Raw genomic sequence first — 55,096 nt, 5'->3', positions numbered from 1 at the left:
TTAGGAAAGAGCAGTAAGAGACTGACACATTGTTCCAGCTAGTCCTGGGAGGTGGGAAGTACAGGCCCCAGCTGGACATATCATTTCCAGATCCTGGATTTAAGGCTGCAGATGTCTGCTGATGCAGGAGCTAATTATCATAATTAGAAAAAAAAATTAACAACAAAAATAAAGTGTCACAAGATAACAGCTAACGGCCTGTCATCTGCCAAAATTTAGGCTTCAATTTATACCCCAAGGTCTAGAAGGGAACTTACAGATCAGTTACTACTCAGTGGTTCTCATACCTGGATGCACGTTAGAATCACCAGATGCTTCAGAAAAATTACTGATGCTCAAACCCACAACCAGAGATTCTCATTTATTTGGTCCCTGCTGGGGCCTAATCTCAGGGTCAGTAATGTACTCAAGGTCACCCAGTTTTTAGTAAGTTGCAGACTAGAGATGATCATTGCTGGTATCCAGGTCCGCACATGCTTTCCTCTACCCAGCTTCTGTTGTAACTAGCCCCTGTAACTAGCCCCTGATAGGCCACAGATGTAATGGATAAATGGCCTCGCTCAGCATTTCATCTTTCAAACTCAAAACCATGTGTGGCTCAGTCCAACTGGAGAGACCATGTCAAAAGAGCCTTTTTTCTATCAGGTAGAATATTCCTCTTTTACTCATATCACAAGCCAATCTTGCAGAAGCCAGGAAGTTCTGAGTAAGGTCTGGGCAAAGAAATAAAAATTCTATAATTCCCAATTGGCCTGCTTCATCCTGTAACCAAACAGCTGTTGTCTGTTGAGTGTGCATGCCCACACAAACACAAACACTCACTTGGACTGTAACTCATATTCGGCTATAACCAAACAGTTCTCTCATGCCTCTAAAATCCAGAAAGATTTTAGCATTGATGTATTGGCACTTCCCCCCAAATACTAATACTTAATTCCATCTAACCCTGATAAACACCTTGATATCTATATTATAGATAAATCTAGTTAGCCAATAATTTTAAAATATATTCCAAATGGACAAAAACACATCATGGGAACCATGACCCATCATGTTACCCATTACTGTGATGCAGAACCTGCTCTCCCTCTCCAGATGGTGGTACCACGCCCTTCCCTGCACCCCAGGCCTGAGAACTCCCAGGCTGTCAGCTGGGGTCATCCCAGGGCTCACCTCAGTTCTTTCCCATTCCTCAGGGATCACCGTTCCTTGTTGACAGATGTTTCAGCGTCTTGAAAACTGTTATTTCATATATTTTGTTCCTTTTTTTTAGTTGTTTTCAGGCAAGGGTTAAATATAGTCCGTCTTATCTTGACCCTAAAGCAAAAGCCTTGGAGTCAATTTTAATTTTAAAAGAGCAAATATTAAATGTATCATGTTTAGAATTTGATGAAGAGAAAATAAAATTGCTTTGTAAGTGGCCTCACTAGATTCACAGGGGAAATGATTCAGAGGCTGTTCTTTTTACCTTCCATAGATGTTCTGACTGCCAGATTTTCTCAGTTCTTAAGGTGGGTCACCTGTAAAACACATTATTAATTTAAAAGTAATTTGAGAGGGTTTGGTGAGAAACACCACATTGAATGTATACACCAATTGTAAGGTATATCTTTTTTTCAGAAATATTAACTTGTGGGAAAGTATTCATCTTAAAATTGAGGAAATGTGAGTTCCTTTTTTTTTTTTAAGATTTTATTCATTTATTTGAGAGCAAGCACAAGCAGGGGGAGTGGAAGAGGGAGAAGCAGTCTCCCTGCTGAGCAAGGAGGCCGACGAGGGACTCGACCCGAGGACCGTGGGATCACGACCCCAGCCGAAGGCAGATGCTCAACCAATTGAGCCACCCAGGCATCCCTGATTTCCTTTTAACCTTGAATTTTTGTTACCTATGACAGCCCTTCCCTCATTGAAAATACACCTCTGGAAGGCCGTGGCACCACTGATGTGGCAAATTGACATGACAGGACCCTGGGATCCCAAACGTTCTAAATGGTGACTAGATTGTATGAGTATTTCAGTCACATTGTGGATAAAAGAATCTGCTGTGGACCTTCCTAAGATCCTAACCAGCATATGTAACATTGTTTGAATGGGAAAATGGTTTCTGGACAAAGAGACAATCACGTTCTTCCCCCATCCTCATGAACTCTCTTGGTTGCTTAGAGGGCAGGAAGGGAATTAGTGGTACTAAGAGCATTTCTCCCCCCACCTCCTGGATCAGTGGTTCTCAAACTTCAGTGTGGGTCAGAATTATCTGGAAGGAATGTTATCACACACACTGTTGGACCCCACTCCAGAATCTCAGACATGGTAAGTCTGAGGTGGGGCCCCAATATTTGCATTTCTAACAAGTTCCCAGGTGATGCTGATGCAGCTGGTCCTGGAAGCACACTTTAAGAATTAATGCTCTGGGGGCACCTGGGTGGCTCAGTCGTTAAGCGTCTGCCTTCGGCTCGGGTCGTGATCCCAGGGTCCTGGCATTGAGCCCCACATCGGGCTCTCTGCTCGGCGGGAAGCCTGCTTCTCCCTCTCCCACTCCCCCTGCTTGTGTTCCTGCCCTCGCTATCTCTCTCTCTGTCAAATAAATAAATAAAATCTTTTAATAAATAAATAAATAAATAAAAATTTAAAAAACAAAAAAGAATTAATGCTCTGGAGCATTGCAAGCATATAAGGGGAAGATAATCCACTGTCCTAGGGAACACTATTCCCTCTTCTAGATTTAGTAATAAGCACAGGTTGAGCTTTGTACATATGTGGCATTTATAAGTCAGATGTTGCCACTTTGAGGAATCCCCATCCTTAGAGACCCAAGCTTGTTTATCCTACAATTTTGTCACATTTTACCTATTTTACTTTTTTTTTTTAAGATTTTATTTATTTATTTATTTGAGAGAGAGAGAGAGAGAAAGAGAGGGGCAGGCAGAGGGAGATGCAGGCTCCCTACTGAGCCAGGAGCCCGACGTGGGACTCGATCCCAGGACTCTGGGATCATGACCTGGGCCGAAGGCAGACGCTTAACCGACTGAGCCACCCAGGCGCCCCCTATTTTACTTTTTAAGGAAAGAAAAAGAATGCATGTAAGATTACCATTTCCCATTACAATACTGCAGGGGAAAATATATAGGTTGCTTTTACCCAAGAGAAGAGAAGATGCCAGGCCAATTATTCCTTCTAATCTCTTCCAATTTTGTTATCCTGTCTTTCAGTAATCAACAGCCAACAGTGAACATGGAAATTGTCAACTCTCGGAAGTCAGGAGTATCTTTATTATTACATGTTGCTGATGACAATTTGAATGCAAATCTCATATGGTAACAAACAGTCCCACCAGCTGTCTCTAGCCTCTAAACTGTGGAAGGCTCAAAACCTTCACGTCTCTCCCCACCTCCTCTCTGCGGAGCTGTCAGCAGCTTCGCCTTCCAGAATCAGACAGCTTCTTGCACCTGATGAACCCAGCTGAAGAGACAGATGTTTTTAAAAAATGCAAGATTCACTAAGATCTTATGTTTGCTTTTTAGCATATTAAAAAATATATGCTGACCCAGTAAAGGGCCTGGAATTCAAGCCTTCTCCTGGCTTTGGAGCATTTTGATGACATAAGTAGTCTTCATACTTGGACGTATATCAGAATCAGCAGGAGTGGGAGCTGGGAATTTGTATTTTTTGAATTGGTGTTTTTATTAATAGCCTTTATTTTTTAGAACAGTTTTAGATTTACAGAAAATGAAGGCAGTAATATAGGGAGCTACCAGTGTTCCCTACACACAGTTTCCCCTATTAACATCTTTCATTACTATGGGGCATTTGTTAATATTAAGGAACCAATACTGATACACTATTATTAACTAAGGCTGCAAAGTTTATTTAGATTTCCTTAGTTTTTACCTAATGCTCTTCTTCTGTTCCAGGAGATCATATTATAATATGGTTGTCATGTATCCTTAGGCTCCTCTTAGCTATGATAGTTTCTCAGACATTTTTTTTTTAAGATTTTATTTATTTATCTGTCAGAGAGAGAGACAGAGAGCACAAACAGGGGGAGTGGCAGGGAGAGGGAGAAGCAGGCTCCCTGCTGAACAGGGAGCCCCCATTGTGGGACTCGATTCCAGGACCCTGGGATCATGACCTGAGCCGAAGGCAGACACTTAACCAACTGAGCCACCCAGGCGTCCCTCTCAGACTTGTTTTTGATGCCCTTGGCAGTTTTAAAAAGTACTGGTCAGCTATTTTGTAGGAAGGCCCTCTTTTGGAATTCGTCCGATATTTTGCTCATGATTAGACTGTGGATTATGAGTTTTGGGGAGGAGAATCACAGAGGTAAATTTCCATTTTCATCTCAGCATGTCAAGGGTACATACTATCAACATGATTTATGACTGTTGTTGACCTTGATCATCTGGCTTAAATAGTGTTTGTCAGGCTTCTCTACTGTAAAGTTACTCCTCCTCTTTGGAAGAAAGTCACTATGTGCAGCCCACAAATGAGGAGTGGGAAGGTATGCTCTCCCTCCTGTAGGATGGAGGATCTACATAATTAATATGAAGTTTTTCTGAATGGAATATTTGTCTCTTCTCCCCAGTTTATTAATTTACTTAATAATTTATTTATATCAGTATGTACTCGTGGATATTTATTTTATACTTTGGGTTATAATTTAAAGCTACTGTATTTTGTTGCTCAAAACATTCTGACTTTGGCCATTGGGAGCTTTCAGTTGGCCCCTGTGCACCTTTGCCATACCCCTTCTGTGTGTATGTATATGTATCTATAAATATTTCTATGTTAACCATCTTGATCAATAGTGCCATGAAATTTTACTGAAGCCACCAATTCTAACCCATTACCACATGGGTCATTCTCTCCCTTCTCTAAAAACTCCCAATCCAATAGTCAGAAACTTGGCAACAAGCAGCTGCCATTCATTTACTTTATTGTTCAATCCCAACATACATGTACATCTATAGCGGTATGAGAATCGTTAACGCTTACCTCGGTGAGAAACAACTTTCTGACTGGAGGCCAGTACTTATGTGCACTCCCTTTTGCTGTTGGTCTTCCAGACTCCACTCGCTTCCAAAGCCACTAGGTCATACCCCAGTGAGGGTGTTCTATGCATCTGTAACACACTTACATTGTCTTGTCACAGTCTGCCTTCTTCCCTGGAACCCCCTAACCTCCTAAATGATTTTTTCAAATTTGCATACATTAAGGTTCACTCTTGTGTTGTAAAGCTCTAACAGGCTTTCACAAATGCATAACAGCATGTATAAATCATTACGGTATCATATAGAATACTTTCACCACCCTAAAAATCCCCTGTGTTCTGCCTACTCATCCTTTTCCCCCTGCCCCTCAAGGCCCTGGCAACCACTGACTTAGACTGGCTTCTTTCACTTAGCAATGTACATTAAAGGTTCTTCAATGTCTTTTCATGGCTTCACAGCTCATTTCTTTTTATTGCCAAATAATATTCCATTGTATGGATGTACCACAGTTTATTTATCCATCCACTTAAAAAAAATGGGGTGATTATAATTCAGGCTGCTATAAGCATTTGTGTGCAAGTTTTCATGTGGACATAAGTTTTTGACTCAGTTGAGTAAACACCTCCTCAGCTGAGTTGAAGGGTGTGATTACTGAATCGTATGGTAAGTAATCAAACAAACTGTTAAACTGTCTTCTAAAGTGGCATTTTGCATTCCTGCCAGGATGAATGAGAGTCCCTGTTGCTCCACATCCTCACAGCATTTGTGTTGGTTGAGTTTTTTTAATTCTAACAATTCTAAAAGGTATGTGATGATCTCTCATTGTTGTTTTAATTTGCAATTCTTTAAAAGATAAATGACACTGAGCATCTTTCACCTGCTTCTTTGCCATCTGTATGTCTTCTTTGGTCGTGTCTGGGAATGTGTATTTTTTAACAAGCCTTCTAAGTGATTCTGATGAACACCAAAGTTTGAGGGCCATCATTCCATACCTGTCATTTGCCCCTGTCATCTCTACGTCCCTGCTCGTCCCTCATTACAGTCATCCTAGATAACAGAGACGTTTTCCCTCTACTGATTTCAGAGCGAAACATTTTTTGTCTTTGAAAATTCACCACTTGCCTGTTCATTAACAGTCTATTTAAATAGAAAAGTGATCAGCCCCTGAAGGCCTGAGATGGAAGCACACGTGAGGACGCCTATACCTGAGGACGGGCTCTTTGCTTACACTGTAGCTTAGAGACACACTAGTTTCTATAGTTTGATGAATCTGTACCCAGAGAAGTATGATTCCATGGGCAATGGTCACCTGGCCACCAGTCCAGGATCTCCCTACATGGATACTTCTGGTGCCATAGCTTACAGTTCACAATTGAAGACACGTGCTTTTTCTGCGCAAATATAGCTCTTTAATAAAATAGAGCTTGTATGTCTATTTGTGAACAGCATGACACACAATTTAGAATAAGGCTTAAAACTTAAGTAAAAACAAATAGCTTCTCACACTATAAACATCAATTTTTAAACAATGGCCACTGAATCTAACACTGTTTCTATTTTTTATTTTAAGAAGAACTTTCTACTTTCTCTTATGCTCTGATGTCTAAAGTCAAGGCCTGTGTAACTCAGACTTTCTGGGGACTCATTTCACACACTGTTCTCAGGAGCTTCAGAGGGTATTAATGGTCTTCATAGAGGAGGGGCTTTCACCTCTTTATGTTTTCTTTTTTTTAGGATTTTATTTATTTATTTGAGAGAGAGAGAGAAGAGAGCATGAGCAGCGGGAGGGGGAGGGGCAGAGGGAGAAGCAGAAACAGACTCCCCGCTGAGCAGGGAGCCCGACAAGTTGGGAGGCGGGGCTCAATCCCAGGACCCTGGGATCATGACCTATTCTCAGTTACCAGCCCCCATGTCTTGCAGCTCTGGGCAGCTATGAATGTTTTTGCATCTAATTCCTTAAAATTATCTGGTAATTAGCCCTACCACCTCCTCCTAAAACCACCACTTTTGGGGCGCCTGGGTGGCTCAGTCGTTAAGCGTCTGCCTTCCAGCTCAGGTCATGATCCCGGGGTCCTGGGATCGAGCCCCGCATCGGGCTCCCTGCTCAGCAGGAAGCCTGCTTCTCCCTCTCCCACTCCCCCTGCTTGTGTTCCCTCTCTTACTGTGTCTCTCTCTGTCAAATAAATAAATAAATAAATAAAATCTTCAAAAAAAAAAAAAACCCACCTCTTTTGACCTCTTATTCCTTAGAACCTTTTTTTTAATCTCTCCAAAAAAAAATGTTTTTTTAATCTCTCCAAAAATTTTAACATGTTAGAGTAGAGCCATTCTTAAAGGGTTATGATGTGGTTTCTTCACAAGGACTAGCCGTGGAAAACAAGGTCGTATCTACTGCCTTTCCCTAAGGAACACAGTCCACCTTCTTTCTGTATTAATTGTCATCTGCCTTGGTTTATGTGGAAATCCACTTGAACGGGGACTATATTTATCTATATGCTCTGTTTTATGTATTCAGTCTGGGCTCACTGTTAGACATGTATACCTGTCAAATTATGGCAACTGGTTATTCTTGGCTGCAATGCTGACTTCAGCCATGACCTTCCTCAAGTCACATAGATTTCTCTGTTTTTCAAGTTTCTCCTCCGGTGAAAATACTGACCTACTTAAATAGAAACACTCTGAGGTTTAACCAATAGATTGTTCTGAAAATGTCAGGATCTATAAATGTTATTATTAATGTGTTAAGCTATAAATAGATAGATATATATATATATCAGAGGAAGTTCTTGATTTTTAATTTAAAAAAAAAAACCTGTCAGCTTGAATAGTTTATTGTTGTTACCTACACTTCCCAAGAATAATGCTAGATTTAAAAAAAAAAAAAACTATAACTTTTTTTTTTCCCAAGACAATGGCCAATATATGCCAAGGATTTTTTTAGTTGTCTTTCTTCCTTTCTTTCTTTTTCTTTCTTTCTTTCTTCCTTTCTTTCTTTTTTTCCTTTTTTTTATTGACATATAATGTATTATTTGTTTCAGGGATACAGGTCTGTAATTCCTCAGTCTTACACAATTCACAGTGCTCACCATAGCACATACCCTCCCCAATGTCCATCCCCCAGCCACCCCATCCCTCCCACCCCCCTCCACTCCAGCAACCCTCAGTTTGTTTCCTGAGATTAAGAGTCTCTTAGGGTTTGTCTCCCTCTTGGGTTTCATCTTGTTTCCTTTTTCCCTCCCTTCCCCTGTGATCTTCTGTCTTCTTTCTCAAATTCCTCATATCAGTGAGATCATATGATACTTGTCTTTCTCTGATTAACTTATTTCGCTTAGCATAATACCCTCTAGTTCCATCCACGTCGTTGCAAATGGCAAGATTTCATTTTTTGATGGCTGCAAAATATTCCATTGTATATATATATATCACATCTTCTTTATCCATTCATCTGTTGATGGACATCTAGGCTCTTTCCATAGTTTGGCTATTGTGGACATTGCTGCTATAAACATTGGGGTGCAGGTGCCCCTTTGGATCACTGTATTTGTATCTTTGGGGTAAATACCTAGTAGTGCAATTGCTGGGACATAGGGTAGCTCTATTTTCAACTTTTTGAGGAACCTCCATACTGTTTTCCAGAGTGGCTGCACCAGCTTGCATTTGCACCAGCAGTGTAGGAGTGTTCCCCTTTCTCTGCATCCTTGCCAACATCTGTCATTTCCTGACTTTAATTTCAGCCATTCTGACTGGTGTGAGGTGATATCTCATCGAAGTTTTGATTTGTATTTCCCTGATGCCGAGTGATGTTGAGCACTTTTTCATGTGTCTGTTGGCCATTTGGATGTCTTCTTTACAGAAATGTCTGTTCGTGTCTTCTGCCCATTTCTTGATTAGATTATTTGTTCTTTGGGTATTGAGTTTGATAAGTTCTTTATAGATTTTGGATACTAGCTCTTTATCTGATATGTCATTTGCAAATATCTTCTCCCATTCTGTTGGTTGTCTTTTGGTTTTGCTGACTGTTTCCTTTGCTGTGCAAAAGCTTTTTATCTTGATGAAGTCCCAATAGTTCATTTTTGCCCTTGCTTCCCTTGCCTTTGGCGATATGTTTAGGAAGAAGTTGCTGTGGCTGGGGTCGAAGAGATTGCTGCCTGTGTTCTCTTCAAGGATTTTGATGGATTTCTATCTCACATTTAGGTCTCTCATCAGTTTTGAGTCTATTTTTGTGTGTGGTATAGGAAATGGTCCAGTTTCATTCTTCTGCATGTGGCTGTCCAATTTTCCCAACACCATTTGTTGAAGAGTCTGTCTTTCTGTTTTTCTTATTTCTTTCTTTTTTTAGAGAGTGAAAAGAGGGAGACGCAGAGGGAGAGGAAGAGAGAGAGGGAATCTCAAGCAGGCTCCACCCCCAGCACGAGGAGCCAGACATGGGACTCGATCTCACGACCCTGAGATCATGACCTGAGCTGAAATCAAGAGTCAGATGCTTAACCAACTGAGCCACCGAGGCACCCCTGTCATTCATTTTTTAATGATCTTTAATGTTCATGTCGAATAGTTTCCTAGAATCTAAGACTAGGAAGAGATAATAACGATCATGATATCAAGCCTCCTACCCAAAGTAGGGCTATAATGTTATTAAACCATTTAAAGATCTGGTCATCCAACCTCTTGAAAAACTCTAAACAATTGTCCTATTTCATATGATGACCTCTCAGGTGTGGTGGACGCTAAGTGTTAGAAATGTCTTCCTTCACACCGAGATGAATTCTTCTTCCTTTGAATTCCTACTCTCTGGTCTGCCTTCTGGAGCTAAATGCAGTAAACCTCATCACTCTTCTACAGGACAGACAGCCTTGCAGTGGGACAGTTGTCAGAACCACTCAAAAGCTTTTCTTCTCCCAGTTCCCGGTTCCTTCTTTCATTCCTAATGTGACATGGTGTCCTGAATCCAGCCTCCTTTCTCTTTACTCTCTCAAGACAGGCCCAATTTCTCATGCTACTTTTCAAATGTAGCACCAAGGACTGATGACAGAACTCCACAAGTAGCCTCCCTCCCGGTGGGACATAAAGCTGGGCCCACCCCCTTTCCTGTCCTTCCCCGGCACCAGCGTCCAGCTGCGGGCAGTGACAAGCTGCTCTGCACCTGAGCCCTGCTTCATGTCCACCTGCCGGCCGCGGGCTTCAGCTACAGACCATCAGCGCTCCCCAGATGCGGAGGCCCCACTATACATCCTGCGCGCTGGGTGCCAAATGCAGGTGTCACTCAGCACTCACCCCCACCTCCAGGTTCTAGAGGCCCATGTCAGCTTTAGCAATGAAGCCCTTTTATGCCCAAGGACTCCTTGCGTATCAGTGATCCACCTTTACAAAACAGTGCTGCGGTGCTCTGCAGATGATGCTATCAGACACTCGGACAGAATTGGACTGGCATAGGACTTGGCACGGTGCATTTTCAAAGCCTCCCAGGTGTTCTAATGTGCAGCCAGGGTTAAAAACCACTGAGGAAATCTGGATCCTTCCTAAGCCTACTCCTTCCCATATGAAGATGTTTTACCTCCCTCACCCCACTTATCATTGAGTCAGTAGGTGGCTCCCCCAGTTATGCTCTGCTGATACCCCTGGTCATGATCGTAGGTGCTTAATATTGAGCCTTAAGTGAACAACCCCTTGTTCCTTTGAGACCCATGCAGTCCAAGAGTGACAAGCTCTTCTCTTCTTCTCCCCTGCAGTTTTCCCATCTCTAGTCCACTCCCGCATGTTCATCACAAACTTCAGGTTGTCATCTTTCTCACCATCTTGCCATGGTCTGCTTGAGAATCAATAGACTGTGTTTCCACATACGGGCCTACACTTCCTTGACCTCAACTCCAGTGACTTCATCTTGTACCCCTCAGTCATCCACTCCCAAGTCCTCACACAGACCTTGGCATCACTCAAAAAAACGCCCTCAGAGATTTTAAACCCCACTGTCCTATTCTGACTATTCCCTGTTCAGTTCCCATACTCTTTCTCACTCCTATCCCAACTTTCTCTTTTCTTGCACAGCCAAGCTTTTAAAAAAGCACAGTTTTCACTCACCAACACCCATTTCCCTACCTCTCAACTACTCCCAATCCACCTCACCCTGGCTTCTCAGCCCAAGGTGTCACAGAAAGTGCTCTTCCTAGGAACACTTCTAAGTTTTCATTCACTTCAATACTTCACAACGGATGGTGCTTCTCTTAAAACCATTTCTTCCCTCAGTTTCTAGAACCACACTCTCCTGGTTCACCTGTTATTTCAACTGACCACTGTCTTAAGTCTCCTTTCAGGCTCCCCTTCTCCTGCCAGACTCTTAAACATTGCTGGTCCCTACCATCTCCTAATAACCTTTAAACTCATTTAAGCATGCCCATTGCCTCAACGACTGCTCTTAACACAGGTGACTCCCAAAACTAAATCCCCAGCCTAAACCCCTTACCTGATGTATGAATTGAATTTCAGTTTTCTACATATCCCCAAAAGAACATCCCACAGTCTCCTCAAATTCTGTATATTCAAAGTAGAATTCATTATCTTCTCCCCACTGTCATAGGATTCTAAGGCCAAAAGGAACTGCAAAGGCTGTCTGGTTCAACCTCTAATCCCACAGCTTCGAGAATCTCTACAAATACAAGCATTACTGCACAAGAGCTGCCTTGCGGTTCATTCAACTCAATATCATCCTGGGAAGACCCCTTCTGGAAAGTACACCCCAAATTGGTCCCCTCCCAGATTCCCTATCTTAGAATATGACACCAAATTCACCCAGTTGCAAAAGGCAAAAAAATATGAGGTCCTGCTAGTTGTACCCCTCTCTCTTAATTCCACATTCAGGCAATCACCAACTCCTATTAATTCTGCCTCTCAAAGTTCTCTTAATATTCACCCTCTTCAGTTGTTTCATTTAAAAATATTTCTTGAACATCTATTATGTTCCAGGCACTATTCTAGACTTTGGGGACACGGTGGTAAATAAGAAAGTCACAGTCTTGCCCTGACCATCTTCATACTCAGTATCAGTCAGAGTTCAGTCAGAAAAGAGAACCACTCAGAGTGAGGAGACCTACTCTAGGGATTTGACTGAGTGCAATTTTGGGGGAGCTGGTTAAGGAGTTTATGTACAGCTGTTGCTTCTTCATTTGTTGTTGGCCTTAAGTCAGCAGGGCAGGCAGCTGGTAAGGAAAGATGGACAGGGAGTGGGGGAGAGCAAGGACAATTGGAACCCACAAGGGTAGGTTGGAGCCCAAGAGGACAAGCTGAAACTCTCCTCATCTCCCAGCACCTCTAAACTTTCATCCTTTATCCAGAATCTAAACCACAGCTGGCCCAGAGACAGAGAAGCTGAAAGAGGAGATCAGTGATAGTTGGACTAGATGCAGGCCCAGCTGCTGCCTGGAGCCAAGAATGTGAACCAGCAGATTCCCAACCATGCATGAGCTGCAACAACACCCAACCCTACATCCACTTTTCATTTAAACATTGCTGCTGCTCGCCTCTTCCCCTTCCAAATCCTGTGAAATTTCTCTTGAGGCCAGTCCTAACCAACAGGGAAGGGAAGTTTAATTCCAGTTCAGCTCATTTGACCCAGTACAAAGCCACTGCATCATCATCGAGTGGCTCTACCCACCCCTCACATGTCCCACTCTAATCCATCCTTCACAGTGTCCTCAGGAGATGGTTGTCTTACACAACTCTGGCGATGATGCTGTCCTAAATTGCAGCAATTCCCCATCAAATTTCCCACTACCTCTCCATCAGCAGCAGCACAAAATCTAAACTCCTTTGCATAATGTATTAGTTAGGATTAGGTATGTTTGCAAGAGACAGAAAACTCAAAGTAATAGTTGTTTAAACAAAATAGAAATGTATTTCTCTCTCTCAGGTAGAAATCTGCGTAGGTGGTCTGGAGCTGTAAGGCTACCCATGGCATCAATGACCCAGGCTTTCTATCTTTGTCCGTATGGTTGACATTATTTGCTTTCCAGAATCTAGACAGAGAAAGCGACAAAGACAAAACAAACAAAAAGGATGCTCTCATGCTCACTATCTTTAAGGGCCTAAGGGCAGACTCCCTGGACCTGCCTTGTGATCTTCTATTTATGGAACTTAGCCACCAGGCCACACCTAGCTTCAAGGAAGTTTGGAAAATGTGCCCAGCTAGCATGTCTATGGCTAATTGAAGAAGGGAGGAAACAAATATTGGAGGAAAATTAATAGTCTCTCCCACATGTGACATATGAGACCCCTCACCACCTGCCCCTGACTACTCCTCTAACCTCATTTCCTGCCCATCCACTTTCATATTTTAATAACAAAACTAGAATACTCGATGTTTCACCCAACACTTCATGAACTATTACAATTTCATGACTTTGCACATGCTGTTCCTTTGCCTGGAATCTCCTCATCCCCTCATCTGCTGGGCAAACACCTATTTATCCTCCAAGAAAACTCATTGGCTCTTTGTCTGAGGTGTTCCATCTCCTTTCACACCTCCTGCCCTTTGAACAAATATCGGTTAAATAATTATAGCATCATATGATAACTACTTGCTGCCATATTGGCCTTCCTTATGTCTGAGTTCCTTAAGTGTGGGGACTGTCTTTTCAGCCTTGAATCTCAACATTTGGCCAGGTGTCCAGTGCATAATGCATAGGAAATGTCTGCAGATCAAAGAATTGCAGAGTATAAAGGGATTGGCATTTTATTCTGTCCATATGCTGCATTTCTATTAATGCATTCTAAAGTTGCTGGGGTAGCAGCCAGCCACAGGCTTCTATGGTGGTGGAATTGCTACATTGTCTCTACTATTTACTAAGGAGAGATCAAGGCAGAGGCTTCCTGACAGAAAATGAGCTTGCCTGAGGAGAAAAGTAATTGTTTCTTTATCTCTTAAACACAGTATTGAGGGCAAGCACAGATGATTCCCTAACTCTCCCTGTGCCTTCAGAGAAAAAGACAAAAACATCACAAGTCTAGAGCCAACATGCTACAGGGTGCATAAGAAGGTTAGAAGAAGGTCCCAGGGGACAAACTAATAGCCAGAATGACAAACATCACACATTATTAGGACATAGTATTCTTCTTAATGCTACAATCTGATGGGGGAGGTAGCCAGCTCCATCCCCACCATGAAATACTTCCTGACCTCTCTAGGCATCTCCCCAAGAACAGGAAAGCCTTTGAGATGCAACTTTGTCCCCACCCTCACCCCACCATATTTGCTGTTCTTTTGGAAGGATATAAAGGCTCTTCTTTTGACACACAAATACTCAGAGCATTAGGGAAAACACTTCCTGGCAATTATTAGTCTTACAGCTGTCATTATGTTTTGCTGAAAAGCAAATATTAAAGATATATTCAATAAAAGATATTTTGAGAGAGAGCAGTTAACTGTACTATCTAGTTTGTTATTCAGGGACTTGGAAGTAGCTGTTGTATGTGAACAATTCTAAGCTTTGATTGCATTCTCTTATGGACCATTTAAAAGAAAAGCCCTAAGAGAATGTCTTCTGAATTATTTCCTATGACTACTGACAGCCCTTTGCAAAGCCCCATATGCTTCTGGTGTTGGAGTACACTGGAGTGCCCTTTTACTCAGCAAATTCCACTTTTAGGAAATTATCCCAAGGAAATAATCAGTGGTGTACCCAAAGGTGTTTGTAAAAGGATATTTATCTCATCACTATTCAAGATAGTGAAAAAACTGGAAATATATGTCTCAAATTGTTATAGCAAGATGTTCATGAAGTTAAGTAAAAACATGAAGGTCATAAAAGAGAATATTTGGTGTGATCCAAATTTTGTTTTTAAATCAAATTATTATGTCATATATTACAAGATACTTTGGCTGGACATGTTTTGGCCCAGACTCAGGATGATGGCAGATTTGCATAATGCCCCTCCTAATATATCCATTTGTGTTAAAGCTTAACAATTACTGAGAGTCTAACCACAATCTTTATGTACCCATAAATTAATAGAGAGAGTAAAGACTTCTGGAAGACCCCAAATCCTTCCCTTTGAGATTCAAAGTTTTTGTAAATTGTCTGATGGGTTAGAAATGAGAGGGTCTGAGTTTGAACTTTAAGGAAGAATAGTGAGAATCCTAAAAGGAACTCACCATGTAGGTGGGAGGAATCAAAAGCAGTGGGCTGGTCTTGGCACCAAGGGCTAAGGATTAGGATAGTAGTATCTGTCTCAGAACTGCCCCCAACTCAGCTACCTTGGAGGTGGACTTGTATTAGAAGAGTTTTAACCCTTGGGGCCCAGGCATATTTCTGTGGGACACAAAAGGTAAGGCAGAGAGAAGACAAGTTGTCCCTCATCCAGGGAGATACCACTGCAGTCATCTGTCCTACTGGTGGGTGGATAACAGAGGTGGGCAATGAGGACAGCAGGAGTGGGAGTCCAGTTAGCCAGACCCATACAGGTCTGCCAGGGTCTCCACAAAACTGGCAGTGACCACCCAGCCTGTCCCAGTGGTAGGGTTAAGAGCTATAGAAACAAGATGCCTTGGGGCATAAACAACCTTGCTTAGAGGCTCCCCTCCACCACCACCTGATTCTCATTTAATTGAGCCTATCATAGAAACTTTCCCTATGACAGTGAAATGTGGATCTCTCTATTAGTAGGCAACACCAACATTTCCATCCTGCCAACTTCAGAGCAAGCTATTCTTAGATGGTGGTGGACTCTCTGGAGAACCAGCCCCATGGCCAACAGTAGCCTCAAGGTCGCATCCAAGTTCCTATACTAACTGTAAGTAGTAGAAGGATCAGGACAATTTTTAGGAACAAATTAGCCCCCACAGTAATTCCAGAAATACCAGGGAAGCCAACGGGATCTGGGAGTCATTACCACTTGAGGTATCAATGGAAGGATGACTGTGGGGAAAGGGGATAGGGCACTGTCCAGAATGATAATGGACCTTTGCCCAGTATATACTTACCCCACAGACTAATTATCTAGAACAAGAATTATGTGATGTTGGGAAAAATTGTATGTACTTTTAAGTGTGCAGGAAAGAGTACAGACTCTCAGAGGTGACTGGTAGATGCCAGTGAAAATGAAATTTAAGGAATATTACTGACTTTCAAAGGTTTACTTATAAGAGGTTCAAGGAAAAACAAGGATGAAAGTTAGCCCTATTAGAAAAATAGAGGGGATTTGGTACTCTAGAGGGCTCAATTGCAACAAATGACCATAATTTTGAAATCATCCTGATGACCACCTAAGCCCTTCCTGTTGCAAGCGTTGTATGGATTGGGACTCCATGGCCAAGTCCAAATACCTACTTCAGGTGTGTGAAGTGGAATCTCCTGAAGAAGGGGTGGGGATAAAAGGGATATGGTTACATGCCTGGATTGGGGATGGGATGGTTCACCAACAAAGTACAACCCCAGCCCATCTGAAGTACTTGCTCAGTACTATAGGTGAGAGGCTGGGGAGCTTCTGAATATTCTCATCCTTGTCTTGAATGCAAATTCTGCCAAAAGACAGAAACCACTTCTTTTCCTGAAGCTTTCACAACTGAGACACCTTGTTTAAATCTTGAAAACTTTTGATTTAAAGACTCTTCAATCCCCAGACTGTGGAAGAAAAGACAGGAGGAAGATACAAATAAGGAGTAAGGTTATGTCCTTCCTGAGTGTAATAGAATCTGTGTTCAGAGTAACAGCATAAAATAGAGATATAAGAAACTTGACCCTGAAAATAACACCATAAAAAGAGTGCTCTGCCTTAAGTTAACATCTGGTTAGAGCCAGCAATTAATGACATCATCTCAAGGGTGACCATACTTTATTATCTAAATAAGAATAACTTAAGCATGAAAGGGGACCCTATTAATGTTTACACCCAAATAATAGGCATAAAACCAGGGCTGTCTTAGACCAACCAGAATGTATGGTCATCTAATTGTTTCTAAGTCCTATCGTCCATATGTTTCTATTGGGTTATTACAGAAAATCAAGGCAAAATTTGAGATAAATATGAACTACTGCATTCTGAATGCACCAAAATAGATCTGTGTACCAAAGCCACAAGACCAGAAAACTCTGGACAAAATGCTAGGAAGCCAGGGGCACCTGGGTGGCTCAGATGGTTGGGCATCTGCCTTCAGCTCAGGTCATGATCCCAGGGTCCTGGGATCGAGTCCCGCATCGGGCTCCCTGTTCAGCGGGGAGCCTGCTTCTCCCTCTGCCTCTCTCTCTCTCTCTCTCATGAATAAATAAATAAGATCTTTAAAAAAAGTGCTAGGAAGCCAGTTGTTTTCAAAAATTGTTTGAAGAAGTAAGTATTATCAAATGCATAGGACTAACCAGGATAGATCCTCATGAATGGGATTGGTGCCCCTATAAAAGAGACCCCAGGGGCACCTGGGTGGCTCAGTCCATTAAGCGTCTGACTCCTGATCTCAGCTCAGGTCTTGATCTCAGGGTTGTGAGTTTAAGCTCCACCTTGGGCTACACACTAGGTATGGAGCCTACTTTAAAAAAAGAGAGAGAGAGAGATCCCAGAGAGCTCTCTTGTCCCTACTGCCACTTTAAAACACTGCAAAAAGACAACTATCTATGAACCAGAAAGTGGGTTCTCACCAAACACCAAGTTGGGCAGCACCTTGATCTTGGACTTCCAAGCCTCCAGAACTTTGAGAAACAGAATTTCTGTTTATAAGCCATCCAGTCTGTGGTAAGTTGTTACAGCAGTTCAAACAGACTAAGACAGGGGACATGGCTGCTGAGCTTGCTGGGTTCCCAAACACCTATGAGATGTCCCAAGGACTCCATAAACAGATGTAACCTTCTTTCAAACAATGGAAATTCTGGAAGAGCAAGAGGGGTAAGTTTTAAAATGTTGTGCTGATGTAGCTTGCTAAATATATGTTCCACAAATAAGACACTCTGTCTGTTTTCTTTCATTTTTCTTCAACTTGTGTGATTTTATGAATGATGTTTTTAGTTACAGTTAGATTCAAAAGAATTCTGTTTTGATTATGGTGCTTGTTATTTTACCTCCTATTGCCAAAACAAAGACAGAATACAAAACAATATGTGCACTGTTATTACAACTGTCTAAAAATATGCAAGTATAAGGGCAAAGACCAAAAGGTAAGACACAGAGAAAGAAAAAATTGCTTTTTAAAACAGAGACATGATAATAAAACCAAAATTTTTTGTCAATATATATATTTCTAGTTGTAATAATTCTTAGTTACTGATATTTCAGAACAAGTTTTATTCAAAAATCTCTTATCAAAACAGTTTAGAAATAAATAAGATCACTTTTGCCATAAAAATGTCAGATTTGGCAATTAATTATATACTATTTCAGTGAGTCCTCCCCATTTTCTAAGTGTTGGATGCTAGCTTAAAATGTGTTAGGAAATAAGATATGCATCTGAGTGAAGAAGCAGTGGTTCTTAAAGGAAAAGATGAGGCGCCTGGCTGGCTCAGAGGGTAGAGTGTGCGACTCTTGATTTCGAGGGTGTGAATTCAAGCCCCACATTGGGTATAGAGATTACTTAAAAATGAAATCTTTTAGGGGTGCCTGAGTGGTGCAGTTGGTTAAGCATCCGACTCTTGGTTTCGGCTTAGGTCACAATCCCAGGGTGGTAGGATCAAGCCCTGCATTGGCCTCCTCACTCAGCAGGGAGTCTGCTTGAGATTCTCTCTCTCTTCCTCTGCCCCTCCTGTGCTCGCTCTCTCTCTTTCTCTGTCTCTCTAAAATAAATAAATCTTTTAAAAAAATGAAATCTTTAAAAAAATTTTTAATAAAGGAAAAAGAAGCCTCTCTCTTAGAATGTTATGAGCTTAATATTGATAGTTAGAAAAGTTGTCTTTAGAAATTGGTTTTAAAAATGTGACTCCAAGTCCATTGATTATTAAGTGAAAGGGCAAAGCTATAACTCTGGCCTCCTATCTCCTTGCCCAGCATCATTCCAAACCCCTTCACTGCTTTGAAACATAGCTAAACTCCCTGTTCTTGTGCTATCAGAGCAGGAACACCCTTATTTCAAAAGATGTATACATTCCTCATTGGACCATGCCAAACTTGATAGCCAAATAGTACACAGGAAGTTCTTGTGCCTTCAACAATGAGAGGCTTCTAGAAACAAAACATATCCACTCAACTCTAGTAGACTAACTCCGATGAGAAGGGATGGACAATTTTGGATATTAGCATATTTAGATGTATAGGAATTCTCCAGAGATGGTGAAATGGCAAAAAGACTTTTCTAGGAAATACATCTGCTTATAACATTAGGAATCCAGGGCACTGACCTCATGAGAAGTACCTTATACCACTTCTCACTTTAGCAAATAGCAAGGCCCAAAGGTTGGGTCAACAAGTGGGACTCCAAGGAGTTATTTTACATCGATGCAAGGTCAAGGCCTGAAGACAGCAAGCAGCAGCTGGATGTTGCACTTGGAAGTGTAGTATGTAAGCCAGCATGAGTCCCAATTCCCTTGCCAAATAATACTACATGCTCCTTCCCTGATAGTCTGGGTTCCTCTGTATCTGTTTGAATATCCGATTCAGGAAATTCCCTAAAAAATCAAAAATTTAAGACAAAATAATAGATAAATGAACTGTATTTCATTGTGTTTAATGAACAAACACAAAACCTTAAAGAAATAAGAAAGCATTCCTATAGGAAGGGAATGCAAAATTGGAATCAAAATTATTTTCAGGGATAGTGAGTGTCAAGGCCCACCCTCCCTTCATTAGATAAGTGAGCAATGACCCAGAAAGGCAGCTGGAAGGATGGGGGAGTGAAAATATTTTTATGTTTATGTATAAATTAATCCTAAACCCCCTCTCTATCTGAATTCCCTCTCTTTTTCTTTCACCATCCACCAATATAAAAAGGGACAGTGGAAGGAAGTTAAGAAGTAATCTTTATTATACACCTATTAAGTGCTGGAAATTCTAATAACTGCTCCATTCATTCACTCAAAAATATTATAAAGTATGTTCTGAATGTGAAGCATGATACTAAGGACACAACCATGAATGAGACACAACCAATGGCCTCAAGAAGATTACATTGGAAATCGGTTAGGAAGTAAATAGGCAATTACCATACAATTAATGATTGCTCTTTTGGAGGTATATACAAACCATGGTGGAAGCTTAGGGAAGGAGTACCTGAACTCTAATAATAATTAAAAGCAAAATTGATTATAAAACACCTAGAAATAAATTTTAAAAGATAGGAGCATAATGTTTATTAGAAAATAAAAACATAAAATTTTGCTAAAAAATATAAAGGAAGACCCAAATAAATGGAGATTCAAGCCATGCTCTTGGTAAGAGAGCTGTGATATCATAACAATATCAATTATCCCCAAATTCATCTATAAATTTAATGTAAGTCCATCAAAATCCCAGTGGGATAAAAGGGAATGTGTAGAGACACTAGTTTTCTACCCCAATACATGTTTTTTAAGGTCTCTTTCTTAGTAATAAATCTTCCGAATTTAGGCTGAGCACCTGGCCATACAGAACAAAGAATAAATTTCCAAGCTTTGCGACCATTAGGTACAGCTTTGGGGCCAAGTTTTGCCAATAAGATATAAATATAAACGCCATATTGCAGCTACTAGGAAACCCCTACAAAGGCAGTTAGCATGCCCCTTTGCCTCTTCATCCTCACTTGCCTCTTGCCCCACATGTTGTGGTAGGAACTTGAGCACTCATTTTAGAACATGAGGTCAAAGCCAAATATTGAGGATAGTGAAACAACAGGATGGAAAATACTGATACCCTATTAATCATGTAACCACCATAGTGTCCCTGGACCAAGTTTTGTTTGATAGAGAAATACACTTTCATCTAGTTTAAACCACTGTTGGTTTTAAGTTTTCAGCTAAATCTGGTCCTAATCAGTAGCATTCCCAAGAGTGAATGAACAAGAACAGCCAAAAAAACTTTGACAAAGATGAATGAAAGATTTGTCATCTCAGATGTAAAATATATTCCAAAGCTCTAGTAATTAGACAGGGTGGCATTGGCACAGGAATAGACAAAAGCTCAATGGGACAGATTTTAGAGCCCAGAAATGGACCTGTGTGTGTGTGTGTGTGTGTGTGTGTGTGTGTGTGTGTGTGTATGACAAAGTAAACGTCTCCAAACAGTGGGGGAGAAAAAATAATCCAATTCAAAAATAATAAATAAATAAATAAATAATCACTAAATCCCCATCTCACATCATACAAAAAAATTTACTCCTGATGGTTGAAAAAAAAATCCCTAAGTATAAAAATAAATGATTATAAGAAAATATAGGACATTTTAAATTGTGAGACAGAAAAGGGCTCTTTCAACAAAACATTAAACTCAGAAGTCAAAAAAATAAAGATATCACAGTATAATTTTTTAAATTCTATATGGCAAAAGATGCTATAAACAAAGTTACTAGACAAATGACAGACTGGACGTAAGGATTTGGCATATGTTTAATAGTTCATATCTACACTATATAAGAGTTTCTGTAAGGTAATAAGGAATGGTTCAATAGAAAAGTATACACAGTATTTAAAAAGGAAATTTATGCTAAATAATGGTGGCCAATAAATACTTGAAAAGATAATCACTCTTACTAATGAGACAACTTTATAACTGAATGTGGTATTTTTTGCCCTTCATGTCGGCAAATATTTTTTAAAGATTGACAGTAATCTGGAGAAATTAGTGCTTACACACTATTGGTAGTAGTGTAAATTGATAACCTTTTTTTGGTTTTTCCTTTTAAAATGTTCATATTTTACTCCTATGAATTTATGTGTCAGAAATACTCCCACAACTGCCCAAAAATATACACTTAAAACTCTTCTTTACACCACTATTCATAATTACAAAATTTGGAAGCCATGCTAATATTCATCAGCATGGAAATGATTAAATACACTTGAGCTCACCCTGAGCCATGTGTTCTAATGTAGAAAGATGCCTGGGAAATATTACTTAATTTAAAGAAGCAAGCTACAGAAAAATATATACATAGCATAATTATTATAATATGTATAGAAAATATGTATAGAAATTATAGGTATAGAAAATAATTGGAGGAATGTAGGCTAAAATGTTGACCATGGTTATTTCTGGGGTTGGATTTGTTGAGATTTACTTGGCTATTTTGCGAATGTTCAAATATTACCTATGTACTGTATTTGTAATCTGAGAAAAAACAAATGTCACAGCTTAGGAAACTCTTCATGATCTGGAAACGTTCTATCTCTCCGATTATCTTCTTCTCCCTACCTGTCAATTTATGCTCTAGGTCACACGGAATTATATACAACTTGTTTCTTACCTCCTTGCCTTAGTTGATGAATTATTCCCACTCCCTGAGCCACAAAAGACTCAGACACAAAAACATACCCAGTTCTTATTCATCACTTCATACTCAGCTGAGCTATCTCCATCTCCAGAAACCCTCCCTTTGACCTCCACTCTCCAGTCTGGCCGGCTTGGGTGCTCCTCGTCAAAGATATCACAGCACATACTTCTTTCTTATAGTCAACATTGTATTGTAATTATCACTTAATATGTCAATCTCCCCCATTAGACTGGGAGATCTTGAAGGTAGGGATTTACTCAGTGCTCAGGGCTCTTAGGTTATAAATTCTATGAAGGCATGGGACATGGCACCATTATTCACTAACCCAGTATCTGATAGATAGTGGGCACATTAACAAATGAATAATGAATCATGAATGAATTAACCGTCCACCTACCTGACTGTACCTTTGTAGTCATCTCTTCAGTTGGCCTGAGTCAATGCCCAGCCCCTATTCAAGAACTTGAGTTTCAGGAATTTATGTCATAGACTTAATTCAGCAGAGGTGAAAAAAATGGATGCACAGTTGTTCACAGCAATATTTTAAATAGAGAGGGAAAGTGCAGGTAACCAGACAACCAAAGTGTCTAACTTTAAACATGGGTCTTAACCAAGGAAACATTAACCAAGTATCTACTCTCTAGTAAAAGAAAAATGAGATTTAGTCCCTGCTATGGGTTGAATTATATTCTCTAAAAAGATATGTTGAAGTTCTAAACCTCAGTACCTCAGAATGTGACCTTATTTTGTATGAGGGTGGTTGCAGATGTAATTAGTTAAGATGAGGTCATATTGGAGTAGGGAGGATCCTTAATCCCGTATGATTGGTGTCCTTAGAAGAAGAGAGAGACACACACACAGAGAAGGCCATGTAATCCCAGAGGCAGAGATTGGAGTGCGACAGCTGCGAACCCAGAACACCAAGGACTGGCAGCCACCAGAAATGAGGAAGAAGCAAGGAAGGATTGCCCTACAGCTCTCAGAGGGAACATGGTTCTGCTGACACCTGGATTTCAGACTGCTTCCTCCAGAACTGCAAGACAATCCATTTCTGTTCTTTTCAAGCCACCCAGTTTGTAGTACCTTTTTATTGCAGCCCTAGGAAACTAATACAGTCTCTATCTTCAGAAACCATAATAAGAGACACACAGACAAAGAAATATTTACACCATAGAGTGATAAGACAAAAAAAAAATTATGTACAACATTCAAATGTAGTAACAAGTAGTGGTTAACTCTGCTGGGGTTCTAGGTGGGGAGGGGGGAACTCATGGAAGGCTTCACAGACACAGTGATGTGGATTTGGGGTGTGGATGATGGCTACAGGAAAGCAAGGTGGGGATGGGGAATGGGAGGGTGTTCTTCCAGACATAGGGACCACCCTGTGCAAAGCCTATGAAGTGTGAAATGGCATTGTGGGTCCAAGAATTGCAAGTAATTCATTACTGCTATAGTGCAAGTAGAATGACAAAAGAAAATACTGACCAAAGAAAAAATTGCAAGAAGCAAGGACCAGATCGTGCATCACCTCGTATGCCTCGTCAAGGAAACTGAAATTTATCCATTCCATGATGGGAAGCACTGAAGTTTTGAAGGGAAAAACAGGGTGAGATTAGACAGGTCACTCCATGGAGCAAAATGAAGAAGGAATTGGGCAGAATATGGAAAGTCACAAGCCCTACAGAAAGACAAATTGGTAGGGGACTTTTTTTCTATCCCTCATGATGCCCTCTCTTTCCCCCCACAGCTTCCACCCTTTACCCACTGACAGTCCTGAGTGACCATCATACAACAGGTTTTAATGTGGAAAGGAGATTACTCATTTTTCTCAGTGGCTCCAGGTCACAATGAAGACTAATTGGTGTACATGTAACAAAATATAAAAATATAAATTTTTACAAAATTACAAAATACAAATTTACAAAAATACAAATTTCTTTCATTATAAAGAGCTTTATAATTAGTGCAGCATTTTCCAAACATGTCTTCAGATCACTTCTATGAAGAGGTAGAAGTTCCATGGCCAAATGTGGGGAAAATTTTGGTTTAAACAAAATAGTTTTCTCCCCTCCTGATCTTTGCAGAGCTCCTGTTACTCTAATTTATATGATGGCTCTCCAACAGGAGGCAATTTTGTAAAATGTTTTCCTAATAATGCATTTGACCTCAGAACCTTTTTCTGCAAATTATCACTTTCCAAAATGGAACACATTTTGAGAAACGTTGAGTTAGAATTCTCTAATGAGGTGGCGGTCCCTGCTTGGCTACATTTTTTTATGAGAGCTCAGCCCTCTTAAGGATGATGTAAAAGGAGATTTCTCCACTGAGTGGAACGTTAGATTAAACTACTTCTGAAGTCACTTTTAACTCAACATGCCATTATTCTGTGGCTATTGATGATTTCCTCATGCCTGAAATCTGATTTGTTCTATCCTCAAGACTTCATTGTATTATTGATTTTTTTAAAAGGGGAGGAAATTTCACCCATTAATTAAATGGTAAACATAACTGGGCAATGAAGATTGGATTTTTTTCCCTGCATAAGGTCACTTACTCCCAGGATCAGACCACAAGAGCTTCCTTAGTGAAGAAACCCAATGCTTTCCGCCCCAGAGAGCCACCCAGCTCCAACACCATGCCCAATTGTGTGGCTTCCTTTCAGACATGCACCTCCAAGATTCCTAGTAACTTAAGCTATTCTTGATTTTTCTCAGGGAAAATAAGATTTAAATACTTGACTGCTTCAAAGGAATGTTGTCATCAATAATGTGAGGAGAGCTGAAAAGAAACAAAGAGAGTCACTGTCTAAGGGCATGCTGGCAGGACTTACCTGCTGCCACCAGAATAAACAGGCTGTGTGGAATGGAACTGAGGATGACAGGCAGGAAGAAGGGAATGAAGAAATCAAGGAGGAAAAATAATTTGCTGACTGAAGAAGCTGCTGCTCTATCACAATCCCGGTCAGCCCAGGGGAGGTTTCAGACACTGACCCTTTTCCCACTTAACTCAGTTCTAAGTTACAAGTGCATCTGATTGGCAAAACCTAAATTACAACCAGAACCTTAAAGAAGCCTTAAAAATGTGATTTCTAGCTTTGTAGCCTCTGATGTACAGGAGGACATGCTAGAAAGACATTAAGATGGACAGGGAGAAGGCCACAGAAACCACAGTATGTGCCACACAATAGATAGATGTAACAATACTCAGAGAAAGCAGGTATTTTTGAAAGAAAACAAAACACAAGATAGAAAGAGTCAGGTGAGATTCGATGATGAGTCATAATCTACTTCAGGAAGCTCCTGGTGATCCACTTACCCTGCCAGTCACTAATAGCCAGTCACATGTAAGTTGAGTCTGAGTAAGGATGGAACATGTATAGCAAACATCCTTCCACTTTCCCTTTCTAATCCTGTGGCAGACATTAATAATCAATCGAATCACTTTTGTGGTAAATCTAGACTCAATTTCAGATTCCTTTTCAGAGCAATGCATTAGGCAGCTGGTAACATCAATCAGAACAGACAACTTGGAAATTGTCATCCTTCATTCAGAGTCTTCACAATATTTTACCTTTAAAAATGGTCTGTCTGCTGATCTGTCAGCTATTGCCACAAAAATTATATGCAAAAATGAAACAAAACAAACAAATATGAAACAACTCTCCAAAATTCAGCAGTTTTATTATTGCTAATGCATCTGCCATGTTGGCTGACCTAGATTAGGCACGGCTCCACCTGTCCCTCATCCTTCCTGGACCAATGGGCTAGTCCAGGCATGTTCTTCTCATGAGATGACCAATGCACAAGAGGGGCTATAGAAATGCACAGCTCAGGTTTGGAACGGGCGCACTGTCATTTCTATGCACAGGTCACTATCAAGAACAAATCACAAAGTTGGGCCCAAAGTTAAGGTCAAGGAGATAGAGTTCAGCCTCTATGAGGCCCCAGCAAAGGTGCAGAAGCAAGGGGCAACAGGGAATTGGGTACAATAAAGCAATCTACCACAGGCCCTTGTCAAAAGTCATTGTCAGCTCACAAAAAATTGAGTGTAATCTCTAAGTTTCATTGCCAACAACCTTGAGACATTCTGCCCTACTTTGTAAGACATTAGATCTTGTCAACTAAGAAAGTTGATCCACATCAGAGGCCCATGGCAACAGCACTGTTATCTAAAGGCATCAACTTGCTTCCATTACTCAGTGCTATTTATGAAGAAGGTTAATACATTTAAATTTGTGATTTTGATAGTCTCAGAAAACAAATACAGCCTGATGGTAATAATAAGTCCTAGAGTATATAGGGTGCTATAAATTTTTGGTTTATTGATGCCGTGACTAAACGAATTGCTAACAAAATATGTTTTAACTGTAATATTATGAAAACATGCCATTTAACTATAAATCTTCACAACATGAAAAGCAACTATGTAATTTGGTGTTACATATTGCATTCATAATCACTTTTTTGGCACCAGGTAGAAGAAAACTATGAATACATTTACTGAATCCACCAATGCTATAAATGCCTTTGGATAATTTTTCTACCAAGAAAGCTACATTTCAGAACACTTCGTGTTCCTAATTCCTTTTAACACAGCTTAGTCTTAGTACTTGCATTAAAGATTTTCTTTCCTCTTTCTCCCTTCATGCTCAAATCTATAATCACCAATGATCATGCAAGGTGGGGGAAAGGGAAGGAAAAGATGTTGGTTTAGAAAACTAAGTAAGAGAATACTTTTAAGAGAAAATTATCTGTCATTTATAACGTCTTGATTGGCCTGTTGTTGTAGAAAGATATCCCTTAAGATTATGCAGGATGGTCCAGGAGTGAAGAAAAGAGAATTAAATTGTTCTATGCAATAAGTAAGAAGTTTTTGTGGAAGTGGGGTGGCGGGAGGTGGTGTCTGAGAACACAGTAGAAACTGGGGGAAGAGATAAAAGAGGTTGAAGAGAGAAAAAGAGGTTCATGGCAGGAGATGAGAGAACAGATGGCTATGCAGAAATCCGAAGTTGTGGGCATAGCTATTGATCTTAAAGAAAAGGGGTAGCTAATATTCTATTTTAAATTGCTTGCTGGGCTCTGCTGCAATATCACACAAACCTGACATCAACCTCCAAGTCACTGGTAAAAGTCTACAGTATATTTCATAGAGATCAGAAAAAAGAACTCTTCCCTTCAGGTTAACCAAAAGCAGAGAGAAGGGAATATCCACAAAAGATGAAACAAAGAAGAAGCAGAATTTGGTGGAAGTAGAAAACGTGAGCAAGAGGTGACCAGATGAGGGGCACCTGGGTGGCTCAGTCGTTAAGCGTCTGCCTTTGGCTCAGGTCATGATCCCGGGGTCCTGGGATCGAGCCCCGCATCGGGCTCCCTGCTCGGCGGGAAGCCTGCTTCTCCCTCTCCCACTCTCCCTGCTTGTGTTCCCTCTCTCACTGTGTCTCTCTCTGTCAAATAAATAAATAAAAAATCTTTAAAAAAAAGAGGTGACCAGACGAAATGAGAGCAGGGTTACCAGATAGAATAAAGGACACCCACTTAAATTTTAATTTATGATAACAAAATTTCTTGCAATAAGTATATCTCAAATATTGCTGGGACATACTAATACTTAAAACAATTGGTATTATTATTTACTAAATCTAGCACCCCTGAATGAAAGCCTCTTCCACTGAAAAATCCTTAGCAAGCTTGTGTTTCTCTTTTTAACTTGTGATGGGGTTTCAGATCAGTTTTATTTAAATTCATTAAACATAATTCCCCACATTCCAGCAGACAGGAGGACCTGAGGAATTCCAGACAAGTGAACAATACTAAACTTATCAATTTAGCTTGTTACTGGCTATTAATCTGTATTAACCTAGTCATCTATTTCCCATGTCTTTTTGGTATGGTCATAGCACTTTGAAATAGGGACTACCCTCCCAGTGAATTTTACCTCTTATGCTACAGAAAGAATAAAAAATAAACACCAGAAGTAGGCTGCTTTTTCTGGCATTATAGACGATTAGATACTCTGAACAACCCTCACAACTGAGTCAACTGAAACACAGGATAAAATGTTTCTTAAAATATTTTAAATGCATCACTGAGCTGTCACAAAGGAATGTTACAGAATCCAAAAATGAAATGAGAGCAGGAACTCTAGGTGGTAAGCAAATATGAAACTCTGCATGGAGAGTTTGTACTAAATCCTAGAGACACATTTAATAAAACCGCAGAGTACATGGCTGGTGGGGGGGAGGTGGGGAGCGTGTAAATCGTAGCTACTACCCAAAGTAGGGCATCAAATGGAAGACCCTGCACAAAGCTGAGATCACACGGGCCAACACCCTCAGAAAAAGTAGTAAAAAACAAACCCTTCCATGCTGAAAGCGATAGTCCACCTCTACCTTGACACTGGGTGGAAAAGGAAAAAATATTCTCCTTGAAATCTCATAACCAGAGTGTTCTCTCAGGTTCACAGTGTAAATTCACACCAACACTGTGGTCCAAACACCCAAGCAGAGAATTTAAAGTGACCCCAGCGGACTTCTGAAAAAGAACAATGACAGCAGCATGAAATTGTTGAATCTCCCCCAAACTCATCCTGAAACCTAACCAAACAAACGAAAAAGCCTGGCAAAGGCTCACCACCAAAAGAAGACCCATCCAAGTAGAAATCTGGGGGGCAGGTGTGAGGGCCACCTGGTGAAGCTGAGAGGAGCCCTCCCAGGCTTCAAGTCTCGGTGCAAGAACTATCCGTGGGGATGGGAGAGGACCAACACTGCTACAGTGGTCTCAGCCATCTCAGATTCCTTTCAGAATCTCAGAAATACTCCGTTCCTCCTCTCCCGCACCCCGGTGCCTTCCACTGGCACACCCGTGAGCAGCCAGCTGACATGGGAAGCCGTGTCAGCTTCCTACACTACAGAGCAAAGCAGGGAGGGATGAAGAACGGGGCCACGGGCCACCAGGCAAGCCACCCCTTTCCCTGCTGCTGTGGGGCAACACTTGTCAAAGAGTGAGTGTGAGGGGCAGAGCCTCCGACGACTACGTTGAACTCATCAGGCTTGAGGTCATTTGGTACTGCAACACAGCCTTGGCAGGCACAGAAACTGGTATGAGAAGGGGGACTCTGCTAATAAGAAAAATACCCTCAGTGGGTACCCTGGCTTTGTGCTCAGCTGGTCAGCAGCAGAGGCTAGAACGGCAAATCCATTTTATACAGAAGGGAGCCTTTGGTGGAACTGTCACTACAGGAACCTGGAAGGCAGCTCGTGCATCTAGTGAATTTAGAACCCTAGCAGAAAAGTTCAGAAGAAAAAAAATGGTAGCTCTATGTTTTGGTTACGATTGGCTGCATTCAGTAAGGTGCCACAGGGAAGAAAGGAGCTCGGAGAAGATTTGGTTGGCTTTCAGAAAAGGATGAAAGAGAACAGCGTCCACAAATTCAGGGATTTGTACAGTACAGGAGGCAACCGCCTCTCAACCCCAAAGAGTAAAACGTAACATTGAGCAAGCTTTGGCATAACAAAGGCCTATTAAAACTCAGCTTTGGGGCAAACATCTGGTCAAGTTATGGACATCTAAATTCTGAGATCAAATCCTTCAAAATGATAATGGTGGCAGGGAGTAGAGGTTGAATTCGCAGGGCGGTAATCAATAAACACTTTCATTGGAACATTGGCTCAGGGAAAAGATATTGTGCCTATCTGGGATTTGGGGTTGTTTTTTTAAACACAGATACTAAGATTAGAAAATGGTGACCAATTTTTTGTAAATTTGAAAACCAGATGAAACATATCAATCCCTGGGGGGGGGGGGAAGTCCTTACCAACAATAACTGAAGAAATAGAAAATCTGAATATTCCTATAACCATTATATAAACTTAATTAATATTTTAAAACCTTCCCCAAAGGAAAAGTAGGCCCTGAGAGCTTCAGAGACAAATTCTACCAAATATTCAAGTAAAAAATAACTCTAATCTTATATAAACTCTTCCAGAGAACATAAAAAGAAGAAATGTTACCCAGTTCATATTCTAAAGCTGCCATAATTCCATACCCAACCCAGACAAAGATAGCACAAGAAAGAAATCAATCACCCAGGTCAGGGTAAACTCATGAACAAAAATGTAAATATCCTAAGGAAAATATTATAACTCTGAATCCCAAAATGTGTAAAATGATCATGTAACATGACCAAGTTGGTTTTCCTTCTCAGGAATGAAAGGTTGTCTTAAAATTAAACATCAAGTAATCTAAATGATCATTCCAATAGATATAAGAAAAGCATTCAATAAAATTCAATATCCACTCATGATTTTAAAAAGAAAACCTAAAGAAACTGGAAATTGAAAGTCTCTAACTTATCAAAGGATATCTAAAAATAACTGACAGCAAAGCATATTGGGACTCTCTCTGCCCCTCCCCACTGTTCGTGCGCTCTCTCTCTCTCTCTAAAATAAATTAAAGAAATAAATCTTTTAAGAAAAGTCTAATTATAAAGGCAGGCATTAGAATAAAATATATTAAAAACTATAATTTTTAAAATAATAGCCTCCACATTGAAAATTTATATAAATATAACATTCATATGTACATTTTGCTTGGTATCTCGGCCTCCCCTTCCCCCCCCCCTCGGGGACTCTGCTAAATGTAGTGCTTTCCAGCATTTTACTGTCATGCACTCTCTGGTACAAGACATGGATGTCTATTTAATACTGCGTCTATTTAACATTGTACTAGAGATTTTAGCCTGTATAGTAAGACAAGAAAAATATACCAAAAACAGATTTGAAAGGAATAAATATGTCAGTATTTGCATCTCCTATGATTGTCTACATAGAAATCCAAAACAGCAGCAAATTATTAGTAACAGAGTTTAACAGTTCCTTTTTACAAAGCCCACATGAAAATGCCAATTGCATTGCTCTACACCCTCATCAATCAGTCAAGAAATCATAATTTTTTAAGATACTTTTTTTTTAAAAAAGATGCATCTAGCTAGGGAAAATAACTAACAAAAGATGTAAAGTGTTTTACTGAAAAAAATATCAAACTTTACTTCAAGGCTGTGAGAGACCTAAACGAATGGAGAGATAGGCAAGATTCTTGGATAGAAAGATTTAATATCATAATGAAGTTAATTCTCACCAAAATGATCTTTAGATTCACTTATATACTTTTCAGAGCCCCAAAATATTGTTCAGAGAAACATGCAAAAGGAAAACAACTAGGAAAAGGAAAGTTAACACAAATGTCAGGGTAGTTTCCTTTGGGTGGGGCTGAGAATTAAATTCAGAAGGGGTTCATAGGAGGCTTCTGAGTTCTTAGTTTCTGTTCCTTAAACCGAGACACAGCTACGCAGGTCTTTGTCTTATTATTTTTCATTAAACTTTACATTTGCATTTTATACACTTTTGACTGTATGTTTCCAAATTGAGATTTTAAAAATAATATTAGTAAGTAATTTGCCCAAATTGTCTACCAGCCTATAGTTCCCCCCAAAATTCCTGGTAATGTTAACCTATTAGACTTGGTAAGTACCAAGAGGGTCAACACTTCTTGTTCTTCATCTTATTTTCCATTGTCTAGTACAGTACCTGGGATGGAAAAATAGCTCCATAAATATTTTTTTAATGAGTGAATAAACAAAGCCTCATTAATCCTCTATACTGGCATGCATCCATGCCAACACCAATTATTCTCATCCTTAGAACTATGCTTCGTATTCATGTATCTCTAAGCCCTGCTGGTGTTCCTATTATTTCCTGCGCACTGTCTACTGGATTTCCTCTCTGCTGAAATGCTTGACTCACTTCCTCATATATGTTTAATGAAGCTGTCAGCAAAGCACTTTTTCATCAGACAGCCAGGCTTAAGTTTTACTTAAGCATGCTTTATTAGCATGCCTAATTCTACTTCCAGAAAACACAGTTAATTAAACTACCAAATCTGTGAGTGTGGCCTGGCATCACTTTTGGCATTTAGTAGCACTTACACACCAAGGGAAATTGAGGAACCCAACCCCTCTGCTGGGACTTGAGTAGCATGGCAAGAGCTGGGGCTTGTCCATGAAGAAGGAGCTGGGGCAGTAGTTGGACCGCTGTAGGAGCTTGTGCCCAGACACCAGCAGCAAAAGTGACTGGAGCCCATTCACTGTAGCCCCTGGCAACAAACACCTGAGGCTCTGAGCTCTGGGCTCAGTCCCCACGAAAAGCTACCATTGCACTGTATTTCTCCCTAGGAAGTTAGTGCATTTTTTAAAAAAGGGAGTCACGGTACCCTCCATACTTCCCAGGGGCTCATGTTCATGAGTGGCGTTGGGATGGGGTGTCTTCTGATAACCTTGACAGAGTACATCAAGCAACTTGGGGATTTCTAGGTCTTTTGGGGAGAAACTGGGAGTCTGGGGCAGATGTGGCAAAGTTGACACATATCCAGACTAGCCCACTCTCAGACAGCCACAGATATCTGAGTCTATGAGGTTTCTCCTCCTACCATTCCTCCCCAGGCTTCCCTCCAGGTTCCAAGGCTACATATGTAAATTGAGATTCTGCAGTAGGGCCCAAAACTCCCCAAGGAAGATATGCAGATCAATCTCTAAATGTAGTTCTGGGCTAATTAGATACAGAAACACAACAAATTCAGAGTAGGAAAGTAAACTTCAAAGAATTCTAGTTCTTGGGTCTCAATTGCTTCCCAAGGTGGTTTACACCAGAATCATGATGTTGAGGCCCCTTCTTGCCTCCAACAAAATGTCTTCCAAACAGCACCAGCAGTTTATGACCCTGGTGATGGAATTCAGGTGGTACCACTTTGCCTGACAATCCAAGCTGCTCTTGCCCCTAAAGATGTATAGCTTTGAGTATGGTCATGCAACCCCTCTTAGCCTCCCTTTTCTCATTTGTAAAATGGGGATCACACAGCCCTCCTTGTAGGGTTGTTGAGAGGGTTAAGGATATGACATATATGAGATGAGTTGCACAGAGTAGGCACCCAATAAACGGAAGGTATCTCTATTAATATTATCATTATTATTCCATTACCCTTTCACATTGCCTTCTGGCCTTGTAGAGATGATCTCTCCCTTCCTTCCCATAGTGCTCAATGAGACTTAAGCATTGACTTGACTCTGAAGTCAGAATATTCTGGGTTCCAATTATGATTCTGCCAATTAATAGGGCTGTGACCTTAAGCAAATCTTCTTGAAATCCATTGGAATAATAACAGTCCCAGCCTCAAAAAATCCTTATCAGCTAATTCATGGAATCAGTTTGCTAGGTTTTCTGAAAACAATAATTACTATTATTACTCCCTTAATTCCTAACTCAAATTCCTAGTATCCCAATGCAGATATTTATACTAAGAAACAAATTATTAACAGATTGAACCCTAAGAATAGGTTATTTGTAAACCAAGAGAAAGTTCTTGTTAGTGGGAACACCGGAAAGATACTTTTGAACAGGAGGCTCTCCCGGCCTCATGGGTCCCTCTCTCCATCCCCACATGCTTGAGAGCACAGCTTCAGAACGGCTTCTGATGTCCAGGAGGAGCCTGATGCCTGCTCTGAACACTTAGAGACCAAAAAGACTGTTCCTGCTCATATTCTTAGACAAGTACAACAGGGGTTATTAAGCAATTATTTCCTTGATATGATCCTCTCTTCAACTTTTTTTTTTTTTTTTTTGGCAGTTGTTCCCTCTTCTCTTAATTTGGCAATTTAACATCTCTAATTAAAGATACTCTGTACCCCAGAACCACTGTGAGTGTATCTTGCACATCTACCCTGGGGACACATAGGGTATTGCCAAGGCTCACTTTGCGCGGTGCCCCTGTGCCTTGTGGGAGAGATGTTGCAGGGGGTTTGGGGGGTGTCTTTGAGGCTGTTTGAGGGCAGGTTGATCTGCCTGAGCAACAACATGGACTCCTTTTTTTTTTTAAAGATTTTATTTATTTATTTATTTATTTATTTATTTATTTGACAGAGAGAGAGAGAGAGAGCACAAGTAGGCAGAGTGGCAGGCAGAGGGAGAGGGAGAAGCAGCCTAAGCAGGGAGCCCAATGCTGGGCTCCATCCCAGAACTCTGGGATCATGACCTGAGCAGGAGGCAGATGCTTAACCGACAGAGCCACCCAGGCACCCCAACAACAGTGACTCTTACAGCACTTTTCTTTCACAGTAAAATTCCTTAACATTTGTAATAAACTAATTTGGGGACCATCTATTTATTGACTATACACACACACACACACTGGATATCGCCTCCATGACGCTGGATTTAGTCACCACAACATCCCCAGCACCTAGCACCATACTGCCCACCAAGTATGTACTTAATAAATATCTATTGAATAAATGAGCAAACCAAGTTTCCAATGGAAGGAGATTCTTTATGTCCCCCTTTCTTTATGTTTCCTCTTTCCTCTTTTAGGATTTTAAGGGCCAATAATTCAGAACTATTGAGAGAGAGGAAAAGAAAAGGAATCAGGCAGCTTTATTACTTACATAACTGGAGTGAAGCATGTGGCCTAGATGTATAACTACAATGACTTACCCGCACCCACCCCTCATCCCCAGCTGAGCCATCAGAGGCCTCCCTGACTGGGTCAGGGAAAACGGTATATAGCAGAAAGCAGATCAAAATAAGTCTGTTCTATAAACAGGTGGCTCCAAAACAGACTGAAAAGTGGAGGGTGGCTGGCCGAGCCACAAGTATTGAGTGCCTCCCAAAGGCAATCAATAATTACCTCCTCCCACCCCACCCCTCCATGCCTGGGGAGAAATGAGTGGAGTGATAGATTAAGAACAACGCCAGATGCATCATTTCAAACTGGAAAGACCTGCCTCCATCAGATCAGCAAGCTGTCAGCATGGGTCCAGTGAGCCCCAGGCTGTGGTCATGATGCTGAGCCTACAAAGGGCCAGCGAACTCATTGTGACAGGTTACCAAGAGAGGATGTCCAAAAGAGGAGGGGACCTGGGCTGTCCCATCAGAGGACAGGGAGGATGAGGCTTTCATGCTGTGAGCCCTCAGTGCCGTCAGAGACAGAAACACACACACACACACACACACACACACACAGCACTATCACTTTTCCTAGAACCCTGCCTAGCCAGCTTGGAAAGTGTCCCCAGGTTTCCATGTAAATAGCACTGGAGCAGTTGAGAGAATGGTCCCATCCTGAAGGTCAAATGACAGCTTAGGCTTATCTGGAAATGGGACTCTTATCAAACATCCCTGAGGGGTGGGGAGGGAGCAGGGCAGGTCCTACATACTGTCCAGAAGCTTTCCTCAGCCCCCGTTCCCTGTACCTCTCTCTCATTTCCCTCCCTCCCTTGGCACGAGGTCCCCCCCACAAAGTTCCCAGTGCTCTCACATTTTCTCTAGCTTCCCAGAGCCCACTCAGATCTGCTCTCCCTGAAATGTCCCCCAAATCACAAAATTAACTCTCCCTTTTTCCCATCATTATTCTCCCTTTTTCCCATCATTATTCTCATCCCCAAAACTCAGTCTCCCTCAGGAAAGCTAAACTGGGTATTGGGATGAAAACCTCTCATTGAATTAATTCACACAAAAGCTCCCCCTTTTTTTTTTGTCCAAAACACAACTGAGTAGAATTTCGCCAAAGGTGTGTCCCATTTTTGGCTCTGCACATAGTCACCTCTGAACATAATTCCTGGAATGCTGTCGCAAGTAGCAATCTCATGGGAAACTAGCCTTGGCGGATGCTGAAACTAGCCTTGGGCTGAAGCTGATAAGAAGACAGCAGAAAAGAAGATGAAAGGAATCTGGGTCCTGGAGGACACAACTGAGCTGATGATTGTAACATGCCTGGAGCCTGCCCTTTTCTTCCTATAGATTTCTCCTTATGTAATATAGGAATTTCTTATTGTTTAAAGGTCAGGATTAGGAGAAAGTGAGTAAACCAAGCAGGTGCAAGATCAAATTCTGTTTTCATTTAAAATTTTGATATTTTGTTCATCATGGATTTTTTTCATTAAAGCTGATATTTTTTTTTCAATATATACATTTTTTTTTTAATTTTTTTATTGTTATGTTAATCCCCATACATTACATCATTAGTTTTAGATATAGTGTTCCATGATTCATTGTTTGTGCATAACACCCAGTGCTCCATGCAGAACGTGCCCTCCTCAATACCCATCACCAGGCTAACCCATCCTCCCAACCCCCTCCCCTCTAGAACCCTCAGTTTGTTTTTCAGAGTCCATCGTCTCTCATGGTTCTTCTCCCCCTCCGATTTCCCCCCCTTCATTCTTCCCCTCCTGCTACATTCTTCTTCTTCTTTTTTTCTTTCTTAACATATATTGCATTATTTGTTTCAGAGGTACAGATCTGAGATTCAACAGTCCTGCACAATTCACAGCGCTTACCAGAACACATACCCTCCCCAGTGTCCATCACCCAGTCACCCCATCCCTCCCACCCCACCCCCCACTCCAGCAACCCTCAGTTTGTTTCCTGAGATTAAGAATTCCTCATATCAGTGAGGTCATATGATACATGTCTTTCTCTGTTTGACTTATTTCGCTCTAAAGCTGATATTTTAAAACACTACATTAAAATGGTATAAATCTTATATTACTGTTTTTTGGTGCCCCCCTCCCAAATGTGCACCCAAGGCAAGTCCCTCAGTTGCCCCCCTCAAGTCCGGACCCTGCTACTTTAAACTGTAATTTTTGTTACTGGCAGCCAAAATCACCTTCAAAGTGGAAAAAAAAAAAAATGAAGAGTTTGATAAAAAGCTGTCAGGGAAATTGGTTATCCATATGGGATAAATGTTTGAGTAAGATGTTACCTTCAGGCAGACTCCAGGAAAAGCCCATATGCCAGCACTGCATTGTGGGAGAGAGGGAGAGCAAATGCATGGAGGGGAGTTACTGAGCTGGCCACAGCTTTGCAACCAACACAGCTCATTGCTGGGTCTCACAGGATGCTCCAAAAAGGCCATATGAAACCACTGGATCTGGAACACCATGGGAGGAGGACAGGCAAGCAAACTAAAGGCTGCCTTTCCTCTTCCCCTCTTCTCTTTCTTGACAGAAGTCCACCTGCTAGGGCTTTGACTCTCTTACACTTCCTGGTTATGCCCCCTCCGGGCAGCCACTAGAGAAATCTGAGCCTCCACAGGTCCCATCTACGCAGGGTGCAGGTACGACAGACTCTCTTTGTCAGTTGGTGCTGCACAAGGGGCTCCTCATGCTATGGCATCAGTGGCCGTGGCTTCATACCCATGAGAGCAAAGTGAGCCATTGCCAAGGTCCCACTGGCCAGGAAGCAGGGCAGGTGGCCAGCACCCTGGCTGAGCCTGGCAGATCTAGGATGCACAGAAACTGGCTCTGTTACAGATCCCCACCTCCCCTTATACACAAAAATAATTTCTAGGGCATTAAAGACCTAATTACTTTTTAAAGAACAATAAACTATAAAAGCACTAGAAGAAAATAAAAGCGTGCTTTTATTATTTGGGGGGATAAGACAGGCTCCCTTAAACAAGACACGAAAAAACAAAATCATAAGAAAAAGCCTTATTGATATAATTGTACTAAGAATTAAGCTTTGTGTAAACAATAGTTCTTGACTGGGGACAATTTTGCTCCCTAAGGAACATCCGGCAATACCTGGAGACATTTTTGCCTACCAAAACTGTGGAGGGGAGCTTGGATATTACTGACATCTAATGTACTTAAGCCAGGGTGGCTGCTAAACATCCTACAGTACACAGGATGACCCCCACACCAAAGAATTATCTAGCCCAGTATTGCAACAGTGCAGAGGTTGAGAAAGCCAATCATAAACAAGGTTAACAGACAAGTTAAAGGCCGAGAAAAGTTGTTTGACATTTATATCCCCAATAAAAGTTTAGAGTTTAATATGGAGAAAAAATTACAAATCAATCCCAAAAAAATTCAACAGAAAACAAGTGAGATCTTTTCTCATCCTTTCAATTGGTAAAAATTTTCTTAAATCCAATAATATCAAGTGATAATGAGAATATAGGAATGGAAGACTCTCATATACTGCTGGCAACCATGTAAATAAGTACAACTGCCCAGTACTTACTGGTATTCAACAGAATTTTTTAAAATTTGGGATGCTCCTATCCCACCAGTTGAACATCAGCAAAAGTGAGGTGTGCCCCTTTTAGGTCTTTTCCTCACAGCACCAGTCACCTCTGAACATAATTCCTGGAATGCTGTCGCAAGTAGCAATCTCATGGGAAACTAGGTGAGAGGTCCTCCACGCATTTCCTCTCTTCCTGACGATGGAATTTAGAGCTACCTTTGACCTAGCTTCAAGCATGCCTAGAAGGCTAAAACAGCAGGAAGGTCCGTGTTGGCTGCATGGACAAAGGCATCTTTCTACATGAACTGTCCACCTTGGGACCTTTATGTGCGAGAACATACATGTCAACTTTCTAAAATCAACTACATTTGGGGGCCCCTTTGCGGAAATAGCTTGCTTTACTCTCACGAATACATTGTAGGTGTGTGCAGTGTGTGCAAAAGCACAGGGAAAGATCTGGAAGACTACACACAAAACTCAGGAGTTTCCTCTTGGCTGGGAGACGGGTTTGGGAATCAGCAGCCAAAGAACTCTTTCTGTGATGTTTTTCTTTTAAATAAGAGATGATAGTCACACACATTTTTATAGCACACATGCATTTTTAAAAAACTGTGTTTTTAAAACAATTGACCGAGATTATGTTGCCAAAGCACATTCAACAAACGGTAACAACTAGTAGTAAGAGGCAGATGCAAGATAATAAAAGCATATGATTGCACTCAGGAGACCCAGGTCTGCAGCTATGTTCCAGACCTTGGTCAAGCTGCTTCGTCTCTGAAGCTAAGCCCTTTCATGTATAACATAAAGACAATAATACCTCCCCCACATGACTGTTGTAAGGAAAAAAGAGAATCATGTATGTAAAATTCTTAGAATGGTGCCTAGTCTTTGGAAAACACTTGATAACTGAAACATTTGTTTTTGTTATTATTATTAGGAAATGTGTGAAAAACAAAAGAAAAGTTCTCTATTCTGCTAGAAACATATATGTGAAAATAAAAATAAAAGGGTATATAGCCGGTAAGGAAGGAAAGAATGAAACAAAATTCAGCCCCATTTAATATGCATACATTGAGCACCTATTATGTGCTAAACATTGGGATGGGGGATGTACAGGCAAGCAGGGGCCATGTGCAAATAGATGAAACAGGGAACCACATCCCATTCATAGAATCTAGACATGAAAGTAGGAGGGCTGAGAGGCCAAAAAAGGAGGGGCCTTGAATGCCCTGTTGGAGAATCTGGCGACATTGTGGAGGGTGGATGTGAAGGGGGCATGGCTGGGAAGCAGGAGAAACAGGAGAGGCGATTGTTAAAGTTACATCAATGAGCATAGTAAGAGCAAAGGGGACCCAGAAGAAAGGCTCTTCAGGTGCCAAAACCCAAAGTAAGAGACGAGGCACTAGACAGGGGGGAGGAGAAAAGGAGGCTGTTGGGTTTCTAGCCGGGGTGACTGGTTGTGTCTCTGAACTACAGAGATCAGGAGGCGGCCGCCTTCCCCGGCTGGAGGAGGATCTATTCACAAAGCCAGCCAATTCCTGTGCTGCCAGGTCTGAGGGTGTGAAATGCTTGGGTGGCACGGCCAGATCCCGCGGAGGGACACTTACAGGCAGGATCAGGAATACGTTAGAGGAGGAGAAAGACAGCTGCTGGCCTCTGCCCTCCACAGACCCCTGGAAAATGGCATCCATCACATGGCCAGTGATCTAGTGCTTCCATTTACCCTAGAATGGCCCAACTCCACGTCCCCGGTCAGGCCCGTCTTTCACGGGCATTTCTAGCTCCATTTAAGCCTTACAGGTTGCAAGGGCTAGAGGGACAAAAGATGGAAATGTGTTATCCTGTATTAGAGTCCCTGGTATCTGTGTGCTTAATCTTTCATATTTTCAATTAAATCATGAGGAAATAATTATGCAAACCAGAATTTCACCATCCATAGGGAAATGATTAGTTTACTATCCTTGAGAGGTTTGTACCAGGGCATCTAAATCTTTAGATAAGGAGCTAATTTAATTTTGGTCCCCCTTCTGCTAAGATTTCATACTCTGGGGTAATATATCAAAAAAAAAAGAGAGAGAGAGAGAGAGAGAAAACATGTGAGATCTCTGGGTCAAGAAAATTAGCATGATTATTAATAAATAGAAAGTTGGCCGTTTTATCTCAAGAGTCTACAAAGTTCTTTCTCACATACATTTACTCTTAAAGAACACACATTTATTCTTAAAGATCATATAAAGCAAAAACTCCAAAAACCAAACACCTAAGTTATACTTGAGGCCAACTGTTTTAGGAAAGGTCTTTATTTTTATATGTTTCTATTACCAAATTTGTAACACCTTGCATCATAGAGTTTTCAGGCTGAAAGAGACCATTGCACAGAACTTCACTCATTTCAGAGGTGAAATGAAAGCTCCACACAGAGCTTGGTGAAGCTCACTCAGCTGCTTAGCAGCCCGGCCGGGGCGAGAACCTGGGTTTTCTATTTCAGTCCAGCATTCTCTCCTCTACACTACACTGTCTCCATTCCTGACATCTGGTCATTTGTTTAAAAATTAAATTTTAATTAAAATTTAGATTCTAGGGGTGCCTGGGTGGCTCAGTTGGTTAAGTGTCCGACTCCTGATCTCAGCTTAGGTCGTGATCTCAGAGTGAGTTCGAGCCCCACATTGGGCTCCACACTGGAAAAGGAGCCTACTTAAAAAAAAAAGAAATTGATTCTAGCACTTCTCACGTTATATGGAAAATATTTTTTAAGATGTTATTTATTTATTTGTCAGAGAGAGCACAAGCAGGGGAAGCGGCAGGCAGAGGGAGAAGCAGGTTCCCACTGAGCAGGGAGCCCGATTCGGGACTCGATCCCAGGACCCTGAGATCATGACCTGAGCCGAAGGCAGACACTTAACTGACTGAGCCACCCAGGCGTCCCATGTTATATGGAAATTTTTGTGTTCTTTTTTTCATGTCTGTCTTTCTAAAAGACTGTGAGCTCTGAGAAGTACATATTATTTATTTTTTATATATGCCTAACGCCTAGCAAAGGCTCTGTGATGTAGTTAGCACACAACAACAAAAACTGGCTGAACTGACCACTCAGTTCTCAGTGGTACCATGAATACTTGCTGGGGGTGCTTCCCATCAACATCTAGTATGTTCTGGGTTGATTTTATGTCTTTACAATTGTCTACATCTTACTACTTCTTTTTGTTCTATTTATGTACTTCAAGAGGAAAAGGCAAAACCTGACCTCTTTTCTTATCCCCCAGGCTCCTCTTCTTTATTAAGCTGAAATCAAAAATATTAAACCACAAAAAGACTTTTGGTTCACGCCCCTCCTCCTGTAGATAGCAATGAGGACAGATGTTCTTTCACTGGATTTGATTAATTCTTTCATAATGGAATAAAAATTAACTTCACAGAAACAGTACATACAGCCAGAGGTAATTCAATGCCTAATGAATGAAATATTACATAACCAAACAGCTTAAGTGGCTATTCTTGATTCAAAAGGCACAGCCTATTTTACAACATTTAATTTCCTTTCATTCTTTCTAATTTTGTCATTGTGTAGTAATTACTACTCTTTGAAAACCATGCCTTCCGCTCATCCCATTCCCGCCCTTGTAAACGAACCATGCCCACCCACACTAGACTTCGTTAGGCTTGATTTGAAAAGTCATGGCACAAAAAAGCAGGTCATCACTCTGTCTCCAGGATGCTCCCAGGCCCTCTCCTGCTTGCCTATCCCATGATTTCCCCCACTCAGCCTCCAGGTTCCTCCACACCCTGACATTTGAGGTTGGTGCCATGGTCTCATACTTTCTTAGTAACGTGGACAGATGATTCCGTTTGGACTTGTTGTCCCTCCAGGATGGAATTTCTCAGCTCTGCCTTCTTGCTCCCCTCTGTGACAGCCAGCAAGCAGAACTCTGCCTCTGGCCACAGCACCCCTGGGAACACAAGCTCCAAAGAGCCCCCGCCTGACAGGGGAGGGAGACTGGCAGGCGTCAACACTGCTCACATTCCTACTTCCACTCACCATCCTCCCATATCTTAAATTCTCCCCCTCATCAGCTTCCCTAAAACCTTAGCCTATAAAGCTCTGTACCCCCACACCCCGCTTCTCCCATCCTCCCCTCTCTTTGGAGAGCCTACCTCTCCCATGAGGACACCCCTGGCCCTCTGCAGGGTAGGGGGTGGATATGGGTGCTCCTCACTCATCTCTTCAACTTCGAGACCATTGTCCACATGCACCCTCTCATTAAAGGCCTGCTCCACCAAGGTCCTGCCTTTGACCACTTATCCCCTTTGTCGTCAACATTTTTTCCTACTTCCTGGTTACTCCCTCTCATTCATTAAAGACTTTAAGTAGCTAGATCACTAGAAATTGTTCTCACCCCACACTGTTACTCTGTCAGAGTTATAACTCAAAATCTCAATCTGGCCCAAGCTCTCTCCTCCCAGGTTATCTGCAATCATTCCCACTACCTCTGTTCTTCAGATCCTTTAGGACCTGTGGGCCATCAACCCACACCCTTCTCTATGCAACAGTCTCCCCTCCCGTTGTGCTACTTTGATTCCAAAGTCCTAAGGGATCGCCACCTTCCCTTGCTCTCTGTGCTCTCATACCCTTGCCTGTTGAACCCTAGGTGAATCGTAGAGCTATCTGATGTCAAACACTGCTGGAGAAAATCTGGTGTGGTGTGGTAGGATTTGCTCTGCTGTCACGCACCTCTCTTCCTCTCCTTCCTCTGGCCACCTCCATGGAGTGAAAGCCAAGGGTCCGTTCTCAGTCTTCACCTTACCTAACGTGACCTCCAAAGCACCCCACGTTCTGGCTTTCCTCCTAACTCGCCACTGCTGCCTCCTCATCACTCTGACCTCTCACTGGAAGCTGCACCAGGCCTTGGTCTTCAGCCCGTTATCTCCTCCCCCTTACCTACACTTACTGCTTAGGTAACCATCTGATCTCTTGGCTTTAAATGCCATCTCCATGCTGAAGACTCCCAGATGTGTGTGTCAAGCCTGGATTCCAGAACTGCCTTCTTGAATTTTTGCCTAGGCTACCTCATAGGCATCTCAAATTTCATATGTCCCAAACCCAGTTCTCCACCTCCCCACTTGGCCCCATCTTTTTTGGGATTCATGCAGTCTCCCCATTTCAATAAAAGGCAGCTTCGTCATTCTACCTCTCTTGGTTCAGAAACGTGATTCAACAATTTCTGTTAAACCTCTAACTCATCTGTCAGCTAATCCTGTCAGCTCTCCTTCCCAGTCTCCTCTCCATTGGAGGGCACTGGAGAGCATCACCCTCTTTTTTTTTTTTTTTTAATTTTTTTATTGTTATGTTAATCCCCATACATTACATCATTAGTTTTAGATATAGTGTTCCATGATTCATTGTTTGTGCATAACACCCAGTGGTCCAGAGCATCACCCTCTTGATATCCTTTCATCTCAACCATTCATAAGATCATTTATATGCTGTGGTCAGGAGGCAACCAGTTTGCAGTGGTTCTCAGCCTTTGCTGCACATTGGAATCATCTGGGTTGTCAGCGCCTTTAAAAATTCTGGTGTCCACATCCCACCCCCAGAGATTCTTATTTAAATGATCTGGAGTATGGCCTGAGACTTTTAAAAGCCACTCCTGGGAGAAGGCTGGGGGATGGGCTAAATGGGTGGTGGGTATTAAAGAGGTCACTTGTTGTGATGAGCACTGGGAAAAAAACAATGTGTAAGGGAAAAAACCAATATTACACTATATGTTAACTATCTAGAATTTAAATAAAAATTTGGGGGAAAAAACCCATAAAAAATCAATAAATAAAATCCACTCCTAGCCCCCACCCAGGTGGTTCTAATGTGCTGCTAAGTTTTCTAGCCACTGTGTTAGGGCTTTAAAAAGAGAGACCTGGTGAAAACCATTAGTATTAACTAGTGTTGATCAAGTAGATTTCAGAATCGGTATCACACACTAAAAATAATATCCCCAAATCAAAATAATCAATAATAAGAATTAAAACTGGGAAGCTATATCACTATGCTCTATTCTTGTGAACAAGCCTTATAATCTCAATCTTTACTTTCATTTCATTTTCTTTCTCATTTTTATAGAATCTTTTTTATTCATTTTAAATAGTGATCATTTGGTGAGAAAATCTTACCACTGGCTAAAAAATTGGCCAGAATGTCACCAGGTCTCAGCTCTGGGTCCTCTGTGTTTTCTTTTCGAGCGCAGACATTTTTCTGTGAATTTTGAGGGAAATGAGCTAAGAAGCTCATCACAGTTTTAGGCCGGCTTGAAGGAGTTTAGCAATGTAACAAGGTCGGTTTCATCACCTTGACTTTCTTTTTCAATTTTTGCCCACTTTTCTTGCAAAGTATGCAGGCGTGGTGTACAGAGTTCTCACGCGTGACCCGTCTGCAGTTTTTTAATGCTAAGTTAACAAGAGGAAAGAGATAATTGGGAAGTAAAGAAGAATTGCTTAAAAACACTCAAGGAGTGGTGTGGGGGAGGAAGGAGAAAGGAAGAAGCAAAGGAGGCCAGGGCCTGGCACTTTTTCTCAGTTCCCATTATGCGGTGGGGTGGGGGGAGCAGGTAAACATCTGGTAGACCCTGTCGGGGGGGTGTCCCCACATCACAACTGAATCTAACAGTTCTCTTCCCCACCCTAATTTCTATTTTCCTCTGATCGAAATTTGTAAATATTTCCACCTGTTTAATGGAATTCATGAATACTCCAGATTAACCCAAAAATACAGATTGAGTTGCCTGATTTTCTTATTAAATTCTTCTTCCGATGCTCATTGTTCCAGGGATACAACAGAGCATGTTTATCTCAATCTCCATCTGAAACCTAAATTGTATTTCTTTCAAAACATGTCAACCAGAGAACCACACGAATCAATATAAACAACTTCTTTAAAAAAAAAAAAAAAAAAAAAACCCTAAAAGAGAATGGAGCAAATTCAATTTTGTGGTGCATTTGGCTTGTTTGTTTTATTTTATTTTTACACTTATTTTACTGCCCTTGCACTTCAAGCTGGAATTATGAGTACACTTCTCAAATTATTTTAAGCAAATGAAAAAAAGATTCAACACCCTATGAAAACAAATATCTCAAAATATCTCCTATGGTCGCAACGTTCATATCTGAACATTTAACTATAATCCTACATAGGACCGGTAATACTTGTGGGTTTCTTTTTTCCCAATCGTTTGTAATTTGACTTGAAAAACATGGAATTTTTCCATTTTTGAAAAATTGTCTAAAAAAATAAGAACGAGCCTTTCTCTCCTGTGCTACATATAAAGGACCTTCTTTGTCACCTTCTCTCCTGGAATCCCAACAGACCGACCCTACCTTCACTCCTCTAACCAAGGTAATGATGGTTTGTGCTGGAAATCTAAATCTGGCCCCAGGCAGCCCAGTGATTTTCCAGGTGGACACAAAGGGAGAAAGCAGCGCGAAGAGAGCCTGCGGCCGGCAGAACTGGGAGAAGTCTGCCACCTAGTGGAGGATATAGGCCAAGGCTGGTTACTTGAAATAGTTTTGTGCCAGGGCCGCGTGGCTGTCAAGAACCGCTTCTATAAATGGAGTCCTGGAGCCATAACTTCCATTCGGGACATGGTGTACTATCCAGAGACTACCCAGCCCCAGCTACAAACAATATGCCAAACCCCAGACACAAAACGTTCCTTCCTATAAATGAAAACTACACAGTGGCGCCCTACATAAAACCCCTTCATCAAGTAGTGCGTCATGAAGTACACTGAGTGTTTTTACTTAACAAATCCCCTCCCATTGCCACAGTGATTACCAATGTATTCTGTGTGTCTTTTCCTACACGGTGAAAACACAAGGTGCGAAGTATACTTATCCCCCATTATTATGATTAAAGTTGTACTTGTGAATTTTCTGCACGGAGAGCATTTTTCAGCTCTTCATACCCATGCAATAACTTATCCCAGTTTATGGCTGCCACTCAAAAATGATTGACATGTTCAAATAAAGTTAAGGGATTGGGAGCTGGATCCCAGGCCAGGCTATGCAGATATGTTTGTGCTCTCTTCTTTTGATTCCATTTGTCACACTATTCTAGTTCGCTTTATGTTTTAAATGCTTGTTTTAAATTTATATTAAAGTAGCACTTGTCTGCAGCCAATTAAGCCAACTGTGCTCTTTCTCCATGGGGGCCCAAGGTGCCATGGCTGCAGACAGTAGCCTCCTGGGTAGTAGATGCAGCCTGTTGATTGTATGGGTTGCCCGAAGGGACCTTGGAGACAGCACTTTCCAGTGAACACTGAGGTCTGACCTCATGCTATCTCCAATCTAGGCTGCAGACAGGTACGCGGGGTGCCTTTGGAAAGCCCCAGGGCACAGTGGCCAGCGTCCACATTGGCCAAGTCATCATGTCCATCCGTACCAAGCCGCAGAACAAGAAGCATGTGATTGAGGCCCTACACAGGGCCAAGTTCAAGTTCCCTGGCGGCCAGAAGATCCATATCTCCAAGAAGTGGGGCTTTACTAAATTTAATGCAGACGAATTTGAAGCGGCTCATCCCAGATGGCTATGGGGTCAAATACATCCCTAATCGTGGCCCCTTGGACAAACGGAGGGCTCTGCACTCATGAGAACCTCGGCACTGCTCCCTCCCTATTCATGCCCACCAATAAATCCTACTTCCTGTCAAAAAATAAATAAAGTAGCACATGGACAGGTACCTATTTGAAGACATCAGTCCTCTGTTCTACCCCTTCCTACTCTAGTCCTGTTCCCTAGAAGTAACTACTTGTCAGTCTGTTAGATGCTTCTTCTGCTATGTTCCTCCATAATCTCAAAATAAAATGTGTTTGCTGCTGTGTCCAGATCTACTGGTGGTGGACTGTTTCGGTTTGGGTTCCCTCCAAAGCAGCCCACGAGGTAAGAGTTCCTGGGCAGGATGGGGAAGTAAGATGAGACAGGGAAGGAAGCCAGGAAAGGGTACAGCATCAAACCAGCTGCAGCTGCGGGCACCTAGAGAAGCTATCACACTACAAAACACTATTGGGAGAAATTTTTAAAATTAATACATGGAAAGGTATACCTTCTTCATGGGTCAAAAAAATGTCATTTCTCCCCAAATTAATAGATTCCATATAACCCCCAATCAAATTTCCCACAGGCTTTATTATAGACATTGAGAAGCTAATTCCAAAATTCATATGGTAATGCAAAGGACCTAAAATAGCCAAATCAACCTTGAAAAAGAAGAACAAAGTTGGATGATTTACCGTACTTGATTTCAAGATTTACAAAGCCACAGTAATAAAGACAGTGTCATGCTGATTTAAAATAGATGGGTTGGGGAGCCTGAGTGGCTCAGTCGGTTAAGCGTCTGCCTTCGGCTCAGGTCATGATCCCAGGGGTCCTGGGAGGGAGCCCCGCATCGGGCTCCCTGCTCTGCGGGAAGCCTGCTTCTCCCTCTCCCACTCCCCCCTGCTTGTGTTCCCTCTCTCACTGTCTCTTTCTCTCTCTCTCTGTCAATTAAATAAATAAAATCTTTAAAAAAATAAAAATAAAAAAATAAAATACATGAGTAGATCAACAGAACAGAATAGAGTCCAACAACAGAAGCACATATCTATAGACAAATAATTTTCAACAAGGTACAAAGTCTATTCAGTAAAGAAAAAATAGTTCTTTCAACAAATGGTATGAGAACAATTGAATATCCATTTGCAAAAGCACGAACTTCAATCCACACCTTGCACCATATACAAAAATTAACTTGAAAACAGATCACAGACCTAAATTTAAAGGCCTTTAAACTACAAAGCTTCTAGAAGCAAACACAGTAGAAAATTTTTGTGACTTTAAGCAAAGGTTTCTTAGATACAATACTATCGTTCATAAAGAACAAATTAATAAATTGGATTACATCAAAATTTAAAACTTAACAAATTGATAACTTGGACTACATCAAAATTAGAAACTGTTCTCCAAAGACACAGCTATGAAAATGAAAAGACAAGCATCAGACTGGGAGAAAATACTTGCAAACATATATATCTGATAAAGGACTTCTACGCAGAATATATAAGGAACTCTCACCATTCAATAATAAGCAAACAATTAAAAAAAAAAAACGGTCAAAAGACCTGAAGAAATAGTTCAAAAAAATGAAACATAGTTTCTTAATTTTGACTTAGGTATACACCCATAAATATAGTGGCAAAAAACTAGGGGCAAAAGAAAAAAGCACATAAAGAAAATGCTCAACATCGTTAGTCATTAGGGAAATATAAATTAAAACCACAAGAAGATGGCACTACTATTAGAATGGTTAAAATTTTAAAAGACTGGCCACAAGTCAAGAATGTGGAGTAACGGGGCTCCTGGGTGGCTCAGTTGGTTAAGTGTCTGCCTTTGGCTCAGATCATGATCCCAGGGTCCTGGGATCCACCCCAACGTCCTGCTCCCTGCTCAGCAGGGAGTCTGCTTCTCCCTCTCCTCCCTCATGCTCCTCGCTCATGCTCTCTCACTCTCTCTCTCTCTCAAATAAATAAAAATCTTAAAGAAAAAAAAAGAATGTGGAGTAACTAGGACTCTCACTGATGGGAATATAAAATAGTATGAAAACTTTGGTAAACAGTTTGGCAATTTATAAAAAGTTAAACATACGCTACCAGATGATCCAGCCATGCCACCCCTAGGCATTTACCCAAGAGAAATAAAAACATATGTCCATACAAAGCTTGTACATGAATGTTCATAGCAGCTTTATTTGTAATAGCTGGAAACCACTCTAACATCCATCAACAGGTCAGTGTCCATAAACAAACTGTAGAATAGCCCTACAATGGAATACTGCTCAGCAAGAAAAAGGAAGGGACTATTAGTACATGCAGCAACACCGAGGAAGCAGTCTGCAGTCAAAGAAGCCAGACATTTAGGTGAAATTTATAAAATGCAAGCTAATCTATAGTGATAGCAGGAAAGAAGATCAGTGGTTTCCTAGTGGAGGAGGAAATTTTTAAGGCTGATGGTATGCTCATCACCTTGATCGTGTTTATAGGGATACAGATATGTCAAAACTCATCAAATTATACACTTTGAATATGTGCAGTTTATTGTATCTCAATTATACACCAATCAGGCTGTGTAAAAAAATATTACTTACAAAGACTCAACTGGGTCTAAGACCTGCTTAAGAAGTTACAATGTCTAAATGTGATTCTTATAAATATTAGTTCACTTTTCTTCTTCCAAGCAATTAAATACGTAACGTCCTCATTAACCTGCATTACAATAGATCCCTCTCGTCCACAGGGGTTATGTTCCAAGACCCTCAGCGGACGCTGGGATCGTACCAAACCCTATTTATACTGTTTTTTCTTATCTATATGTACGTGCATGTGGTAAAGTTTAATTTATAAATTAGGCACAATAAGGCATTAACAATAACCAATAATAAAATAGAACAATTATAACAATACACTGTAACAAAAGTTATGTGAATGTGGTCTCTTTATAAAAATATCTCATTGGACTATACTCACCCTTCTTGTGATGGTGTGAGAGAATAAAAAGCCTACCGCTGAGCTGAAGCGAGGTGAATGACCTGGGCATTGCGACGTCGAGTTAGACTACTTACTGACCTTCTTATTGACCTTCTTATTGACCTTCTTACGATTCGTCAGAAAAGGGATCATCTACTCCGGGACCGCGGCGGACCGCGCAACTGAAACTGCGGAAAGCGAAACCACAGATAGATAAGGGGACACTTGCTGTGCATATATTCCATATGTAATCAGCATGATTTACATAATTCTTGGCTCACTTTGGAAGTCCAGGAGGCTCAATAAAAATACCTGCCCTTGCTCTCAACGGAAATATGCGCTGCAGCGGATGACTCCGGACAGTGGGGGGAGCCCGGACAGTGCATCCTAACACTAGATTGGCAATTATGTGCATCCATTTAATTTAGCCAACCAAAGCTGTCAGTATCCCCGTGAGAGCCGCAGTCAACAAGGATGCAGAGACATCCCCATCCTCCAATTAGAGGCACCATTCTATTGTCTGGAAAAAAAAAAAAAATGACATCTCTCAGAAGGAGCATATAGTATTTGGATTAAAATTTAGGTGAGTCAGGAGTATAATCTTTGGACCCAACAGGCTGAGGTAAACTTGGCCCTACCTCAGTTTGTATACATCATAATCCAGATCAACTAAAATTTAACAATCTTATCTGGGACTATGTGAAAAACTAATACAAGATAGACCATGGTGTTGAAAATTAAACAAAAAATTGGGTTTAAACAATGTATACTTTTTTAAAAGATTTTATTTATTTATTTATTTGACAGGAAGAGAGAGAGAACACAAGCAGGGGTAGAGACAGAGGGAGAAGCAGACTCCCCGCTGAGCAGGGAGCCTGATGTGGGGCTCGATCCCAGGACCCTGGGATCATGACCGGAGCGGAAGGCAGATGCTCAACAGACTGAGCCACTCAGGCGCCCCAGTTTATGCCTTTTAAATGGTGGTCACTAGACTGCTGTGGAAAAAATTCCCATGACCAGCACCTTCAAAGCCTTGCTGTTGTAAGCCTGGTGTCATTATTTTACTGGTCCTGTGTTACTGTCACAACAGGCAAAAAAAACAGTCTTCCTATTTCATTTTGCATTGGATGATAGAAACTAGAGTTTTGTAAGTCCTCTGTTTGCAGTCAGTAAAGCAAAGGGTAGACTCTGGCAAGAAATCCTTGGAAAATACAACATCTGGGCTGAGGCTCTTGGCCATTTGTCATGTGACTATCCATCCATCCGGGAAGAGATTGATTGTATTAGTGTTCCCAAAGCTGGTGCTATTTATTCCAAAGAGATAATTTATACAGTTCAACAAAGGAAGGCATGAAAGATTTCAAAGATTATACTCCTGCAAAAGTCATAAATCTATTTTCTCTCTCCCCTCTCTCTCTCTCTCTCGGAAATTATGCATGCTTGGTACTTGCCATGCCTATATTAGAGAACCATATTTATGGTCTTTGGTGCTCCAAATAGGCAAATCTATAATTGAATAACATCATGAGCAATTATCAGTTATAAACAAGGATGTCAGTTCACTTCTTAGCCTAAGGGCCCGTCCACAGAGTTATACCGAATCAACCTCTCATGCGTCTTCTGCCCAGGCCTCCTGACCCAGGGGAACTCCACTGTGGGGAATTCTGAAAAGGGGAGGGAATACCTCACCAGCAGTTACCACCTGATAGTACCATGAAAAAAAAAAAAATAGGGGGCACCTGGGTGGCTCAGTTGGTTAAGCGCCTGCCTTTGGCTCAGGTCAGGATTCCAGGGTCCTGGGATTGAGTCCCGCATCGGGCTCCCTGCTCAGTTAGGAGTCTGCTTCTCTCTCTGCCCCTCCCCCTGCTCATGCTTGCTCTCTCTCAAATAAATATGTAAAATCCTTAAAAAAAAATAGGAAAAACTTTGCTGAATAACCCTTTTGACCAATGTATGTCTCTTAATGTTCTGAATCTTTCTGCTCATGCCTTATATGAAGAATAAGTGAATTATTAAGACTTGGCATAGAGAGGAAAGTCTCCCATAATCTCCGTTCAAAATTCTCTAAAATAATAGTCATACATTTTTATTAGTCAAATGTGCATAAATAGGCAAAATCTCCAAACTACAACAAAATTCTTCAATTGTCTACTGACTCTTTCCTCTCCTTAACATAGTTTTATTACCTTACAGAAGCTTCTCTCATTTCTCTCCAGGAGGAACATCTTAACAAATAGTAAAGTGGAAAGAGAACAATATCAGAAGAACAAAGATCACAAGTGGATAGACTTTAAAAATTCTTCACCTTTAGTTTTCTTCCAGATTCTTCTACTGTAAAGCTCTCAAGCACCTGACTCATTAATACCACCTATAATTCTACACTTGCCCCTTATCATCTGTATTCCCTATATTATCCAAAACAGAAGATTCAGAAACAATTCTAGACTCCAAGTTATTCTTTTCCACATTTCAACTAATTTTTCCCTCTATTTCCTACCTCCTCCCAAGCCCTTGGAAAGTGTTCACTCTTGATGACATCGCTGACTTTTCCATTTAGACATTGTTTACTGAACTGCCTAGCTATGCAGCTACATTGCCGTACATTAATAAAGCTTTAGGGATTTAGAGATCCAGTAGGGGGAACAATGTGGTGTTTCACCTGTACAGAGCCCCTGCTTCATAGCACGATGAGGCTTACTCCTGAGACAGAGCGCCAACGGACAGGAGGCAGCTTGAGAGCCTGTAACAGGATAACTTCGTGAAATACTAATTTGTTTTTATTCCCCTATATGTTCCCTTTCATCTCACTTCAGGCAAGGCGGTAAGCCTTTAGCATTTCCTTCCCTGAGTGATTTTATTTTAATTTTGTTAAAAGATTTTATTTATTAAAGAGAGAGCACGCCTGCATGTGAGCAGAAGGGAGGAGGGAGAGAGACAGGCAGACACTGCACTGAGTGCAGAGCGCAACACGGGGCTCCATTCCACAACCCCGAGATCACAACCCTGAGATCACAACCTGAGCCAAACCAGGAGTCAGATGTCTAACTGACTGAGCCACCCAGGCGCCCCTCCCTGAGTGAGTTTTAAAAGCAGAAAACAGAAGTCACTTTCAATTAGTCTCTTCTGTCTTTTGCAAACATCTAAGTTACCTACAGAAAGGATGCCAGGGTCCCTAGGGGGAGGAAAAGATGAATGCTTTTAAGAGCAAAGAGGGGGTGCCTGGGTGGCTCAGTCGTTAAGCGTCTGCCTTCGGCTCAGGTCATGATCCCAGGGTCCTGGGATCGAGCCCCGCATCGGGCTCCCTGCTCGGCGGGAAGCCTGCTTCTCCCTCTCCCACTCCCCTGCTTGTGTTCCTGCTCTCACTAACTCTCTCTCTTTGTCAAATAAATAAATAAAATCTTTAAAAAAAAAAAAAAAGAGCAAAGAGAAAAAGAGGCAAACCCAGAGTTTGGGAGGGAGATAAAGGTTGGTGGGTCCCAGGGTTAAGAGAGATTTACATTCGGCTTTTCACCCCTTCAGAATGGAAAGGCCAGACCCCAAGTACAGATGGCCCACGTGTTCCCACCTACTCCCATGCCAAGCATGGCACAGCTGAATACCATGACCGGCATCCAGAGGGGCCAAGACCCCAGATCATTGGCACAACACTGAGTGGTACAGGATCTTCCAGCTGGATTTAAGCTGATACAAAGAAAATTAGGGAATGTCACATTTTTTGCACAACCCTGTTGGTGTTCTAAGACTCATGTGTGCACCTCCCATGCGGGATGACTGATGCATACCTACAGCCCACACTGATTATAGGGGCTGGAATTTGCGCTAACTCATCCTGAGCTCATGGTCATGACTGCGTTGTAGAACTTGTATAAAGAGATGAGTATAAACTCTTGGAAAACATGGCTGATGAGCGAATACCGAGGGTGTGTGGTAAGTTAAAGTTTGAAGAGTACTTTAGAATGGTTTTAAAATCCCTGGCCAGATCAGCTCCTCTTTCAGGAGTAACAAAATACAGATCACTCCTTTGTTACTGTTACCTTGACTTTGTGGAAGTGAATTCAAAGCAGGACAGTATCAACCAACAAAAAATAAATAAAAGGACTGTTTCCAATATTGTCCATCTTGTATAAATTATAAACAAACAAACAAACCCTGGGCAGATATAGGGTGGTCAGAGAAGGATGTGAAGAGAATTATAGCCTTGCTAGTTTGCTGAGATTGAGGTTCTCTGTTATTCTCAGGAAAATATCTAGAAAGATTTTAAGGTCTCTAGTTTTTTTTTAATTCAAATTCTCAAAAAAAAAAAAAAAAAGTAAAATTCTCCCTGGAGAGGGAGAGATACACAGCAGCCAGCAGACATGCTACCTGGGGAAGGGGCCAGTGTGCTGGGACTGCGGTGGGGACAACTGTGCGGATGGACGTGAAGGTTACCAGAAACGGCAGGTGTCTTCCAACATCTCCAATAAGAAAGCCCCCCCCCCCCCCCCAGAGGAGAGACATTTACCTTGTCCTGGAGTCCTGGAGACGAGCAACGGAGGAAGGCTCAGCTGATATGCTTCCTGCCGGCGCATTGCTCACACCCTCCCCGCCCTTGCGGGCCCCGCTCCACTCCCGCCAAACACGGGGCCTGTACCTGCGTCCCCTCTGCCTGAAATGCCCTCCCCAGACATTAGTATGGCCCGTTCCCGTACCTCCTTTGGGTCTTTACTCAAACAGCACCTTCCCAGCACTGCCTTCTGCACTTACCCCCATTTACAGTATCACATATTTTACTCATTGTGTGTCTTGTCTGTCTCTTCCCTCTAGGGAATCTCCATGAGGAAAGGTACTGTGTCTTTTGTTCAATGCTGTCCTCAGTCCCTAAATGTGTCTGACACCAAGTAGGTGTTTAATAAATACTTTACCGAAATGAAAAATGAGCACATATGTTCTTATGGAATAAATGGGTACTTCTGTTTTCACAGCAAACAGGGTTGCAGTGGCTGTGGCCAAGCAGCTGAGTATATGGCCAGGGGGCCCACTGACAACCAGGGAACATGCACATTTGGTAAAAAAAGAAAAAGAAAAAGAAAAAAAACAAAAAAAACAAAACTCACAAAGAACAAAAAACCATGTCCAACACCAGCCACA

The 55,096-nt window shown here is 41.4% G+C and overlaps 1 non-coding gene across 1 annotated transcript; it reads left to right on the top strand.

Moving 5' to 3' along the window:
* The first annotated feature begins 46,582 nt into the window (after nt 1-46,582).
* Nucleotides 46,583-46,716, top strand: LOC118533977 (small nucleolar RNA SNORA70). The gene has a single exon (XR_004916451.1). It is a non-coding gene; the product is annotated as a small nucleolar RNA SNORA70 (small nucleolar RNA).
* Nucleotides 46,717-55,096: the final 8,380 nt, after the last annotated feature.

This window comes from Halichoerus grypus, chromosome 5 (genome assembly GCF_964656455.1).
Source record: "Halichoerus grypus chromosome 5, mHalGry1.hap1.1, whole genome shotgun sequence".
NCBI classification, from domain to species: Eukaryota; Metazoa; Chordata; class Mammalia; order Carnivora; family Phocidae; genus Halichoerus; species Halichoerus grypus.
This window is presented reverse-complemented; position numbering and strand designations above follow the sequence as displayed.